The sequence below is a fragment of the Puccinia triticina genome, chromosome 10A, assembly GCF_026914185.1.
Source record: "Puccinia triticina chromosome 10A, complete sequence".
Classification (NCBI taxonomy): Eukaryota; Fungi; Basidiomycota; class Pucciniomycetes; order Pucciniales; family Pucciniaceae; genus Puccinia; species Puccinia triticina.
The window spans coordinates 795,954-868,042 of NC_070567.1; the positions used below are offsets into that span (position 1 = coordinate 795,954).

At 44.8% G+C, this 72,089-nt stretch overlaps 7 protein-coding genes across 7 annotated transcripts; 3 read left to right on the forward strand and 4 right to left on the reverse strand.

Moving 5' to 3' along the window:
• Positions 1-847: 847 nt before the first annotated feature.
• PtA15_10A93 (uncharacterized protein) lies at positions 848-1,707 on the forward strand (the record flags this gene model as incomplete). The annotated part of the gene is made up of 2 exons (XM_053160967.1): positions 848-1,101; positions 1,188-1,707. The coding sequence occupies 2 exons, from the start codon at positions 848-850 to the stop codon at positions 1,705-1,707; spliced, it is 774 nt and encodes a 257-aa protein (XP_053024229.1).
• A 1,420-nt stretch (positions 1,708-3,127) lies between these two features.
• Positions 3,128-4,789, reverse strand: PtA15_10A94 (uncharacterized protein; the record flags this gene model as incomplete). The annotated part of the gene is made up of 4 exons (XM_053160968.1): positions 3,128-3,256; positions 3,322-3,717; positions 3,824-3,967; positions 4,250-4,789. The coding sequence occupies 4 exons, from the start codon at positions 4,787-4,789 to the stop codon at positions 3,128-3,130; spliced, it is 1,209 nt and encodes a 402-aa protein (XP_053024230.1).
• Positions 4,790-22,277: 17,488 nt separating this feature from the next.
• PtA15_10A95 (uncharacterized protein) lies at positions 22,278-23,999 on the forward strand (the record flags this gene model as incomplete). Its single annotated transcript, XM_053160969.1, has 3 exons — positions 22,278-22,502; positions 22,772-22,853; positions 22,921-23,999. The coding sequence occupies 3 exons, from the start codon at positions 22,278-22,280 to the stop codon at positions 23,997-23,999; spliced, it is 1,386 nt and encodes a 461-aa protein (XP_053024231.1).
• A 13,003-nt stretch (positions 24,000-37,002) lies between these two features.
• On the reverse strand, positions 37,003-39,312 carry PtA15_10A96 (uncharacterized protein; the record flags this gene model as incomplete). The annotated part of the gene is made up of 11 exons (XM_053160970.1): positions 37,003-37,071; positions 37,166-37,326; positions 37,404-37,439; positions 37,524-37,666; positions 37,736-37,856; positions 37,956-38,003; positions 38,101-38,161; positions 38,257-38,303; positions 38,388-38,523; positions 38,613-39,091; positions 39,153-39,312. The coding sequence occupies 11 exons, from the start codon at positions 39,310-39,312 to the stop codon at positions 37,003-37,005; spliced, it is 1,461 nt and encodes a 486-aa protein (XP_053024232.1).
• A 1,647-nt stretch (positions 39,313-40,959) lies between these two features.
• PtA15_10A97 (uncharacterized protein) lies at positions 40,960-41,849 on the reverse strand (the record flags this gene model as incomplete). Its single annotated transcript, XM_053160971.1, has 4 exons — positions 40,960-41,040; positions 41,141-41,205; positions 41,295-41,421; positions 41,514-41,849. 4 exons carry the CDS (start codon positions 41,847-41,849, stop codon positions 40,960-40,962), a joined length of 609 nt encoding a protein of 202 aa, XP_053024233.1.
• Positions 41,850-42,387: 538 nt separating this feature from the next.
• Positions 42,388-44,672, forward strand: PtA15_10A98 (uncharacterized protein; the record flags this gene model as incomplete). Its single annotated transcript, XM_053160972.1, has 8 exons — positions 42,388-42,586; positions 42,684-42,862; positions 42,949-43,063; positions 43,134-43,198; positions 43,328-43,584; positions 43,693-43,985; positions 44,084-44,460; positions 44,547-44,672. 8 exons carry the CDS (start codon positions 42,388-42,390, stop codon positions 44,670-44,672), a joined length of 1,611 nt encoding a protein of 536 aa, XP_053024234.1.
• A 26,196-nt stretch (positions 44,673-70,868) lies between these two features.
• On the reverse strand, positions 70,869-71,250 carry PtA15_10A99 (uncharacterized protein; the record flags this gene model as incomplete). Its single annotated transcript, XM_053160973.1, has 2 exons — positions 70,869-70,993; positions 71,118-71,250. The coding sequence occupies 2 exons, from the start codon at positions 71,248-71,250 to the stop codon at positions 70,869-70,871; spliced, it is 258 nt and encodes an 85-aa protein (XP_053024235.1).
• Positions 71,251-72,089: the final 839 nt, after the last annotated feature.

Sequence of the window (72,089 nt, forward strand, 5' to 3'; positions counted from 1 at the left end):
TCCTTACTTTATCCCAGCTGAGCGCTAGCATCTTAGCTCCAATGCTACATACTACATAGGTAGCTTCCTCCCAAGTTTTCTCATTTTTTTCTATCTTTTTTTGAGAATAGTGACTTCTTGAAGACTTGTCCAAATTTTACAGTTTTATCTCCTCCCTAAATTAAATCTTAATTAAAAACACACCTCCTTTGCCCGTAAGCCGCCAAGCATCTCAACTTTTGATATTTTTTGGGGCACAAGGGCAATCAATGGATTCCCAATATTCTGAATAGACAGTTTGATTCAGAAAAATACAAGCTTCAAACCACCAAGGCAAAAAAAAACTGGACCAAAACTGTGGTCTGCAGGTGGTGATGACATTGTTCACCACCAAACTTTGCAGATTCTTTCAGGCCAAATGTCCTGATTAGTCCTAAGTCCTCTCCCTGCGGGAGAGATCTCGATGCTATGCATCTCGACCAGGCCAAATGGGTGCCCCTCCGGCCGCAGCGGGGACGAGGACTTTGATAAGTTCGCAACTTGGGGTCCGGGGAGGTACAGTGGAGTCCCTCCGACGCAGACTCTTCGCGTGTTCAGCCTTCCCCCCCGGGGGCCCGAACTCTCGAGGGACTTTGTCAAGTTCGCCCTTCGGGGCTCTCACAGGGAGGCTTGTTACATAAGCTCGTCGAGGGACGCGACCGGGTCCAGGAGCACCCCTGCGCCTTCAATGGTGGCGCGCGTTTTTCACCCGGGAAGCTCTTCGCTAGCGCGGGTTTCCGCCGACGCGTGATGCCCTGCAATTACCCAGGAAACGACCAAAAAGAACGACCACGGGGACGACAAAGACAATTGTGCAAGATACTCGAGGATGATCAGCCTAAATCTGATAGTTTGTGCGACGAAATCGAACGGGATCGGACAAGCTGGACGATTACCCTGGCGCCTCAAAGAAGACATGAACTTCTTCAAATTCGTCACCACCCTCGCCCCTCCAAACCACGCAAACGTCGTCATCATGGGCCGCAAAACTTGGCTTAGTATCCCTGCAAAATTCAGGCCTCTTGCGAATAGGATTAACATTGTTGTCAGTCGTCAGCATGTTGATCCCCCCGAACTCGGAATGTTAGTCTTTCTTCTACTTTCTCTTCACTACTCAACAAAAAAGTATATATGTATTGACTAGAGTAATTTTGCGGTCTTTTTTCAAGTGATCAAGGACAGGATAGCTATCTGGTTAATTCGATCGATTCGGCCTGTCAACTGATCCACAGGCTCAACTCTTCTTCTCTTGACACTCATGATGATCAACATACTCCACAACAGAAAGTTGAAGAAAGATCGAACGAAACGACCCACAAAGTAGGAAAGTCGAAGCCGATCAATAAAGTGTTTGTGATAGGAGGCTCAGAGATATATAAAACAGTCCTCCAATCATCAGAAGAGAGTAATAAAATCTTCAAAGCTTCGAATATCTTGATCACTAGAATCTTGTCCGATCATCCTCACATCGAACGCAACTTGGATTCATTTTTTCCCGAATTTAGGTCCCATCATCATTGGAATAAGTCTCAAAGTTTGAACGAACAACGCAAATTCTTTTTACTTCCCAACAGCACTAATACTACTACAAGTGATGCTCAAAATCAAGCCATCAAGTTTTGCTTCGATCAGCTTATTGTTGAAGGGTCTTTTATGTATAAATTCGAACTTTGGACCAATAATTCTTAAATCAAAATTTGCACCACGTTTTTTTTTTTTTGTCTTCACCATTCTTCAAATCAAATAATCAACCGGGATAAACAGGCATTTTTTTGGCTTATCATGCTAGAGACCTTACTACAGTTCAGAGGCGGCTTCACCGCCTTTAACATGTTCATGTCCCCAATGTGTAACTCTACATTAACTACAACTACAGAAATAAAAAAATTCTTACAAAATTTACCACTATCATTTGGGCATCTCTAGGTAAATGTACAACCAAAAAAAAATCCTTTATTCCAGTAAGATCCTGGAGCGATCTATCTACCGTTTTGATTGCTTATTGGTTGCCTGGGCCCACACCACAACCCTGGTCGCCAAGAATCTGCTACCAATCATGTCATTTGATGTCAAATTACAAGTTGTCTTCTTGGTGAATCTCAAAGCGATTTTGAAACTTGAATGTGCAGTCTGACCGCCATTGGGTGCCTTTCCGTTGAGATCTGAGGACCTCCCAGAAGTGATCTGAAGCCCCAAAAGCTATATTTCCCTGCAGAAATCTCGCCTTTTTGGGTCTACATCCACAACTGCAAGGGTCCCAGAATTGGATGAACTATTATAAAATATACACTTGCTGTGAGAGTCAATCTTGTTGAAAACCGCTCGGCCTTCCGCGATTTGGGCCAGCACGTTTTGGAGGCAGACAGATGTGTCAAGAAATGTGGCCTCCAAGACTTGACGCGGTAGCGGCGGGGGAATTTATGTACACAGAACACAAATGATCAGAATGTGGATCTCCCAAGCAAGCAGAAAGAGTGGGAAAGCAAATTGTCATTTCTTGCTCTGTCGATAACTATGCTCAATTTGCGGAGTGACGTCAGCGTTGTTAGGCTAGCGGTAAACTGGGGCCTTGCCATGGTTGTGTGGCCTCGTCAGGGGTTCGACTCCCCTACAACGCATTTCTTTTAGCCGCACGGGAAGACATCATGGGACATTCCGATGCTAACTATTTTAGTATGTTGTCTCTCCGCAAAAGGTTGAGTGTATCCAGAGCAAGTTAATTTTGCACCTGTATGGCAAGAGCAGAACAAACAGGCGCTCTCTAGTTTCTCTCGAGATCGAGAGCAGTCTTTTAACAGGTCCCACCCAGTGAGAGCTCAGTCTTTTAACAGGTCCCACCCAGTGAGAGCTCAAGAGAGTTACTTTCTGCTGTCTGTGCTTGCCATGTTGGAGGGGAAGCGTCGTTTGGATATAAGAGACTTTTGACAACCGTGGTAGTGTGTCAAGAGACGTATGTATACACGATTCATAAATGACAAAAAAAATGACAATTAATCAAAGCAACTTGTTGAGAATGGAATGTTTGCAAGATGAACGATAGAGAAAACTACCCGATGACCAACAACAAAAAAAAAAAAAAAAAACGAGTCTGAGAGGAAGAGAAGGAAGTTCAAGAGTAGCAGTTGAGACAGATGGGCACTTGCTGGGCGCCGCGTTTGGATTTCGGATCGAGCGCGGGATCAACGGCTGATAGGGGGACCAAAAAGAACTGGTTATTGGAGAACGGCTGGGTGCATTCCTATTTTGCAGTGATTGCCATCAGTCACCCAAATCCATCGCGAGAGAGAGAGAGGGAAGACGTACGAAGCAGACGAAGCAGTGGGAGTGGAAGAGCTTGTTGAGGGCGTTGACGAAGTCGGCGACGATTGGGGCTTTGCACGCGAAGCATTTGGGGCGATGGAGTCGGATGTCGCATTTCTCGCAGTAGGGGAAGCCGTTGAACATCACGAACGGTTTGGGATCGGCGGGGGGCGGAGAGATGTGGTGGTCCTGGGGGAGGGGGGCCGGGGCCGAGGCGCGGGAGATGCGCGAGCGCTCCTCGAGGCTCTTCGGGTCGATGAAGGGGTCCCCGCATTCCGAGCAGAACAGGTGCAGCTTGTGGTAGTGGCGGGGCCCGTCGGGGAGGCTTGCGTCGTCCAGAGTCACGTACGAGTCCTCGTTGATCGACGTGTTGCAATGGTAGCATTTCAGACTAAATAGCTGCATTCCCTCCGCAACAACACACGGAAAAAGAGCAATTGTCAATAAGTTGTGCGAGGGGGGGAGGGGTTGGAGAGAGAGAGAGAGAGAGAAGAGAAAGACCGACGTCGTCGTAGTCCACGCCGCAGTACGCCTTCCCCTCGTGTTCGTAGAAAGCGACGTGCTCGAGGACGAGGCCGCAATGCTGGCAGACGAAGCAATCGGGGTGCCAGCGAGCGTTGATAGCGTGGACGATGCGGCCGGCGATGAGCTGGCGACACCCGTTGCAAGCCAGCAGCTTGGAGCCAGGGTCCGAGGGGCCAGGCGGCGGGGGGTGTGGGTGCGGGGCGGCGAGGATGGTCTGGGGCGCTTGGGGCTGGTGCTGGCGGGTCTCTGAAGTGACCCGATCCGCCCGGCGCTGCGGGGTGATCGTCCGCGGCCCACTCACCCCGCCTGGCCGCGGCCCTCGTCGGCCTCCTTCTTCCTCGTCCCCTGCAATGAACGGCTTGCGGCTCGTGGCCCCCGGCTTCCGCGGCGGCGACTCGACACGGACTGTGATCCCGGGCACGCTCTCCTCCTCGGCCGTCACGACCATCCGGGGCACGCCCGTCTGCTCCTCCGCATCCTCGCAGTCGTCGTCGTTGAAGACCATCCGGGGAACGACGATTTCGGGCATGCTGGCTGGAGGCTCGGGGTCTTCTGTGCGGTCTTCCTCTGGATCGACGACCAGGGTGGGCAGCGCGTCCCGTGCGCCATGAGGACGCTCTTGGTCCGGGATTGGCTGGTCGGAGAAGCGGGGATGGCTGGGTGGGTGGAAGTGGCTGGCAGGTGTCTGCTGCTGCTGCTGCTGTCGATAGGGATGCTGCTCGAGGGATGTTGTTGTTGGGTCGTTCTGTCTGGGATGGGCTGGTGGGGGTGGCTGGGGGAGTGGCTTGGCCCGGCTGGGGGTGAGTGGGGTGGTGGGCAGTGGCGGGAGTGGGCGCTTGATGGACTGGCTCCTCGCCGGCGGCCGGCCCGGCGGTTCCTGCTCCTGCTCGGCCTGGGGCTGGGGCTGGTTATACTGGGCCAGTCTCCGGAACAGCGGGGTCGACATCGTGCGGGCGGCTTCCTGCTGGAAAAAAAATAAAAAAAAAAGACCAGGAACAAAAGCGGGGGAAACCAACTTCTACATTTGGCTACATAAATCATCACCACAAGCCTCAACATGCCTGCAGCTGTCAACAACACTCTCAAGACCTCCTCAGCTTGCGTCTCCGGAGGAATGGCTTGCAACTCACAGACTCAAGTTTTTGATGTAAAAAACACCTGTTTTCTTTTCGAAACGTGGATTAATGTGGTTTGAAAAACAAAAAAAACTCAAGCAAACAGACTTGTAGCCTGCCATCTCAGTTTTTCATTCCATTTTTTTGTCCCACTGGTAAGCGCCCGACTCCGAAGGAGAGACTTGGACAGGACCCTGGAACCCCCCGAAGTATGTGGCTAATGTAAATGTACGGATTTTTCCATTTTTTTGCAAAATGGTAGGCATGAAATCTGTATGAATGGGATTTGAAACCCAAGAGGGCAGCCATGAAACATGCCAGAAATGTATGAAATTTCCACCAAAACTTGGTTAAATCTGCTACTACCCGCAGAACCCGGCTTTTTATCGGGGTTTTGGGGGTCCCCGGGGGGGATTTTGCCTCAAACATCCACATGAAAATGTATGAATTGGCCCCAAAAAGGCCATTCCCCAGTGCCCCCCAATTAAGGTGTTCAAAGTTGAAATCATAAAATTTTCAATACATAAAATCATAAAATCATAAAACTTTCAAGTGATGATTTTATATGTACCATTCTAGAAATGCTGCTTTAATTTGAGTGGTTAGGTGGTACATATTTTTTTCAGCTCAGAATTTTATGATTTTATGGTGTTATGATTTTATGCAAGTCAACTTTGAACACCCTAAATGTATGAATTTAGCCAAAATTCCAGATTTTACATTACCCACATTTATAGGGGGTTTCCAGGGTCCTACTTGGACTTTTCCAACTTCACACAAGTCCCAAACTTAACTAAGCCCTCCCCCGTCTGAGGCTTTGCCGGAGCAACTTCAGGTTTGTTTGGAAGCTAGGAGGTTTTGAATTTTTTTTCAGCTCCTCCTCCATACTCTCCACAAATCTGCCCCAAACATCACTACAATTTGGTCTGTTCAGATTGTTTCTACCACCATTGACTGACTTTTGATAATTTTTCCAAAAAAAACCAAGAATGTTCATGTGTTCCAAATGCAGATCCACCAGTTTGTTACTGCTGGAATGATTTCTCCAGCTACAAGACAATTGAGGGGGTCGAATTTCTCACAAGGAAAGAACCTGCAATTCTGTCCATTCAGTTTTCTTTATCATTTTTGGCTTGTTGTCAGCCGGCTACGCAGCGCAAGCCAGCGTAACAATTATAAAAATGATTATAAATAATATTTTACATTTTTTTGTGACAGATATCTATGTAATCTGTCACATATTATTTAAAATAAATACTTAAAAGATAATGTACATGTAGATTAATAGTAATATTAATCTTTAAAACTATTGAAAATGAGAAAAGATACTCTGTGTGAATAAGAAACTACGCACGAGTGCGCGGTTACACCTGTCAAAGATACTCCCGTGACATGTGTCAATGTCCGGTAACTTTGGGGGAATAGGAGATCTATCCTCAATAAGATCTTCTTGACAACTACGACCCAATCTGACATCAAACCAATAGACGCCGTTAATCTAGCGCCCCAATAGAACACGAGGAAAGATAAATTGACGGATATTGACAGCCCCATTGCAAGACGAATGATCATTGAGCAATAGTTACCGCCCCAGTCCGTAGTCTTCAAAGATACTTCCCCATCAAACTTGGATACCTTTAAGATATATAAAGAGGTCAGTTATCCCACTTCTCTTTTCTCCTCAGCTTAGACACACCGAACAATCAACTGACCACTTTATCAACTCGAATCCAATATTGATCAATACAGTTTTCAGTTAGGGTGTTCAAAGTTGACTTGCATAAAATCATAACACCATAAAATCATAAAATTCTAAGCTGAAAAAAATATGTTGCACCCAAGCACTCAAATTAGAGCAACATTTCTAGAATGATACATATTAAATCATCACTTGAAAGTTTTATGATTTTATGATTTTATGCATTGAAAATTTTATGATTTCAACTTTGAACACCTTAAGTAGAGCTTTCGTCTAAAACGCTATCGTTATAGTCCTTATCTTCGAAGATCGGCGCGATAAGTGATTGGTTACTACTAGTAAGTAAATACCCTTCACATTATTGCCTCTTTTCTTCTTTCTGTAAGTCTGGGATCCAAACCAAACCTGTTATCAGGCCCCAGCCACCTATCTCAGAGGGATCAAACCACCCCCGATACGTCGGGCCCCTCTTTTTTTATTCTTATATTTATTTCTCTAAAATAAATAAACAAAAATATTCCCAAAAAAACCCTAAAAATTATATCTTCTCACCCGGTTTAGCTAGAAGAGCTTCACTCTTGGCATTACCAAGGCTGACAACTGGGGGTCTGGCCAGGAACGATCCTCGTACTTATTATCGTACTCGGTTCTTATAATACTCTTTTCTTTTTTTGAGAAAACTACCAAACCAATAAATTTTTTTTACTCTTATTCTGATTCATCTTTTATCTATCTAATTCTATCGAAATAATATAAAAATTACAAAAATATTGAACTATTCTTTTATATCTATTTCTTATAGTGAACCTAAAAGAAAACGCCGAACTGATCAATTACTATCTTCGATATCTCAGGTTACGCAAAGAAGAAGCAGAACGCAATTACGTACCTACGGCTTGGGAGTCTCTTACTCGCAAAGAACAGATCCAACTTGCGGTCTACCACGCTCACATACACGAGCAAGAGGATATCAAAGCTAGATTAGCAATCAACAAACTTGTTTGCAATCATAGAGCTTATCACCGCGAACAAAGGCGACTTAGAAGAAGTGAGCATTATGCTTTTAAAATTACTTATATAGCACAACAATCTAACTTCTTATTTTCTGTTAGTGGCTTCCGACAGCGAATCTATCTGCACTGCTGTAGGCAATATCTCTGCCACTCCTGGTCCCAATCTCGCTATTGAAAAAAGCATTGATCCGATTATCAGTCAGTTTAAAACCTTGTATTACTCGTTTACTAACTTATTACTAATACAATATGACTGTTCCGACTAGATCAAACAAACCCGAGCTCAGAGGACTCCTCCCAGATCCAACAAGACCGAGAGGAAGAACAGCTCCAAGAGCGAATCAAGAACATGAAATTCAAGCATCTGACTCGAAAGGATGCACCAGCTCCGATCCCGGTGAAGGATACGTCGAAGGACTCGGCGATGGATCTGGACATACCTCCATCCACCTCTTCGGCGGCTACCCCAGCACTCCCTACCACGACCGGCAACCCGGCGCTCCCAGCCGCGCGCGAAATATCCTCGCCCTCGGAGAAGGAGAAGGCGGTACTCCTGGTCAGAGAGCATATCGCTATCTGGAAGAAATGTCTAGAAGAGGAATTACTCGGAGGGACCCCGAACCTCCGATCTCTTCTAACCAAGGCGCAAGAGAGCCAAAAAGCTCTCCAGAAGATCATGCCGAACAACGAAATCAAAGCCTTTGTCAAAGGGTGGAACCCATGGACCGAGAAGAAGAAATTCTTCCCCGCTCCTCCCAAGGAAGAACAATTCGGCAAGCGTCGAAGTTCGACCTCGATCAACTTCGAGAACCCTCACAAATGGAAGAAGGTATTGGATATGCTCAAGATAGCAGAAGGATTATACAAGAACATAAATCAGATAATAGTATTGTATCCACCTTGTTAGATTCATTAGATGTAGTCAATATGAATCTTTCTACATTAGATGCTAATAGTGAATCTAACTTAAAAACAATTGTAAATAAGTTTGATTCTCTGTTATTTGATCTTAAAAAAGAATTCAATAATACTTCTTCTGAAGTATTAAATTGGATTGAGAAACCTTTGCCCATTGAGTTCCAACCCCAACATTTGGAGATATTTAAAAGATTACTCAGAGAAACTGAGGATCTTAAGAAAATATCTACTAATACTGATAGTATTGTAAATAAAATATTACTAAGTATTAAGGAAATTGGAAAAGATTCTTCATATGAATTGTTGAGTAAAATTGAGTCAATGATATCTTCTCATTCTGACTATGTAATATCTTCATTGAAACAAGATATTATCATAAACCAAAAGAAAAATGCAGATACTTTGGATGATATCAAAGATCTCTTGATACAACAAGGATCCCGTATGAATAATGTAGAGAATTTAGCTGAAGCCATGCACAAACAAGTTGATCAAGTCCAAATTGAATTGAAACAATTCAAGTTAAATACAGAAAAAGCTTTTGCAGAGAAATCTGAACCTGCATTTACTCCAAAACATGAACAATACACTCATAGATTTAACAATCCTTTTATGCGTGATTCTGCTCCTCATAAAGCTCAAGATAATAAATCAAGAAATCAAACTGAGGGAGAGGTACCTACAGGGCATAATAATGGCTCACCACCTAATAATGGTCCACGTTATGCTAATAGTTTCAGAACTATGGATAATGCTGCTATAAATAAATTACTTCCTCCTATAAAAGATTGGCCCAAGTTCACAGGTCAAGGTGACTATGATCATATTAATTTTATCAGATATATAGATCATATGTTGAAATCTTATAGAGCAGACAATGAAATATCAGTAGTGAGATTACCCAGATTATTTGAAGGTGTTGCTCTAGACTGGTTTGTTAATAAACAAGAAGAAGTTGGAGATCAAACTTGGGAAACTTGGAAAGAATTGATCAAAGCCAGGTTTGGCACTAGGAATTGGAGAAATGGAGTGAGACTAGCTCTAGATAATGATTTCTTTGACCCTGGACACAATGTTCCTCATGAATGGTGTTTAATTCAAAAAAGAAGAATAGATGCTATACATCCTTCTGCTACATTAGAAGAAAGGAATGATAGGATGCTTAATCAACTGAAATATACCATACAACATCCTATGAGATGTAGGTTGGGAGACAGATGTGTAGATCTAGCTGAATTCATCACTACTTTGGAAGAAGTAGTAGAACATATGGGTTTTAATAAGAAATCTAGACATACTCTAAGAGAGAAGATGATTTCTTCTCAAGAAGTGCCTAAAGAAGATAAGGCTACTCCCACTAAAGAGCAGGTTAGAAAACCACTACCTCAGCCAGAATGTTACAATTGCGGAGAGGTAGGACATAAAAGACCTGATTGTCCCAAACCCCGTAAGAAGATCATGAATGTAGAAGGAGCTGAAGTTAATGTTTCAGAATCAGAAGAATCGGATGATAGCTCTGGAATAAATCTAGTTATTAATGATGAGGGACCAGACTATAAAACTCTTGTAATTCAAGCTGATATAGGTAATGAACTTCATATCAATACTATTCATGGAGATTCTCATCTTACTCAAAAATGGCACCCTAGTATGGGAGTAGGACATGTTACAGATGCCAAGATTTTGACAAATAAGCCTGAGCAAGGTAAAAATTATACTTTGGGTAAATCCAGTTACACCACTGTTCTTTTTGCTGGAGCTGAAGTAAAAGCTTTGCTTGATATTGGAGCTTTCTGTTCATGTACTAGCCAATCCTTCTTAGATAAATGTTATTCTGAATGGAGAGAACACTTATTGCCTGTACCAAAAGCCAAATTCAGCAGTTGTAACTCAAACATGCATCCTATAGGAATAGTTTCTATGCCTCTAATATTCCCTCACACTAAAGGATCAGTAAGACTTATTGTTGAATTTGTAGTATTGCAGGATGCATTATGTGATTATCTTATTTTAGGAAATGATACATTTTGTATGTACGGATTTGATATTTTCCAAAGTAAGGATAGGCATTATACTATAGGTGGTGATTGGAAGAGAAAGTTCCAAATTTGTAATATTAATTCTATTATAAGTGATCCAGTTATTAAAATAGATCCTGAAATACAAAAACAAATGTTGTGCTTTAAAGCAGATTATTTAAATCAAGCAGCTGTTAATAATGAACTTAGTGACAGTCAGAAAATGGATATCTTGAAAATATGCTTTGATAATAAACAAGCATTTTGTACTTCAGATGAACCTATTGGAGATATCAAAGGTCATGACATGAGCATAGAATTAACTGTACAAGCACCTTATCCCCCTATGTTAATGAAGGCAGCTTATCCTTCAAGTCCTAAATCCAGAGAAGCTCTTGAGAATCATATCAATGAACTACTAGATCTCAGAGTTATCAGAAAAGTTGGTCATAATGAACAAGTAGAAATGACTACTCCAGTTATGATAGCTTGGCATAATGATAAATCTGGGATGGTAGGTGACTTTAGAGCCTTGAATACTTATAATAAAGCAGATCATTACCCTATACCAAGAATTGAACATGCTTTGCACAACTTATCTAAAGCAAAATACATTACTACAATGGATGTTTTGAAAGGATTTCATCAAATACCTATAGAAGAGGAAAGTCGTAAGTTTCTCAGAATAATTTGCCATCTGGGAGTATTTGAATATCTGCGTATGCCCTTTGGTATTAAGAATGCTCCCTCTCATTTTCAAAGAATGATGGATTCTATATTTGGCCAATATATCAGACAAGGATGGATGATGGTATATATAGATGATATTATAATTTATTCTGATGACTGGGATGATCACAAAGAAAAGGTAAGAATGATCTTAGAAAAATCCATTGAAGCAGGGTTAAAGATGTCCATCAAAAAATGTAACTTTGGATATGGTGAGCTCAAAGCCCTGGGACGTATAGTGTCTGGTCTTATGTTAGCAGTAGATCAACACAAAGTGGCTGCAGTATTACTAAATCCCATGCCAAGTAATAAAAAAGAGATGATGTCTTTTCTGGGATTTTGTAGTTATTATAGACAATTTGTTCCACAGTTCTCTAATATTACCAAATGTTTGTATGCAGTTTGTAATGAAGATACAATATTTGAAATGACCTATGAGAGAGTGCAGGCTTATGAACAGTTCAAGAAACTGTTGACTAGTGCACCAGTTTTAGCTCAACCTGATTATACTAAGCCATTTATATTGTACATTGATGCTTGTTTAGATGGGTTAGGAGCAGCTCTTCATCAAGAGTTTCTTATAGATGATCAAGTTGTTGAGAAACCTATCCTTTTCATATCTAGACAAATTAAAGATTCTGAAAGGAGGTATGGAGCTAGTCAAATGGAATGTTTAGCGCTAGTTTGGGCTCTCGAAAAACTGCATTACTACCTTGAAGGTTCTAACTTTGTAGTAATCTCAGATTGTATGGCTGTTAAGACTCTAATGAACATGAAAACTCCTAATCATCATATGTTGAGATGGCAAATTGCAATACAGCAATACCGTGGTCATATGACTGTAATTCATAAGGAAGGTAAGAAACATAAAAATGCTGACGGATTAAGTAGATGGGCTTTACCAAATACTCCGGATAATCCTGCGTATGATCCTGATGATGAGGATATTTTTCCCATATTAGGTATTCATGTGTGTGATTTGGATGAGGCTTTTTATGACTTGGTCCGTAACAGTTATGATTGAGACTCTAACCTGTTAACACTGGTGGAAATCTTAAAAAATGATAATTGCCCCCCTGAGTTGATTTCTAGCTTACGATCTGAATTACTGGTAGATTATAAATTAGGAAAATTTACTCTGTTAGATGGATTACTGTATTATAGAAATAAACACTCTAGTGTACTAGTACTTTGTGATAAAAATCAAATAGTTGATATACTAAAAGAGTGTCATGATAGTATAACTTCTGGGCATTTTTCAGAGGACAGAACACTAGAAAGAATTCGTAATACAGCTTGGTGGATCAATTGGAAGAAAGAAGCCCAAACTTATATAAAATCCTGTGACATCTGCCAAAAAGCTAATAAGCAGACAGGAAAAAGATTTGGCCTTCTACAAAAAATTGCTGAACCTAAATCCCAATGGGAAATTATTAATATGGATTTTGTGACTGGTCTCCCTCCTGCTGGAGCTTATTCATATAATTCTGTATTAGTAATAGTAGACCGTTTCTCTAAAAGAGCACGTTTTATACCTAATCATAAGGATGACACAGCTATGGAAATTGCTATGTTATTCTGGAACAGAATAATGTCTGATGTGGGAATCCCTAAAATTATTATTAGTGATAGAGATCCAAAATTTACATCTGAATTTTGGCACAACTTACATGATATGTTAGGAACAAAACTTGCTTTTTCTACAGCTTATCACCCTCAGACTGATGGATTAGCTGAGAGAATGATTCAGACATTAGAGGATATGCTCCGCAGGTTCTGTTCATTTGGCTTTGAATTTAAGAACCAAGATGGTTATACGCACGACTGGGTTAACCTTCTACCAGCCTTGGAAATTGCTTATAACAGTAGTAAACACTCCACAACTAAAGAAGCTCCTTATGTCTTAGAGCGTGGGTGGATACCTAGAATGCCTAAAAATACTGTTAATGACAAATTGCCATATATTCATCCAACTTCTTCAGATTTTAAGAAGATGCTAGATGCGGCTCATGATCATGCAAGAAATTGTGTGTCAGAAGCTGTAGGATATAACAAAAATAGGTGGGACAAGAGTCATAAAGAGCCAGAATTCAAGATTGGAGATAAGGTAATGTTATCTACAGTAAACTTCAGTAATCTGGGAGGTAATAAAAAACTCAAACCTGCTTTTGTTGGACCTTTTGTTGTCAAGCAACTTCATGGGAAGAATGCAGTTGAAGTAATTCTGAGTGAAGAGCTTTCAAGAAAACACCCAGTTTTTCCAGTGAGTTTGATTAAACCGTGGGTATCAAGGCCTGGAGAATCAATAGATGTTCAACCTACTATTCCTGTGGAAGAGCCGGTTGAGAATGCAAAATTACAAGTGCAGAAAATTCTAAAAGATAAAAAGGAACGTATCAATGGTAAGGATGTCCGTCTGTACCTTGTAAGATACAAAAATAATTCAGCAGATAAAGATGAATGGTTACCTGAAAATAATATTCCGGATGGAACTATTCATCTGCGTAATTATAGAATTTCAAAAAGATCTAAAACCTAATTTTTTCTATAGTCTCATCTTAAGGGGTAGGAAATGTCAGCCGGCTACGCAGCGCAAGCCAGCGTAACAATTATAAAAATGATTATAAATAATATTTTACATTTTTTTGTGACAGATATCTATGTAATCTGTCACATATTATTTAAAATAAATACTTAAAAGATAATGTACATATAGATTAATAGTAATATTAATCTTTAAAACTATTGAAAATGAGAAAAGATACTCTGTGTGAATAAGAAACTACGCACGAGTGCGCGGTTACACCTGTCAAAGATACTCCCGTGACATGTGTCAATGTCCGGTAACTTTGGGGGAATAGGAGATCTATCCTCAATAAGATCTTCTTGACAACTACGACCCAATCCAACATCAAACCGATAGACGCCGTTAATCTAGCGCCCCAATAGAACACGAGGAAAGATAAATTGACGGATATCAACAGCCCCATCGCAAGACGAATGATCATCGAGCAATAGTTACCGCCCCAGTCCGTAGTCTTCGAAGAGACTTCCCCATCAAACTTGGATACCTTTAAGATATATAAAGAGGTCAGTTATCCCACTTCTCTTTTCTCCTCAGCTTAGACACACCAAACAATCAACTGACCACTTTATTGACTCGAATCCGATATTGATCAATACAGTTTTCAGTAGAGCTTTCGTCTAAAACGCTATCGTTATAGTCCTTATCTTCGAAGATTGGCGCAATAAGTGATTGGTTACTACTAGTAAGTAAATACCCTTCACATTATCGCCTCTTTTCTTCTTTCTGTAAGTCTGGGATCCAAACCAAACCTGTTATCAGGCCCCAGCCACCTATCTCAGAGGGATCAAACCACCCCCGATACGTCGGGCCCCTCTTTTTTTATTCTTATATTTATTTCTCTGAAATAAATAAACAAAAATATTCCCAAAAAAACCCTAAAAATTATATCTTCTCACCCAGTTTAGCTAGAAGAGCTTCGCTCTTGGCATTACCGAGGCTGACACTTGTTGTGTAGCAGATACTTTCTGCTTGTGCTTGAAGTGAGAGATACCTTGTAAGCCTCTCCTACAAAGAGCAATCCGTGCAGGTTTAAGCTAGGCGCTTTTTTGATGTGACAAGTTATTCAGATTTTGCACAGAAAAAATTGACTCTGCAATAAATTTTTACAAAACAATAGCTATGGTGGCTCCAAAAAGACCATGATGAAGGTCTACACCTGGACTAAAAACTCACAAATCTTCAGTGCTGTACCCCCCCTCCTTCATCAAAAAAAAAACAGCATCCGAAGTTGACCTGAGTGTGAGGCACTCTGCTGCTGGGGCGTTCAGACTGGCACACGCAGCAGAATGCAAATTTCAGCGCAGAGCTAGCAAGCCAACTCTTAAGATGTTGGATCTCAAGCCCTGCCTCTGCTAGGATATTCAAGGTTTAAACTTTGCCTCCAATTTCATTACACCATTTTTTCTATATTTCTTTGGTTCTTTCTCTTTCTTATGTTTTCCTTTTATTCGTTTGCTCTGCTCATGTTTTCTTTTAGTCTTTTTCTCTGCTCATGTTTTCCTTTTTGTCTCTTGCTCCACTTGTTTCTTCTCTTCCCTGGTGTCCGCGGATTGTCTCTGAATTAGGAGTTCTGTTCTCTGTATTATGTTTGGTTGCAGAGTGTTGCACATTTGTTGTGTTGGTTGCTCTCATTGTTTTTGGTTTTTCTTGTTGTCATAGCAGCAGATGTGCATCAGACACAAAATCCAGATGCACACAGCCCATCCCTAGACTTTGGTTCAAGGTCCACCTGAGCTTGGACAATGTCCCCCATTCAATTCCATCCTGATCCAAGGAGGATACCATCAATTTCCTGAGCATTATTGATTGAGTTCCACGGAGTATTGAGCCTCTTACCTGTTCCCCTTTGGAAGTTTCAAGCCTTCTGATTCCATCATCTTCATGGTTTGAAACTGGAGGACTTCCTGTTGATCTGGAAAGTCAGATAGCCACCAGATATCAGATTGTGCAGGGAAATCTAGGTCCCCAAAGATCCCCAAAGTGATCCAGAGTTACAGATTCCAGATTTCCCTGCAAGATCTGAAATTCCAGATTTATTTGAAGCTAACGGCAGGGCCCAAACTTAACTCAGTCCAAAGGTGGGGGCGCGAAGCGCCTTATGAACTTATGCGGTATTGGTGATTTAGGGCAGCAAAAACGCTGAGTTTGCCAGATTTTCCCATAGCTCCTTCACCTCCAAGGATACCAACAATTTTTTTTGGATCAGATGAAATATCAACATCTTGTCTAATTTTTGATGCATCAATATCATCATAAGTCCTCCTGCCTCACTCACAATGATCCATCAAAGATGGTGGATGGCAAAAGCCAACCCAGAGACTGTTAAAACAGAATTTTTAACATTTGCCTTGAGGAAAAAAAATGCCAGGTATCCAGGAGTCACTGCTCTGACAGATCTGAGAATGTCAAAAAGCTGCAGGATGCGTGGGGGAACATGCATTTTTGACTGTTCACTCCGAATCCCGAGGGAGCCAGATTGCAAAACAGTATTCATTGTCAGTTCTAGCCAGCATGAGGTTTTTTGTGTTTACATTCCTTGTATCTCAATTTTGGGAAGGAGAAAAATACACCCAAAGGTGGCTGAAGATAGCCACGCTTCTGACAAGTCTCAGTGTAAATGTAAGGGGTGATTACAAAAAGACAGCAACATACAGGGACCTTAGCACAAAAGGCAAGGATTTTGGGAATAACTCTCAGGCCAAAATCACCTGTAAGGCATAAGTCCCTCCCAGAGGGAGGCCTTTGGCCTCCCTCGGGAGGGACTTAGTTAAGTTAGGGGAAGTACTCCACTTCTGTGTCCCTTCTCCACCCCTCCAAAACTGTTTGTCAGACCTCATTTCCCTGATTCTACTTCCTACACACCTGCCAAGGTGTTTGGTTTTCTTCTTCCTTCTACCTCATGTCCCTGAATTTTGTGTCCCACTTTATTATGCTCTCCTTGTCCATCTGTATAGCTTTTATATGTGGTCATGCATCTTTTCTTACTGATCATGATGACTTTGATCCCTGGTCAGATTAGACTGATTGCTTTCCTTTATACTGCTTATTTGTTGTGCGCACACCTGCTCTGACTGTGACAGATAGTAAACATATTGTGATATCTTCCCTGAGATTCCATTGGGTTCCATTCACTTTCTCCTCTTATTCATTTTCAATCACACCCACAAGTTGATGCATTGTACTTTGTCTATATATACATAGCCTAGCACATAGCAATCAACCCATTGGCTCACCTCTATTTTCTCTGTGCCATCATTGAGCCGTATCCAGTGAGCTTCCCATCTCACTGCCCTCTTTCTCGAGCCTCCCGGCTCATCTCTCCACATCTGTCTTAGCCTTTGAGTTCTGAGTTACATCCCAACACAAGGGTATACATTCCCTCTGCCATCTCAAACAAATCCACCCCACCCACACCATCATAGTTCTTTGATAATTTTTTTGCTCAAGATTTCAAAGACCTCCACAAGGGCAGCTACACAGCAATTTCACCTCACCACTCCTCCTACATTCTGACACCATAGGAGCTCCATACCGGGTACCCCAAAGCAGTCAAGTACATACACTTCATTTGGGTCAAAAAAGTGACACATCTGTCAAGTTTTTTGTTGAGTTGGGCATAGTGTGGATCTTTGCCATGTATGTATCACCAGGGAAAAATTGAGGTCACCTGAGGGCATGTGATGTGAAGAAGACTCTTGTTCAGTCTCCAATCATACTCCAAAACCCATTGAGTGGGACTCCCCAATGACCACAAAGGGGCCATTGTTTTGATAGTGGAGTCTTGCCACAGTAGCTCAGGTGTCTGAACATGTTTTACTCAATGTCACCTGCCACCAGCTGTCATCACATTTTCCCTGGTGTATGTGTGTAGAATGAATAGAGAAAGCATATTCTCCTTTTTTTTGTCAACACTGACATCAAATGGACTAGGATGCATGCAATGTGTAAGACAATGCTCCTAGGAAATGATAGGCCAAACCCCTGCCTTACCTGCTATGAGGCCTTCTTTCTAGCCGTTTCTTAATAATTAAGGTGAGATTATAATTGGGAAAAAAATGACAAGAGATGTACAGGCTTATTGCCTATCCTCAGAGTCTACTACCAAGAAGATCCATTTGGCAAAGATATTGCCCAATGAAAAAAAAGTACATTGAGCATACCTGTCACACCAAAAAAAATCTTTGTTTTTAAGTACCTCCCACGTCAATAATTTTCATTATCCCCCAAAGGATGAAAATGGGACCTTTGGATGGGGACAATCATAGGGTTGGGCTTCAGGCACGCCAAAAAAGGCGTGAACTCCGGACCACCCCAAGATTTTTGGAGTGAAGGATTGTTCACTCCAAAACCAGCCCCCATTGCAGGCTGGTATGGAGTGAACACTCTGCCACGCCAAAACCAGCCCCTCCTCGATGGGCGGTCTGCGCCGGCCATCGAGGGTAGTATGTACACTCGATGACCGGCACAGGCCGGCCATCGAGGGCAGTACACTCGATGACCGGCACAGGCCGGCCATTGAGGGCAGTCCACTCGATGACCGACCGGCACAGACCGGCCATCGAGGGCAGTACACTCGATGACCGGCACAGACCGGTCATCGAGCGGACACACCCCTCTCGATGACCGGCATAGACTGGTCATCGAGAGACACACTCCTCTCGATGTCCGGCATAGACCGGTCATCGAGAGGATGCATCCCCCTCGATGACCGGTTTGTACCGGTCATCAAGAGGACACACCCCTCTTGATGACCGGCATAGACCGGTCATCGAGAGGATATATCCCTCTCGATGACTGGTCTGTACCGGTCATTGAGAGGGATCTATCCTTTCGATGAGCGGGATAGACCGTTCATCGAGAGGGGCGTGTCCTCTTAATGACCGGCCTATCCCGGTCATCAAGAGGGATCTGTCCTCTCGATGACCTCGATGACCGGTCAGTCCCGGTCATCGAGAGGGGCGTGTCCTCTCGATGACCGGCCTATCCCGGTCATCAAGAGGGATCTGTCCTCTCGATGACCGGGATCCTCTCGATGACCGGTCTATGCCAGTCATCGAGAGGAGTGTGTCTCTCGATGACCGGTCTATGCCGGTCATCGAGTGTACTGCCCTCGATGGCCGGCCTGTGCCGGTCATCGAGTGTACATACTGCCCTCGATGGCCGGCGCAGACCGGCCATTGAGGGGGGGCTGGTTTTGGCGTGGTAGAGTGTTCACTCCATACCAGCCTTGGGCACTCCAAATGGGGGCTGGTTTTGAAGTGAACAATCCTCCACTCCAAAAATCTTGGAGTGGTCCGGAGTTCACGCCTTTTTTGGCGTGCATCCGGCATTTTTTTGGCGTGCCTAAAGCCTGACCCACAATCATAACCAATTTTGCAAAAATTAGCCAGCAGTAAAAACTCAGCTATACTGAGCATGCTCAGCATTTTTTTTCACAAACTGAGCAGAATGGATTTTTATTCAGTCTGGCATTTTTGGGATTTTTGCTGGGCATGCTCAGTTTATCTCATTCTTAGCTCAATTTTTACTACTGTGCCATTTTGTTGAAAATAATTGAAATTTTTCTCAACCAAGGTCCAAAATGGCTGGCACATTTGTCCTGACTCCTGGGGGAAAATTGCAGATGGTTGTATTGTCCTTTGTAGGCGGTCACTTTGCGCCCAGGAGGCACTTAGTTAATTTTGTGGTCCAATCCATTTTTCCTGAGGTGATTTTTCACATGTTTTTGAGCTCATAAACTTTGTAATTCACAAGATTGCGGGTCTCAAGCGGGCTGATTGGGGCTGATTGGTTACAGAAATCCACAACACAAAAAAATTACAGGAAATTTCTTGCCAGCAAGGGTGGATACAGAGGATTCTGACTTGATGGAAAATGAGCAAGAAGCTTCTGGTTTCAATGGTGCAAGAGGTATTGGCACACCAGTTTTTATGGAACACCCACATCCACACCCCTCAAAAAATGGCATGCAGCCAAAAATGGCAGCCTTTTTTTGGCATGTTTGGCTGCACAACAAAAATTTTGCAAGGCCTTGCTTGTTTTTTGTCTTGGAGCTCCTAAAAGCCAATAAGTTTGGTGTGTGGGGCCGCACACCAAAAAAAAGCAAGGGCTCACTGGAAATTGGAAATCAAAAAGTGGAAGGACTTTGAGAGAGAAATCTTACCCATCATATGCAAACAAGATACATAGAAGCCAAAAATATACAAACAAATGGAAAATGCAAGTATTAAACTTTTGGCTACCTTTGAGAGGGGCTCAGGCAAGTTTGGGTTATGTTACATATTTTGAAAGCCAAACATGGCATCCAATCCGTATTCACGTTATGTACCTCTACCTGCGGTAGGAAGTCACATTTTGGCCAGGCCATGGTCACATGATTATAAAACCTCTATTTCCCCGGGGTTCATATGTTGTAGCTGCACTTTATGTATTTCACAGGAAGTCGAAGGCTGGGATCCTGGCTCACCAGTGACCAGTCCACCACAATCTGCTCGTCGAACTTGGAGGAATGAAACTGAACGAAATCATAGAAGATGGATTGAGAAACACCAGATGACAGCTGTGAGCTAAGGAGGCCTTAATGGGAGGCCGACGGGACACGAAGGAAGAGGAGAGAAACGACTAAGCACCTGAGAAACACCAGATGACAGCTGTGAGCTAAGGAGGCCTTAATGGGAGGCCGACGGGACACGAAGGAAGAGGAGAGAAACGACTAAGCACCTATTGAGGTGCGAGGAGATGATCGACAAGATGAGTGAGTTCATTGCATGATGAGCAAAACAGCAAAGAGAGAGAAAACAGAAAGGGAAGAGAAACTAAACCTGAGAAACACCAGATGACAGCTGTGAGCTAAGGAGGCCTTAATGGGAGGCCGACGGGACACGAAGGAAGAGGAGAGAAACGACTAAGCACCTATTGAGGTGCGAGGAGATGATCAACAAGATGAGTGAAGAAAAAGAAGAAGAAGAGAAGCGGAAATACAACGGGAGCTAATCTAGATACAGCGACTGAAACCTAAACCTAAGCTACTCATGAACAGCGTTGTGACCGATTCTCGCCCTCCTCACCCGCCTTGCCGCAGCATCCACCTAACCCCTTTCTGGCCTTGAACGCTACATGGATTAGAGTTCAAGCTGCGTATAATGCAGAAAGCTTACGGATGAATGGAACACATTCATGGAATGGAAACAAGTGGCCGCGTGTGATTGAGAAGAAAAACGAAGGAGATTAGGAGATCAATCAGGAAGAATAAACCCAGTTCAATCGGCGTTTGACCCAGTTCAATCGGCGTTTGCATCAACGAGTTGCATGAGCTGGTACAAACAATACAATCGACTCAAGCGGTGCATTTAACAGCAGCGGAGTTGATGAGGCCGGCCATGGCCAAACAAGGATTGGTGTTGAATTCAGTTGCAATCGATCAAATTTTGGGAGGATTGTTCGTGAGGGTGCTTGCCGAGGATGTGGTATACTAGAATTGATAACAATTCGCGGAAGCTTGTTGTAAACAGGCAAACATCAGTCTGAAAAAACATCTCCGGTAACCTGCAACCTTGAACGACTCGAGTTGCCAGGGCTTTTAGGATGTACAAGGGGGATCAGAGGTTTTTGTATCTTGGATTGCAATTTGTGGTCCCTACCCTCAGTCTTAAATCTCCGTTGGGTTTCTCCAGGTTTCTCCCCGACCTGAAAGGAAGAGACGTCAAGTTCTGGCCCCGGCAAGGAATAATCTTCATATTTATTTACATAGTGCACAGCTTTGTCTCTGGAGCGGCCAAAGCCCTTGTCCTATGATCATGGAACCGATTATAGCCTCTTTCCATGAGCTCGAATATTTGTCTAGAAGGAAGCTTTTCGAAAAGCTACTAGCATGCTTGTTTAGTTTCTCTTTTCCGCTCCCCCTTCTTCCCCACTTCTTACCCCTCTGAAACAATTGGCCAGTTTTCAATGGCAAAGGGCCAAGTCTCGAAGCAGATGCCTCATCGCGTCGCCGGCTTCGTGACTTCCTTACTTTCTTATGCAAGATAGCTTTCCTCCGTTCCTTTTGGGGCCTGGTGTGATTGAGAGTTCCGCCGCTGAATGATGACTGATCTATTGATTGCTACTTCTGTTCTTATTTGCACTCCGCCATCTCTTATCATACTCCATCATCCACGCTCACCATCATGCATGTACCACATACGGCCTATCTGTTCCGGCTTTATTAACTCGCCGTAAAACAACAGATTCAATACGAAAGTGATGCATGATCGGCGTGATCGAACGAGTGCCTCCCAGCTCCCTACATATCTTGCGCCTCCCATTCCTTGCGCCGAGTCCAGCAACCTTCAAGCATGCCCACCTCACTCTTCACACATGCTCTCCTGCCCGATTCCCGGCGCTCTGATACCCTTTTTACACCATCGTGAAGATTCTCAACATCGCCTCTCGACTAACACTACTAATTCAGCCACCTTACTGCCATCACTGCCATCATCCCGGCGCGCGTCTTCTAATCAGGACTGTAGGAGCGAGCAGGATTGTGCTAATCAGCACCAAAGTCAGTGCCAGGAACAAATCTCTCTGCAAGTGGCTTCACTAGTGAGTCGTCATTTTAGTCGGCAAAAATGGTTTTGAATTGTTATCAACCACCATCCTCTGTTTGGCCTAAGAGAGGGTTTCATACTCAACGCAGTCGCAAATCTTTCCGTTTTCCCTCTGCATTCTAGCCCCCCTCGTTCACTATGATGACGGAAACTTGGTTTGGTATGGTTCAAACACCACGCGATGCCTACTTAGTTTTTGAAGCTTGTCGGGTCGGGAAGTTGCACCGAATTACTCGACGATTAACTGACTTGGAGCGCAATCAGATCATTCGCCCTGGAGCTGTCTTTGTATGGGAAGAAAAAGAAGCCGGCATAAAACGCTGGACAGACCATGTTCGATGGAGTCGTCAGTCTAATATATGTCTTTCGGAAAAGAGAAAAATTAGTCACTGATTATTCAAATATATTTTCAGCTTCAAGAGTATCGGGCGCGTTTTTGGTTTACTCGGAACTTTTTTCTACTGGAACTGGCGACTCAGATGGTCATGCTTCGGACCCACTGCTTAAGCAATCGTTCGCCTCCACTACTGTAGATGGAGACCGAATGCATTTGATCGCATATTATTCCAAGTCGGCGTTGGACTCGGGTCGGTTACGCACACCGGCTAGGGACGAGAACTTACGGACAATGGTGGTACCCAAAGGTGTCTACCCAGATCATCGAGCAACCGGAGGTGTTGAAGATCAGGTATCTCGAGATTGCCAAAGACCTTGTCTGCTCCCGCACAGTTCTGTCGGCTTCTCAGAAAGTTCTCGCCCCATTCTGGATTCCGCGACACCACTCCTTGATACCCGTCCTCCTCATCCTGCTACTCTGACAAAGCTGGACCAGGTATCTGATGATCGACCTAACATGTCTGGAGTATCACATCTACACACTCCGCGCTGGCTTCCAGATTCCAGAGATGGTAACTATTTCAAGTACGAAAACCAGCCAACCTGCTACGATTCATTTTACTCTCAGTCTCTGGCACCAAGCGGCACCGAGAGTCACGCCCTGCTGGCTGATCCGAGTCGATGGAATGCTTTGTCTACCTGGCAAACGAGCACAGGAAGCTCCACTACGACCCCCGAAACTATTTCATACCCCAGTGTGACAACTACTCCTGTCTCATCTTTACTCGCAAGTCCGAATTCTTCAAGTATATCTGTTTTGGGCATCTGGCGCGATGAGCAGGAGCGCGACGCAGCCGAAAAAAGGGCACCTGCACCCGCAACACACTCTTTAGCCACCCATCCAAGTATGCTGGGAAGCAGTAATCATCATGGCTACCATCCGTATGCAAGAATCCTAGACCACGAACGTACGGCGAAAGATCGATGTACGAAAGATCAAGATTCACGCAGGTTTTCATACGACCCAACGCCGAAAACTCCTCTCCATCGAATGTACTCACTAACAACACTGCATGATAAAATGAATGATGGTCCGCCTTTGTCATCATTAAATACCCCAATTCTGAGCACCATCGAGGGGGCTGAAGAGGAGTGATGAGTGCAGATTCGTGGGGTTACAAAGATATATTTTCAATAAATTAAAATCCTGCGACGCCAGTCCGTCCGTATTTGCCACCATGTGATATTTCGGCCTTTGGACCACGAAGTCCACGTTTGTTATTTTTTCCCTCCATAATTGAAGTTGGTTCCTCATATTCCCCAACACCGTCCCAGAATCACCGTTACTTCAACTTTATTTCAGTTGTCTCGTAAATCTGTTAGCTTAGACAATTTTAAGGCTTTGTCTTGCGAGTTGCCTTTATCATGTTTGTTGTTCTTGATGTATGCTTATGTACCCATTAGAAAATCCGATACCATTGTTACAATTGAATCACCGGTTAATTGAATTGCTATATTTGTCTCTTTCTTGATAGGAACTCGGGGGGACCACAAACATTTTTAGAAAATTAGACCTCACTCAACGGACTGCCCTCCCAGGTTCTGCTTTGTGCGCGCAAAGTGATCTACTCACCTCCCCCAAAGTCGTAGTCATGAGTCTGGCGCGACCTCGCCATTTCTTGTGATTTGCAGACGATGCAAATGGATGCCCGGATCTCATCTTAAAATCAATCAAGAAGTGCAAGCATTTGGCAACTGTTGAACATTCCGGTGTGGGAGAGGTAACAATCATACAGAGCAGCAATCACCTTTGATTTTTCACTAGACAACTTGTTGTAAAAATTGTAGCCAGAGTGAGCAATAACTTTTTAATAAAAAGAACAGCTCAATTAGGGCCTGTAAACCGCGCGTTCATAAAAACATTAATAAACTCAGTCCTGGAAGTCCTACTAGGAATGAGTGGGACTTCCCAGTTTCAGACATTTTTTCAGCCCCACTGGCACGGTGACCCCACCTGAACCTTTAGTTTCGGCAAAACAGGCAAGTCTCCAACGCAGCAATAGGAAGAACAGCCAACAGGAACAATTTTACTGCTGGCAGATCCACCAGGAAAAAAAAGTAGTCACTTGATGGCAAGTGACATGATGCAGTTTTTTTTTCAGCTCCAATGCTGCTCCTCTCCACCAGCACATCTAGGGATCACATGACAGGTGTCAGGAGCAAAGCACTCAATGTGACAAAACCAGATGATGCTCTCCTTTGGCCCTGGCCCCACTGATGCTCAGCTGTGTGAGATTTCTCACCAAGGTGAAAGGCTTAGCGCTCATAAATTGAGAGAGCGGCCCGGGGCGGAACTTGGTAAGCAAATAAAACCATCTTCTGCAGTCCAAACCATCCGCAAGGCGTTGTAAAACTGACACATCAAATTTGATGTATGCAGGTCCAACACCAGCAAGCAACAAAATCAGGCTTGTGGATAATCCCGGCTCCCAGCAATTAAGAGCTGGAATATCAGTCAACACCAAAGGTGAGTGACTGAAAATTCAAACTCTGAACGCAAAATGGAAAAGCTAATGCCTCCTCCATAAAAACCCCCAAACCCTCCAGACATCGTCAAAGAGGATAAGACCAACCGCACTGTCTACTATCGAAGAGAAGTAGAGAAACACGGCGAGTGGCCGTGTTCCAAACTGGCAGAAAAGAATCAAAAGTCTAACAAGAAATGCTCTACTTAGACAAAGTAGTGTTGTTACTCAGTTGTTTTGCCTAGCACAACTAAGTGGACCCCAAGGGCCAGATACCTGAATTGGGTAAGGACTCCCGAGTCTTGAAGCATAGCAGAGGAGAATAGATGAGCTGATAGGGCGCATATTGCCTAGACTGACGCAGGTGAAACCTGGTTAAACACCAGAACCGCCGTCCATCAAAATATTCCCTTCTTATCAACTTCACACTAAGAGAGCGGCCTATTGCCTGCTCTTAGTTAAATCCTCAACACAATTTCATTCTCTCACTAAGAATAAGTTGTAATAAGCTTTACAAATTCCAATTAAGAAATAAAATCTCTCAGTTGTCTGAAATCTTTCAAGCTGATGCTCAGCTTTTGCCCTGGCCCAGCTGATTCTTAATGGACAACAAGCTGTGGGACACTGATGAAGCAGCAAAGGCGCTGTGAGCTAAGCGAACTACAAGAGACCTGAGCAAGGTGGAGGCACACCTGATGAAGCAGCAAAGGCGCTGTGAGCTACGCAAACTACGAGAGACCTGAGCAAGGTGGAGGCACACCTGATGAAAACAACTCAAGTGAGAATGAGAAACATACAACGCTATGAGAGAATCAGAAGGAGGCATACCTGCGGAAAAGGGCCGAGTGAAGATGTAGATGAGTTGATTATTGATGAGCAAACTGAGATAAGAAACAACTGGAGTGAAACAGAATTGAACTATGTACATCACAGTTAGGTTAAGATCTATCATCAACTAGGTTTATCCGCAGCTCCGTGTCCGTCGGCCCGCGCAAGTGTGTCTCAATACCCCCCCTCTCTCATTGCCGTTGAACTTTGAGATTGGCGATGATACTGTTGTGCTTTTGTTTTCCTAGAGCTTTGGTGCACCTGTTGGCCTTCATCTTGTGTGTGGAGACGTTGTTAATGTGAATCAAACCGGTGTTGTGAATTTCACGTAGCCAGTGGTAGAGTATGTCTATGTGTTTTGACCGTTGTTGGAAGATTGGATTTGTTGCTAGAGCGATTGCGCTTTGGTTGTTGACAAATATCTCAAATTTGTTTTTGATGGTAATAGACAGACTGGAGAAGAGGTATTTAAGCCACACCAATTCTTGAACACCTTTGAAGAGTGCTTGGTACTCGGCTTTGGTGGTTGAGGTTGAGACTGTCTGCTGCTTCTTTGAACGCCAGGATAGCAGATTGCCGCCGAGTAGAGTGATGTAACCGGAGTATGAATGACGGTCATTGGTGCAGTTGGCAAAGTCGGCGTCGGTGTAGATTGAGATGTCATCAAGATTTGCTGAACCTTGAAGTAGAATGCCGTGCGACTTGGTACCAGCCAGATAGCAAAGAAGATGCTGGACTGCCTTCCAGTGCAAGATCCCCGGTTTTTCGAGGTGTTGAGACAATTGAGAGACGGTGAACGAGATGTCTGGTCAAGTGGATACAGAAAGATAGTTGAGGAGTCCAAGCGCCTCCCGATAATTGACTTTAAGTTGTAGAAAGGATTGATGATTGGCATTGGAGGATTTGGCTAGACGAGTGTTTTGAACCATGGGAGTGGATGTGGAACAACTAACTTAACTAAGTCCCTCCCGAGGGAGGCCAAAGGCCTCCCTCTGGGAGGGACTTATGCCTTATCGGTGAAATTTGCCTGAGAGAAATGTTGATAATCCTTCCTTTTTTATGCTAAGGCCCCTGCGCGGTGCCATCTTTGTTTAATCACCCTCTACATTTACAATTAGAATCATTAGAAGCCTGGCTATCCCCTGCCACCTTCATCTTTATTTTTCTCCCTCCCAAACTCAAGATACGAGGCATGTAGTAAAAAAAACCTCATGCTTGCTAAAACAGCCAAGGCATCATTGTTTTTTGATTTGGCTCCCTCGGGATTTGGATTGAACTGGGGCAAATGCATGTTCCCACAAGCATCCTGCACCTTTCCAAAGGTCTCAGATCTTTCAAACCAGTGCCAAAAGCGAGCAAAAACTTGATGAGGATGTTGGCGAGTTGGTCTGCGGGAGGGATCCAGGCAAGGACGGCGAGTCCGGCGCGAATAGTGGGATGGTCGGCTATTCTCAACAGGATAGTCGCGCCGGCATGGACGTGTGTGCCAACGGGGTTGCTGTCGCAGTTGAGCCGGATGGTGAGGCTGGCGCCGAGCAGGGATTTGAGCAGGTCGCGGATTCAGAGGGCCTGTTTGATCGTCTCGTCCACCGCCATCATCTCCGCATCGAAAGCCAACAGTGGATGGCCACAATTGGGTATGTATATAAATGGGAATGTGAAACAGCATTTGACATTGTTTGATGTTAGTCCTGGATAGTTGACATTTTTTTTTTCTTGAGGCAACTTATGGATTTGCATAGAGATGCTGTTTTTATAAGGAGCTCAGGTTGGCTTTTGCAGTCCACCATCTTCAACAAGGTATTCTGAGCAAAGCAGGAGGAGCTATGTTGATTTTAGTGCATCAAAAATTAGGAAAGATCCACAGCTTTCAGATTATCAAAAAATATTGATGGGTTCAGGGCAGGTTGCAGAGCTATAGCAACATGTGTGGGGCATGGTGGTTTTGGGCATTGCTCTCAGTCCTAAATCACCGATACCGCATAAGTCCCTCCGGTGGAGGCGCTTTGCGCCTCCACCTTTGGACTTAGTTAAGTTTGGTGGAACAACAGTTGTTGAAGCTGTAGTTTTCCAGGATAGATTGTGTGTACGCCTCCTGGCTCAGGAGGATGCTGTTTTTCAAGGGACGAGTAATTTTAATACAAAGTATGTGCTTGGCTTCTCCCAAGTCCTCCATGCAAAATTTTGCAGAAATGAGCTGCTTGAATCGGTCGACGTCATGGCTGATGATTATCATGTCGTTGACGCAGCCATGTACAAAACATTCCCAGCCTTCAACCTGGGACGTGAAAAGACAGGGATCTGCTGGGCTTGGGCAAAAGTGAATCAATTCAAAGAAAGCTTTCAACTCGGCATACCATACCCTGGGCGCCTGTTTCAGGCCGTAAATCGCTTTCTGAAGCTTGAGACAGTAAACCTTCGGAACTTCCAGGCCTGGGGGAGGAAGAAGATACACTGATTCTTTAAGATTGCCATTAAGGAAGGCATTTTTTGCGTCCATTTGGTGGATGGCGTACCCTTGAGATAGTCCCACAATTAGAGCGGCCCAAAGACTGGTTGAGCAACCCGTTGGAGCGTAAGTAAATCCAAAATTATCTGTTTGTTTAGACCCTTGAGCGCACAGACAAGCTTTGAATTTGACAACAACGCCCTTGCAGTCCTTCTTCTTGCAAAATACCCAGACAGTGCCAAGGAGTGACTTGTCTCCGGGCATGATTTCAATGGACCAGACTTTAAGTTGTTCCATTGCCGCTAGCTCAGATTCAACAGCCTGCATCCACAATGATGATTCTGCTGACAGCATCGCCTCTCTGTATGTTTGAGGAATTTCAGAAGCCGCTAGTGCCATTGCAAGGTTAGCTCTCCTTTTCGTGTGGAGGATGTGAGAGGTATCAATAGCTGAACTGATGTCCTTGGGAGCTTTGTCAGAAGTAAGCAGAATGTTGTAGCCGGGACAAGGTCAAGCCGGAGGATCACAAGACGAGGAAGCCGGTGGAGGAGGGTTTTGCTGTTCTTGATCCTCTGGGTTGTCAAAGAATGAGCTGGCGTCGATGAGGTGAGTGTCTAGATCGAGCTCATCCTTGGCTGACCTTCAGTCCAGAACGTCTTGCATGGAGTCCGGCGAAGAGGGTTCAGGGTTTGGAGAGGGTTCAAAGACTTTGTCGAACTCGAGCGGAGTGAACGGATCCGATTGAAAGGATGGGTCAGCTGGGGAGAAGGTAGAGACTCCTGGAAAGTCTGCGACATTGAAGGTAACGTCATGGCAACGCTCTATTTTCCCCCCTGGAAGGAGGACACACCAGTTGTGCGTCCCCAGCTGATACCCTCCTAGAAGTCCTTTCTTGGCTGTGTCGCCAAAATTGCCATCACGCAGTTGCTTTGGTATGTTCACGTAGGCCTGGCAGCCGAAGGGCTTTAGGCAAGATACATTGAAAGGGGAGCCCAACCATTGATTATGGGGTGTGTCCCATTTTAGCTTACGCATAGGAGTGATGTTCTCCAACAGAACAGCAGTCAAAACCGCCACTGCCCAGTATTCCGATGGGAGTTTTGCTTGCTTGAGCATGCAGCGAGCCTTTTTGGAAGTTGACCAATTCCCTCTCTCTGCAACCGAGTTCTGTTGAGGAGTATAAGGCGCAGTGACTTGGATGGTGATCCCTTTGGATTTGAGGAAATCAAGGAATTTGGTTGAATTGAATTCGCCGCCACCGTCAAAGATGACGGTTTTGAGTGGTGGTTGGTTACTTCATTGTAATATTGCAGAAAGAAAGAGAAGGTTTTGGACTTTTTAGACAGTAAATACATGTGGCGATATCTGGTGTAATAGTCGGTGATTTTGAAATAGTATTCTTTTCCTCCAAATGATCTAGGGTTGATTCAACCGCTGAGGTCCATGAAGACGTACTCTAGCGGTCTAGAGGCAACTGGAAGTGAACCGGGAAATGGAAGCCTGTGTGATTTCAAGAGGGAACACGCTTCGCAGTGGATCTTGGATGCGCAGATACCCGGGAACATCTTCTTCAGAGCCTTGATGTTTGGGTGGCCTGTGGATCTGTGAAGGGTGTTGATGTCAGGTGAGACTGCTTGTTTTGCAACGGAGGTTGAAGACTGACCTTGAGAACCCAACGCTAGCTCGATGTTGCAAACACCCCCGATGACAGCGGCTGACAGGATAACGGATTTGTTTCTGACCAAGTCGAATGTTGATGGACTGGTTCTGGCGACATTGCATCTGCGCTCAAAGAGACGCCCAAAACTGATTAGTGTTCCAGCTAGATTGGGAACATGAAGAGCTTTCAGTTTTAAACAAGTTCCGTCATTTGCAATGATGTGACGAAGCCTTCTCCCAAAGATTTGAGGGTGTTGCCATTGGCCAGTGAGATGAGAGTCGATCGAAGTCAATAGCCCGTGAATCAAGACTTGTTGCTGAACATGTGGTGACTTGCTCCACTGTTGAGAAAGCACACATCATTGATTTTGGATGCTGCGAGAGCTTGACGGATACAGAGGAGTCCACTGCTCGTAGTGCTGATTGAGGACGAGTTGTGATTGTCATTGTTGAGTGGCATTGAGTTAGCAGCTTTGGCCGTAGGCTTCTTCTTTGATTTGTTCCTGAGTTGTCAACATTTAGAAGCAGGGTGTCTGGTCGCAGGATTGTGGACCCCATCCAAGCAGACAGGATATCCGCTTGATTCTGTTGCGGCAAGAGCCGATTCTTGTTTGATGACCAGAGTCGGAGACGCTAAGGATGTAGATGCTTGATCCCTGCATTTACCTTTGAGAGGAATTTTGAGGATTTCGATGGTGAGTGGACGTTTAGTGAGAAGAATGTCACAAAGATTGAGGGAATTCGGAAGTCTGGACAGTAGAAATTCTGACATCCAAGTCTTGTGAAGTGTGAACTCTTCAGGTGCCTTGACAATCTTGACAACAACCACTTCGATGTTGCGAATGCGGTTGTTAAGGTCAGTGAGAAAACCCTTGACATTGTCCCTTTTGAAAGTGATCAAGAAAAACTCTTGGACGACTTTGGCTTGATTGTTGCCTGTCTTAGCCTCGAAGTGCTCCTCTATAAGTAGCCAGATAGCTCAAGGATTATTTTTGTTCTCAGGTTTGACGAACTGTGTGCGGTACTTTTGCCCTAGGTAGAGAGACAAATAACCAGCGGTTTTACCCATGTCGCGGTTGTGGGCTAGAGCTGCGGTAGGATCTTCGGGAGCAATCACGGTGGATTCGATGTACATCTTCAGTCCTTGTATTTGAAGATATCCTTTCATCTGTCCCTTCCAGGTGGGAAAGGGGACAACATCGAGGGACTGAAGAACGCTCTTGTGATCGGACATGCTGATAGATTGTTTGGTTGTAGTTTGTAGTGTGTCCGGTTACGCCACTGGGCTCATAACCTCATGGACGACGAGCTGTGGGACACTGATGAAGCAGCAAAGGTGCTGTGAGCTACGCGAACTACGAGAGACCTGAGCAAGGTGGAGGCACACCTGATGAAGCAGCGAAGGCGCTGTGAGCTACGCGAACTACGAGAGACCTGAGCAAGGTGGAGGCACACCTGATGAAAACAACTCGAGTGAGAATGAGAAGCATACAACGCTATGAGAGAATCAGAAGGAGGCATACCTGCGGAAAAGGGTCAAGTGAAGATGTGGATGAGTTGATTATTGATGAGCAAACTGAGATGAATAAGAAACAACTGGAGTGAAACAGAATTGAACTATGTACATCACAGTTAGGTTAAGATCTATCATCAACTAGGTTTATCCGCAGCTCCGTGTCCGTGGGCCCGCGCAAGTGTGTCTGAATAATTCTCAGCTTTGACCCTAACCTAGCTGATTTTCAGCCCTGTTCCTGTCCAAGCTGATGCCCATCTTTGTCCCTGGCCTGGCTCACCTGAGCATCAGCTGGCCAGCTGACCCAGGACTGGGTCAAAGCTGAGCATTAAAAGAATTGGAACAACTAAACACCAGGGGAGATATGTTCCCACTCTCCAGAGAGTGCCAGAGCTGAATTTTATGTGAGTTTTGGTTGGATGTCAGTCAGATGTACATTAGGAAATGATTCTGAATTTGTGTCAGAAACAAATCACAAGCTTTTGGTAATTTTGTTGAAAGTGATTCAGGAGTCAATGCAATGTTTTCTAAAACCTTCTCATGATTTAAGCGGAACTCTATTTCAAAATTTCAATGAAATCAGATTTTGTTAAATGCAAACTCATCAATAAATCATGTTGAATTTATGTTGAAATGTAGCAAAACAGGCTAATAATTTCCAAATTCACTTTTTCTGTACAAAATATATTTCCCCAATTTGCTAATATTTTCTCTCAGGCTCAAACAATATACCAGCAAAAAAACATAGAAACAAGCTTTATTTCTTTTGCAGAGCTTTTTGATATGAAATGCAGAAAATTCTGCATCCCAATATTATTAAGTAGAATATATCAACAGGCTTGAGCCAATTGATTGATAGGTAGCCAGCAAGAGGTGTTGGGTACTGGAGCTGGCCACTTTCCACCCGCATACCTGCGCGGGTGCAGCTACCCGCCACCTCTTTTGGATTAAGTTCTGAATCCCAATAACCGCACCTGCACCCAAACCTGTTGGGGGGTACCTGGCGGCCTGGGAAGGTACCCGCGCAGATACCCGCGGGTACCTGCATCTTTTCATTCACCTTGAAAACCGGAATGAATCCCTTCTGGTTGATGTGGCTTTATAATCTCTTTGACCAGAAGGGTTTCTTCTGGTCATAGAGTAAATAAAATCCTCTTCGCGCAGAAGGTATTCCTTCTGGTTGGGAACAATGAATGTCATCAACAACCAGGAAGGCTTCCTTCTTGTGGCCAAGGGTTTTCAACCCCTGCGAAAAAGAGGGTATCCTTCTGGTTTCCAAGGTTGTACAGCCCGGAGGACCCAAAGGAATCCTTTCTGGTCGCAGAGGTGATACAACCTCGGCGAAAAGAAGGAATCCACTCTGGTCGTAGAGGTGATACCGCCTTGGCGACCAGAAGAAACTCTTCAGGTTTCAGAGTCTACACAGCCTCTGAAACCACAAGGATTCTCTACTGGTCGCCGAGGTTGGCTGGAGTTGAACAAGGTTGACAACCCAAAGGAATCCGGGGGCAGGTGTGGGTGGGTGTGGGTTCAAACTTCAAATACCCGGTATCCATTAGATTTCACCCGGAATCCCGGAATCCGGACCCGCACCTGCTTGTCACCCAAATGTCATGGTAATATCAGCATAGAGTTGGAAAACGGGTACCCGCTGGAGCTAGGCAAAACAAAGTTAAGAACCGATTGCGGGTACCTGCTATCTGCTGGTGGGTAACCCTGCTGGCCGGCAGGTACATGCCAGCGGATGGGCAATGATTGAACCGGTAGATTCAATCAATAAGTCGTTCTTTATTTTCCGGCGTGAATTCATCCTGGTCCCAGAGATGGTACAGTATCAATGGCCAAGAGAATTAATTCCTCCCGGTGGTCAAGACTTTATTGTCTCAGTGACTGAGAGGCATCCTCTAAGTCACCAAAAATGTACAGTCTCAACAGCTGAGATGAATTCTCTCAGCCATCAAAACCTCAACTTTTCAAAGGCTGGAGGGATTTCTTTGGTTCATCAAGACGGCAAAGCCCCAATGGCTGAGAGGAATACTCTCAGTCATTGAGACTATTCAGCAAAATCTGGGAGGATTCATTCCAGAGATCAACATGCACATTCTTGAAAAGCAGAGGTATTCCTCTTGGCCTTCAAGAATGCACAGTCTTGATGGCTGAGAGGATGCATCTCAGTCATGCAGACAATACAGTCTTGACCTCTGGGAGGAATCCTCTTTGCCATCAAGACTGTACCTTCTTGAGGGCCGGGAGTATTCCTTCTGGAAATTAAGGCTGCAAATTCTTGAGTACCGGAGGAACTGCACTCCGTCATTGATACTGCACAATCTTGAGGACAGAAGATATTCCTAAGTCATCCAGAAAATTAAGTCTTGACACTTGGGAGGAATACTCCCACCCATTTAAATATACTTACTGCACCATTTCAAGCTTCATATTTATTCCTCTCAGCTGTTGAGACTGTACCATCTGAATGAATGAGAGCCAGAGCTCAGATGAATGCTGTGGTGGTGTACATAGCACACAAGGAAATCTCAATCCTCCAGCGTACAGTTGCCTTGAGCCTACGTGTCTGTAGACTATGTTAGACAGATGGAAGGGACGGACAAAAACATTTAATCCCCATCCTGGATGCCTGATATGGTCAACCAGGGGTTCTGCACTGCACACTCCTCAAATGAAGGCACACACAGGCCTTCACACCTCAAACCAATGGATGCAAACCATGAATTACTCAAATAAGGAATACATGGAGTGCACACAACAAAATGAGGTGTGCATGCTGGTGTGTGGGGCGCACAACTTATTTCATGGGGGTGTATCTATAAGCCCATGTCAATTTAATTTCAATTATTAAATTTGGAATTGGGATTCAACAACAGTTGTGTTTAATTTTGATCTAAAGATGTCAGAGTCATTTTGGAATAGTGTATCATATAATAATCCATTTTAAACAGATTAATGTTCACTGAAACCCAATAAATGATATAAATTGCCAAAAATTTAAAGTTAACTTGTACTTTGATTGCAGCCATTGCATCTTTACAGTTCCAACTGAGTTCCAGTTGATTTCCAGTTGATCAGTTCCAAGCAATATCTGCATGAGTGTTAGGTGAGTTCCAGATCAGTTCCACATGATTTCAAGAATTGATCATTGTTTCCTAACACTATGTTCACCAAATGCCTCCAGCACAGTTACAGAAAACAATTCATGTGTGGCACTCCCTGGAGAGTGGGAACAGATCTCCCCTGGTGAAAAGTGTATTTTGTTCTCTTAATAAATTGTATTTACATTTATACAATGATTTTGAGATAATGAAACAGAAGAGCTTTACCTAAAAGCAAATCAAGTGGGTGCTGAGCTAGGGTTTTCTGGTTGTCTGTCTACTTGAGAGGAGCTTTGGCAAGAGTCAGTTGAGTGTTCTGAGTTTTTTTCTGTGAACCGGACCTCTCTCAGTTTTTGTGCTCTCTCTATGTTTCTTTCTTTTCTTGCTTTGTACTCACCAAATCAGGGGCCGGTTAGCTAAATAGCTTGGCCTTTTCCTGTCTGTACAGATGATGTTGGTCTGGGTCTTCTCAGAGACTAATTCCCATCAGCTGTGTAGCTCTAGCTTTCTTTGTCTGCTGTTTTAGTCTGTGCTTATGGTGTGCTGGGCCTTCAAGATTCTAGCGAGCAGGTTGGGTCTGGTTTTGGATCCAAGTGATTCCACAAGTGTTCTGTAATTGGAACACAGTCATGTCAGTCTTAGGAATAAGCCTGTTGCTGTCTGTCTTGGGAACTCACTTGGATCTTGTGCTGGGGTTTTTCTTTGGCGGGGTGTTGACTGTTAAGTTGCTTGGGCTTCTGTGGCTGTGTACAATGTGGCAATACTTTTCAGCTTAGGTTTGGGTCTGGGCAAAGAAAGGAGGGCCTGGGGCTTGGGTTTTTTTTCTGTCTAGCTGCACAAGCTTTCTCTTGGGTTGCTGCCAGTGGTCTGCTTCTGTATTCCTACAAGCATCAGCTGGCCCAGGACTAGGAAAAGGCTGAGCAAGGACTGTTACAAAGCTGAGCATCAGCTGCGCCAGGACTAGTACAAAGCTAAGCATCAGCTGGGCAAGGACTGGTCAAAAGGTTTTATTCCAATACTGAGAGTGATCTGCATGAAAAAGCTGAGTATGAGCTGGGCAAAAAAGCTGAAAAGCTGAGTATGAGCTGGGCAAAAAAGCTGAAAAGCTGAGTATGAGCTGGGTCAAAGCTGATCATCAACTGGACAGAAATGAGGATCAGTTGGGCTCATCAAAAACTGAACAGGACCTCCTTGGTAAATTTGGTAAGTTGAGGAGATGGTTGGGAGATTGGGGTAGATAGTGGATAGATATTGGATAGATGGTGGGTAGCTGGCTGGTGCTGGCATGATGTCACTTGTCATCAACTGACTATTTTATTTTCCTGGTGACCCTTTTCAGATGTTGAAAAATGCAGAGGACTTCCTGTTGGTTCTGTAGGGGCTGCAGAACCAGATTTAGTACGAGTAAAGCCAGATTCACAGGGGACCTGTAGCCTGCCACCAGTGGGAATTTATTCAATCTGGTTCTGCAGGGGCTGCAGAGCTGATGGGAAGTGCTCCAATAGCTGGCAGTCAAAATTTGGGTGGGATATTCCTTGTCAAGGTGGTTCTCCCAGCTATCAAAGCTGAATTGGCAAGCAATGTATTAGGTGCAATGGGGCCCAAAGTTGATCAGCCAACCATATCCTGACATCTGGGTTCCCTGGATGTGAACCTGGTCCTTGAAATTGTGGTCATTCTTCAAAACAATTGGGGTCATTTCACCAATCTATTTTTCAACTGAAAAGAAAATACATAATGCTATGGTTTGCTGATTTTTTGAGTTGCATATATAGTTTACTATGAGAACTGCACAGGGTAAATGTCTATCTGATGGAATGTATAAACTTCACGCTCAAGGCTGGCAGATGCTAAGCCAAGTTGAATAACATAACCACATTAAGTAGAATAAAAATGGGAAATTTACTTAAGAAATAGAAATCATGTCCAGCCAACCATTGAACAATTTTGCGACTAGCTTGGAGTGTTTAGGAAGAACTTTGGGCAGAATTGATACTTCACACTCGAAGATACAAATCATACTGAAAGCAGATGGGAATTTAGCACATTAAGGCGCAAATCGAAGAGTGGGATCTTCATCAATACTGTTCCAATTCAAATCGCCTTTGTTCCTCGCTTGTTAACGCTTTGTAGCGTTCGATTTCGGTCTAGAAATCAAAGAAGAAAACCATCAATCCCAGTTGGGTACATTTGTCAACGAAATAAAGCAAAAAAAAAAAAAAAACTGGTAAACCAACTTACCATTTTCGTCGTTGTGTATGCGCGTACAAATACTTGGCCAAGTGCTTTGCTCAATGTGGTGTCTTTTTCCAGAGCCAACAAAGCTTCATCTAGACTTCGCGGTAAAGGTGAGATGATCTTGTGAGCTTGCCTTTCTTGAGCTGTCATCTTGTTTACATCAACTGTTTGGTAGTTCGTTAATTTCAATCAATTCGTCATCCGATCATCAAGTTACCGAAACCCCCCAGAAGATCCTTACCACGACAATCAGGATGCAGAAGATCGATAGGCGTCTCTGCGAGGAAATAAACAATTTGTTTGAAATCTTTCTGTGAAGAAATTTGGTCCACAAACAAGATTAAAAGGCTTCTCGACTTACGAATTCCCAGCAGGCCGGCGGTCAGAACAGCACTGAGTGCCAAATAAACATTTGCAGTGGCATCACATGTTGTCAATTCAAAATGTTTTGCAACTGCTATTCCAGAAGTGGCAGTCGATGTGCAAAGTCGGATCGGGGCCGACCTAATGATATAATTGATAGATTAGAACATCTGATGACACATCCAAGACGTTAAAAAAGGTAGTTCATGCCTGTTTCCCGTTCCCCAAAAGGCCCAAGTACCTTCACTCCAGAAACTGTTTGCTTCTTGGTCGTAAGAGAATGACGAAGGTTGCAAGAAAGCTGTGATTGCAGGCAAGTGTAACAATATTCCTATAAAATGAGGCGAACCAAATGTCCGCATTGAGAATTGATGGTCAGAATTTTGATTGGGAAAAGAGTAAGAAAGATGTGAAACTGTGTGTGACATACCCGCCAGCCAATGACTTTCGATGAAGTTGATGGTGGGGCTTGTTCTACCTTAATGTTTGAATTTTGTTCACGCTTTAAGCTTCAGATCCTTTTCGATCCAGATAAAAAAGACAGTGAAATGGACATTTCAAGGACGAAAGCTAACCAGCGGGTGATGTGGGAGAGGACGACGAGGTCCCCGATTGCAATACATCGTCTGGTAGTTGCTGAAATCACGAGTTAATCACCAGGAGAGTACAACGTCAAATTGTTAGCTCGCACATGTGCACTGGTCAACTAATCAGGAAGCAGAAAAAGGTACCTTGTTTTTCTTATGAAGAGATACATGCATGGGCGATCTAGTACCGCCTGAATTTCAAGGGTGATGGTTAGCAATTCTAAAAACCAAGCTTTAGCATCACAATAGTCGCGGATGGACGGTCATGCACTGACGTGCAGCTTGGAAGGGCTTGGGCGAGAATGTCGCTTTTAAACCCATCTCGTGAGCAACACTATAGATCAGCTCCTTGGCGTATATCAGTTCATCGCACGATTGAAAGGGCGCGTGCGGACTGAGGACAAGTTCGAACTGAGACGACGGTTATGTAATGATAAAAAAAAGAAGGAACAATTGTGTTGGATATCAGCCTTGAGTGAGTAATTTGAAATGCTACCCACCTGCCCTGCTGCGCTTGCAGCGTGCCACTGCTCCACAGTAATGTTGGCCTCTTCCAGATGTCCAACCACTTTCTCAATACATGCTAATCCTGCACCACCATTCCGCAAACTAGATGCGCTGCTCCAAAAGTGTGGTCCACTCTCAACCGGCTCAAGAGGTTGGAAAGACTTGAGCAAGACGACTTCGATTTCGAACCCAATCAGATAAGAGACGCCACTCTCGGCTATTCCTGAATGCAGAGTTGAACTCAGGATGAATCGTGGACATAGTGGGTAGGGGGAAAAGTGATTGGTATGGGTTTCGGATGTTTGATGGCTGTCCGGGTCCCTTCGCCTTAGAAGACTACACATGACCATTGCATGATTAGGAAAGTAAGTTAATGCTCGGTACGAAATCTTGTCGGGTTGCAGGTAAAGATCTCCTGAGGGACCGAACCCAGGCGCCAGTTCATCGTGATGACCCAATCCCATCACGCAAGCTATAGAAACAGAACAGCGAGTCAATTTTGAGAGGAATGGTGCGCAAAAAAAAGTACCAACCTGGTAATGACAAGATGGATTCAGGGGGGGATAGAATCATCTTCTCGTACCTCGTCCTATGCACTACTCTACATCGAACTCGTCCAGTCAAATCAATCCAGCACAACCGAACGAATTTGGGTTGGGCTACATCGGAGCCCGCCTCAGATGCATGAGCCATGGTCTACACTCGATGGTAGTAAGGAGACCGCTAAATCGGCACATTGTGTATAAATCAGAATGCGAACGAGATCATCATACATACGCAATCAGAATGAAGTTTTGACTCACAGTCGTCCTGAGCAGCGCCGAGGAGTCAATAAACTTTGTTTCCCGGTTGTATGAGCGAATGCCGGGCGTTCCCCGAGTCACGGACTTATGATCGCGCCTGGCCAACCCCATCTTCCTAATATCAACGGAGCTGCATCGGTGAACAAGAGCAAAAAGACTCACCGACTTCAGCTACCGAGGCGAAGCTCCCTACGATGGTCGGACTCGGACGTTCGGCCGATCGAATGTGTTGAGCTTTTGTGCGTTATTGTCCTGGCCGGCGACTGCGAACCGGATAAATGTGTACAAACACATGCAATTACACATGCTTGTGTAAGTAGGCACGTGACCTTAACACAAGTTACAACTCAGCAAAATATTTTAAATGAACCAATTTACTGCAGCTCTGTTCTGGTTGCCACACCATCTGAAGCATCCATTGTCACGTCATGGCTGTCAGTCCCAATTGATGATCAGGCACAGGCTTTCCCTGGCTTTCCACATATGCCGACAGCTTTTGCTGCTATCAGTTCCCTTGAAAGACCAATGGAGTTCAGCAGTGTTGGATTCATTAAAATCATTACTCTTGGAAATGACACGCACGCAGTTTGGCATTTCACCCGAAGGCATTGTTACCAAGGACAAATTCAAAGGCAAGATTCCTTCCTTTCCATCCGGGAAACTTGTCTACCACCTCATAATTTTTGGGTAAGAGTGAGGCTGGGTTTACCTTTTGTTGAGACAAATTGGCTCTTTTCTTTCTTTACTTGTGGCATTTGTTAGCTATATTACACAGGGCGCATCACCTCCCCCCCTTGGCATCACATCCCAAAGTCTCTCAGTTTCCGCGCTGTGCTAGCCTAATCCAGGTCACGCAATATTTTTTACCAGTTTAACTTTGATAACTTTCAAACTCAAACAACGTGTAATGAAACTTAGGGCCTGTACCATGGGCCTCAATTTTGAAAAATTTCAACTTTTTTTGCCCAGTACACAAAAATTGAAAACTAGCAGAGAGTTCAAATGTTAAAATTCTTCACATTTAGGCTCAAGCCTACATTTTGGCCAGGCTCATTTTTTGTCCTAAGAAATTTTGAGGCAAATAAATTTGGAAGATTTCAATTTTCATGCCCTATGGTACAGGCCCTTAAATTTCAACATGAGTCCACAGTTCTGGATTTTTCTGTTTAATCACTTGATGAGATCAGAACGCTCAGTCAACCTAGCACAAGCATGTGCTAGGCCATTGGTATCAGGATTATTGTAAACCGCTGTCATACCGATATGTTTGGGGATACTAAGAATGGCAAATCAATGGCGCGAATTGATGTAAGCTCTTACCACTGCGCGGACTTCAAAAATGGGATCACAGCTCTTCAAGTTGGATCAACGAAACATTCCCACATTGTTCTACAGGACTATTGATGTGAGATCGAAAATGGCTTATTTCCAGAAGGGCTTGAGTCATGTGTGGAGAGGTCGGTGACTCTATGTGAAGTGCGAAGACGGAATGTGCTCGCTGAAAAATATACTATAAACTATTCGTGAAAGACTTGAGTTATTCAAAAACAGGTAGATACACTTTGATGGCATTTTGGATTTCCTTGTAGACCTCCTCGATGGATTTATCCGAATTTACCTGATAAAACAATGCCAATTATTTTAGTGACATAATGCAATCACCTGCGGTTTGTTTCAAGTAAAGGGATGTCTGGGTCGCATCTGAGAAACTAGCATACCTTGACTACTTTGTTTTTATGTTGATAATATTCAACAACAGGCATCGAGGTTTCGATGAATGTACCTACGTAGATGCGTGATTCAGACGATATTGATAACCTGATTAATGATAATGCTTTGGCGTAACCAATTTTCGTAAAAGAGGTACTCAACGAAATCGTTTTTTAATACTCTCCTCGTTATCGTCCTCTCTGCCACTCGTCTTTCCTCTTTCTAAAAGCCGTTGCAGAAGTGTTTCTTCGGGGCATGTGAGGAATAAGACAAACGTAGATTGGCAGACCTAGATATACGAAAAAAGAAACATCGAACATATGAATATGAATAAATAGACTGGATTATGGCGAGCAGAAGTGCAGTTAGGTTAAATGTTACATCTTCGTCAAACTTGACGGCTTGATCCATCTGCCGAGGAAATCCATCGACCAAAAAGCGAGTTTTGCCTTGAGCGACGGCAGCACCGATGGCATTTTCGAGAAGTTTGATGGTCACGTGCATGGGCACGATCTTGCCTTCACGAATATGATCTTTGATCATTGATCCATAGGTAGACCCTTCACGATTTTGTTCGGCTCTTAGGAGATCGCCAGCCGAGAGATGTACGAAAGAATATTCAGCGACCAATCGAGCGCATTGAGTTCCCTTCCCGGCCCCGGGCCCACCGAGCACGAAGATGACGGTGATCTTCTTGTTGTCAAAGACGGGTGCCATGATATTTAGGATGATCTTTTCTGAGAATCGGGCCTATCAGATGGTCCGACTGTGGGGGCACCGCCAAAGCTCGGAAGTGCTTTCGAGCGAAGACGCGGGTCACTGTCGTTCAGAGAGCGCTTGTGTGTAATATAGGCAAACGTAGAGCAGCCCGCAGTGAAGATCGCGAAAAACAGCCAAGGTGATGGCCCCGAGCGTTTGGCGGTGATCGGCCGAGCGGATTCAGTTGATAAGGGCCGGGGACGCACAGGCTGGAGACTTAAAGCGCGACGTCGGAGGAAGAATGCTGAGGGGGATGAAGAGGATAGAGACTTCGAGAAAGGGCAAGCCAGCATAACTTGGTGCGAGTTGCCTGGGCAACGTTGTGCGGCGCTTGGCGAGGAGGACCATGGGGTTGCACATACATAAACCCATACCTGGCAGCTTTGGACGGGCAGAAAGTTGGTTCCGGCGGGAGCTTGGTTACGACCATGTCAGAAAGCCCCTTAAAGCGAATAAAAATCGAACATGTGGACATACCGATACTTGAGAAGAAACCATGCCACCTCTCTGCTACAAACGATCGATCGCCCTGTTTCACCTGAAGACTCTATACTTGGGGTTTCCGAAGCCTTCCTTGAATGCGAGGTTTCTATCGATTGCAATCAATCAAGCCAAGCCACCGACAGGGAAACTGTTTCGCTCAGCTGATGAGGCCATAGCTGACATCAAAAGTGACTCGTTGATTGCTTCTTCTGGTAAGTGCAACCAGTCTTGTAATCTGTTCAATATTGCACTTTTCAAGAGAAAGAAAAAGTAATTGGCCAGTACATGTGTGTGTGTTTTTCTCCGCAGGATTCGGTCTATGTGGTACCCCGGATACTCTGATCCAAGCCGTGGCTCGGCGGCCTGAAATCAAGAACCTGACCCTCATTTCTAATAACGCTGGGGTCGATAAATCAGGATTGGGCCTCATACTTCATTCACGCCAAGTCTCCAAACTGATTGGTAGTTATATAGGAGCTAACAAGCTTGTCAGTCTCAGCGCATTCATTTTTTTGACGACAAGCACAAACTGAATCTGTGTTTCTTTCCCCTGCGGAAAAAAACAAATACCCAGCTTGAAAATCTTTACTTGACGGGCCAAATCTCGTTAGAATTAACCCCTCAAGGTACCTTGGCAGAAAAATGCAGAGCAGGGGCTGCCGGCATACCCGCCTTTTATACCCCGACAGGTAACATGATTCTTATTATACTATCATCATCAATCAACCTCCAAATACTGACGTCTTCCCCTGAATTTAGGCTATGGAACGCCAGTCCAGACCGGATTGATCCCAATCAGATACAATGCCCAAGATCCGTCAAAGGTTGATATTTTTCTTTCAGCATACGATTATAGCCGCGCCCTTAAATCGAAATACTTATCTCTTGAGATCTTAACGATGGAGCTGATGAATGACTGCGGTTATACCAACCTGCGTTAATCTAAAATACAGGTAGATATTCCCGGGGAGAAACGAGAGGTGCGCGAATTTGAAGGAAAGCAGTATTTACTGGAACGGGCGATCAAAGCGGATTATGCGTTTGTACACGTTTGGAAAGCCGACAGATTTGGGAATTGTGTTTTCCGTTATTCGGCACAAAACTTTGGTGGCGTGATGGCCCGAAACGCTAAGGTGACCATAGTTGAAGCAGAGGAGATTGTCGAACCTGGTGAAATCGATCCTGATCAGGTCCATTTACCTGGCATCTTGTGGGTAGCGCAAAACCGTCCAATTGATCCCCTTCAATGCTCTAGTGATTCCCTTTTAGGTTACTGATTATCCATTTGTTGAAAATAATTGTTTATTTCATTTCATAGTGTCAATCGAATTGTACCGGCTACTGTTAAGAAACAGATTGAAAAGATCGTCATCAGATCCGGAACTCAAGACCACTCCCCTCCTGGTTCTTCAAACAAGAGCGAATCTAGCATGAAGAGTGATGATCCCAAATTCGCTGCGAAACTTAAACGTGAATTGATTGCCGGTCGAGCAGCTCAAGAATTGAAGGACGGGATGTATGTCAATCTAGGGATTGGAATGCCAATGCTAGTTCCTGAATTTTTGAAGCCGGGAACAAATGTTCACCTGCAGAGTGAGAATGGAATCATTGGTGAGTAATTGCTCCTTGTATCCAGTCTTTCAATGTACGGAAAAAAAAACTTTCCTTGGAATCCACTTTGGCTAACGCTGGTATCAATCGGGAAAAAGGGATGGGGCCATACCCAACGGCTGAGGAAGTCGATGGTGATATAGTCAACGCTGGAAAAGAAACAGTGACCCTCCTACCGGGAGCCTCAACATTTGACTCAAGTGAATCATTCGCGATGATCAGGGGAGGACACGTGGATGTGTCGATTTTAGGGGCGATGCAGGTTTCAAGATCTGGTGACCTGGCCAACTTCATGATTCCGGGCAAGAGTGTCAAGGGCATGGGCGGGGCGATGGATCTGGTTTCGAATCCAGAATCGACAAAGGTCATGATCGTCATGGATCACTGCGACAAACATGGCGTTAGTAAACTCGTGAATGATTGCCAATTACCTCTCACTGGGACTCGTTGCGTCAGTCAAGTGATCACAGACTTGGTGCGTAGTAATTCCCTCCACTCTCAATTATCTTCTACCAACTTGATAGCCGAACATTGGAAGCTGAACTTGATTTCGATCTCTAGGCTGTATTCGACATCGATCGAAATGCTGGCAAAATGACTTTGGTAGACTTACAACCTGGTGTAACACTACAAGAAGTCAAAGACAAAACTGAAGCCGACTTTGAAATTGGCGGTAACCTGAACTGATGCCGTCATTGTGTTCTTATTTCTTGTTTTGAATAGTTTACAATCGTCTTTTGAATAATGTCTCTACTGCTTGTTTGTTGTTTTCCTATTATAAAATTCAATCCACATAAAGCTAGCGCTGCACGCTAACAAGTCCAACCACAAGAGCAACAAAATAGAGAAGGAAGGGATCCTCGTATCATTGGTTCACCTTCTGTAAACAAGTCATCCACTTCCTCTGCCGGCAAAAAGGAGCAAAATCAGAGGTTGCACCTGCACTCAATTCTGTAATTCAAACTGGATTAGTGGTCTTCAAAATTGAAATCATAAATTCATAAACATAAAATCATAAGTCACTTTGGCTGGGACATGATTAGATTAGCTTACACACTCCCATATGCATTTATGATTTCAATTTTGAAGACCACTATTGAGTTCTGATTGCAGCTTGTTCTTGTGGAGAACACCAAGTGAAGCGCCAAGTCTCATTTCTGTTTATAGGTGACTCAAGGGCAAGCAAGCCCTCCCAACTTCATTGGGAACATTAGGGAGCAAAGCACCAGTAAGATATATTGGAAAATGGAGCTTGTCTATATCCAAACTTAGCAGAGTGCAGTGCAGTGTGCACCTCTGATGCTAGGAAACAGCTAGCTTGACTGGGCGAGATGGACCCGCGTTGGCAGGCGTATCGCGAGGGCGACGGTTTGAGAAAAGCACCGTTGAGTTTGCCTCGGTGTGGAGTCGAGATGAAAAGAGTGGTCGCACGAGAATTTTGATCTTCGAATTGCCGACGATCTCTTGAGGGAAACTTATGAAAGAAAGGAATTTCTTGGCCTGGGGGGTTTTTGAATTCAGAAGGGAAAAACTGCAAGAAAAAGTCAAACAACTGCAAGCTGACATGCAAAAGCACTGGGGGAGGTTGTAGTGCTACTCAAGCCTTTGTCTAGGCTTGTGTCAACCAAGCTTCAATGCACAGTCACTGCGGAAAAAAGGACCATTGAGTGCTTGGGTGGAGCTAGAACAAGGGCTACACAGAAAGTATCTCGCATGTCAACTGCTGTCAGTTGCGCGAGTTTTTCTTGTAGTGAAATATTGTTTTTCAAATAACTTTTGAACAAAATTTTTGCATTGCAGTTGGTGCAGACTGGAGGACTTCCCACAGGCTAAAATGCTTGATCTGGAGGGAAAGGCTAAACCCTAATGGCTGGTGAAAATTGATTGTATTGAGATCAAGTTTTCACCAACAAACAAGGTTTAGCGGATCCCTCTAAATCAAGCCATTTAAGCAATGGGAAGTCCTCCACTGTTAGTATCCATGCATTAATCTAGCTCTCAGTTCTTTCTCCAGTCTCAATTGAAATAGCTTTGTACTGTTTTTTTACTTTTGGTAACATATTATGAACTTTACAAAGGCCTTTGTGAACAAAATTTCAAAATTTTGACAAGCTGTCCACACTTGGGGGCTGCTGATCAATTGGTGCAACATGTCAATTTTTTAAAAATATGTTCCTACACAGCTTAAAATGTGTCCTAAATTCTTGCAAATTTCAATTGTGGGGGCCTACTATCAATACTATTTGCACCTCAAGTTTGTTGATCCAGAAATACAAACTTGTCATGTCTTTTCCTCTTTAGTTATTTCATTCATTAATCGAACAAGACAAGCAGGAGAGCACTTTGAGACAATGGACTACTGGGCGTAACTTAACTAATTCCCTCTCTTTGTGGAGGGGGGATGCTTTCAAAGGAGGGACTTAAACACTATGTTGACCCTGCAGCCTGAGAGAATTTCTAAAATGCCATTCTTTGACTTTTTGTAGCAGCATCAATTCTCATTGGGTGATTAGGTGTTGGGGGAACAAAAGATGAACAACATCATGGAGAATTTTTCTACATATTTTTCAAACAAAATTGAGGCCTTGAGTGGCACTCAAATTCCTTTTTTATTACCACCATTGGGTCTGCTTCATCCTTCATTACACATCTTGCACTGTTAAAGATGGCCTTGTGGTACCTGTTTGGCAGTACCCGGCACCAGATGGCGGGTACCTCCTGGCTTGTGATGGTGCCTGGTGCGGTACCTGGTGCCTGCTTTTGGGCAAAATTTGACCCGGTACCCAGATACCGCTCCGGGTACCGCTCAGGAACCCCCCTATAGGGGGGCTGGCTCTCACATGATTGGATATTGGTTGACCAAATCTGATCATATCCCTCCCCCCAACCCACCTCAAGGGTCCAGATGGCTAGTGCTAACCATCACACACAGAAGCTTGGTGTCTCCCCTGTGACAACATAGTATTACGGTGTGGTGTGCCAAATGTGTTTCAAGTATCAAATTGCATAAGTCACAGTTTACAATTGAGAAGGAGACATATTTCTAGATGTATTATTTCATAATTGAATTCTACAGGTCATTTAAACCCTAGTCACTCACTGGAACCACTAGGCTAGCTGTACTCAGTCAAACGTTATTAGGATTATACTGTTTTCAAAAGCAGAAATACATACTGTAGAGATATTTTGATTGTACATAGTATAGAGGGGGTGTAGAATTTTCAAAAGTATATTTTACAAGGCTTGAGCCTTGCAAAAAAGGTACTTTGGAAAATTAACCAAAAAACCTACCATGTTGAATTTTACAAGGTATGTCTTACAATGCTAGCCTTGTAAACCAAAGCCTTGCAAAGAAGTCCATGCAAAACCACGTCAGGGGTGTGAATAGTTGAGTTTCACAAGGCAATTTTTACACTGTATATGCCTTGCAAAAATAAACCCTTGTAAACAGGGCATAGCACGGTGGTATTTGACGCGTTTTTTGGGCCCCTTGAATACTGATTCGTCGAATATTTGAGTATTTGGAGATATTCAACGGAAAAACTTCCAAAATACATTAAAAACACCAAAAAATTACATTTTTTGTGTTTTTGACTTATTTTGGCCCATTTCGGGGCCATATAATTTTGAGGGGGTCATTCTTCAAACATATAATGGTGCCAAAGGCACTTATAACATTGCCAGAGGCATATCTTCTAATGGCGGATGCACTATTCAGAGTGCCGGACGCACTTTTCATAGTGGCGGACACACTTTTCATAGTGGCGGACGCACTTTTGATAGTGGCGGACTCACTATTCAGAGTGCCGGACACACTTTTGACAGTGCCGGATGCATTTTTGATAGTGCCGGATGCACTTTTGATAGTGCCGGATGCACTTTTGATAGTGCTGGACACACTCTTCATAGTGGCGGACGCACTTTTCATAGTGGCGGACACACTTTTGATAGTGACGGACTCACTATTCAGACTGCCGGACGCACTTTTGATAGTGCTGGACGCACTTTTGATAGTGACGGGCGCACTTTTGATAGTGCCAGACGCACTTTTCACAGTGACAGACACAATTTTGATAGTGGCGGACTCACTATTCAGAGTGCTGGACACACTTTTGATAGTGGCGGACTCACTTTTCATAGTGGCAGACACACTTTTCAAAGTGGCGGACACACTTTGCATAGGGGCAGACGCACCTTTTGTAGTGGCGGACGCACTTTTCAAAGTGCCAGAGGCAGATTTTTTTTGTTTTGCACCAAAGGGGCTGGTATAGGGCCTGTGCAAACTCATCTGGGGCCTTTGGGCCACAGAGAAGCTTGCATTGGCCCTCTACGCGCCCCATTGAGCCATTATTCAATTTTTTTCGAATATTCAAGCTTAAATTTGTCCAGGCATTATTCGACTCGAATCGAATTCAAATACAAATACTCGAATTGATTCGATTCAATGTGCTATGCCCTGCTTGTAAAGATACCCCTCAGAGCCAAAACCTTCAAAATTTGCAAGACTTCATCTTTTCCAAGGCATACAAGTGTAAAAATAGCTTTGTAAAATTCATCAAAAAAACAATCAGAGTGGAATTTTACAAGGCATAAAACTAGAAATGTAGATTATCAGGCAAGGTTGTTTCCGGCCTTTGCGACCCTTTGGCTAAAACGTCTAGGCCTGCACCATTGCCACTCTTTTGCTGCGACGTGCAGACCCACAAGTAGGCATGGCAGCAGGCACCAAAGCTACATCCAAGGGTTTTTCTGGTTTTAGCATTGGCTTGACCGATGCTTCTGGTGGTTTAGGCTGTTTCAGGAGAATCCTTCACCGAGGGAAAGTCCTCCACCGTCTTCGCCCCAATTGTTGGGGGGATTTCCTTTGCCGGCTTCGTTCGCATTGTGGGGAGGGAGCTCTTGGCTGGCTTTGCCGATGGCGTCTCGGCAGGCAAAACAGCAGAAACCTCAAATTTGTTGTTTTTCGCAACTGCATAATTGGATCACCCCAGATTCAGTGAATGAGTCAAAACAGCCAAGCAAAAATCAATTAAGCTTACTATTTTCCATCATCTCGCCAGAGGATGTGATGAAGGCTTTGCCTGAACCAAGCAAGTCAGAAAGACTTGCAAACATGATTTGATTTGGACGCGCCATCGGGAAATCCTTCTTGATTTGAACAACCTTCCCGTCGACGTGTTCTTTCTCTTTGGTCCTCCAGCTTCGGGAATACATAAGCCAGCTGGTGTTGGGATGAGCCCCACCAATTGTGCTTGAATCCGAGCTGATCATACGTGCAAGTCCATTGTTTTCCATGTCATTATGGTACCAAATCCCCACCACCCCACAAACATTCTTGAGTACCTTGGACCAGTAATGGACTCCATTCCAATACCGGCGAGCAAATAGAGTATAGGTTTCGCCTCCCAGAGTAATTGCAAACGGCCAATTGGTCGTAGACATAATTTTTTTTTGTTCGTCTGGATCAAGAATTTCTGCCACATCTAACATGAAGTAGAGGTGGAGGGGACCTTGATTTTCAGGGAAATGAAGTATTGACAGCTTGTGAAGAGGCTCATCTGCGGCCGTGAATTCTTTGGTTGAAGCCATCGCAACATTATGTGCGGTTTGCTTCGCCCTACAGTCCTTACAGTACAGCCCCGAGATACCAATCAAGCCATCTGAAGTCCATCGTGTCAACAGGTCGGCAACATCTGAGTATGCAAGCCCGTTGGCATCAAACATCCCCCTTTCAATGTTTATCACGAAAACAGCGCGGACATCTTGCCTTGTTGCCGTAGGGTGATCTGGACAAGTGAGGGTTCGCCTCTCTTCAACATCAAACAAGCCTTTTCGGGCTCTATTAGGGTTTGTCTTGAGATCCAGGATGATTTCAATGAAGAAGTTGGCTGATGCAAATTTCCCAGCCTTGAAGCTTGAAGGGTGTAGGTTGTGAGCATGCTGGAATAGCGTGTTCTTTGCTGCAGCAATCATTCTGTGCACCAAACCTTCCTGCGTTAACTGGTAAGTTGTCCGAGAATTAAAGTGCTGCACAATTGAGGTGAACATTGATGTTCCATGACCGCTGGAGCCACGAAGCCAAAGGGGACTGAACAATGCAAACAGAGTCTTGAGTGCCGCAGCCATCCAGCAGCGGTTCTTTGCAGGGGATCGAGGAAGGAACGGACGAGTTCCCCCCTGTCCATGGAGGCGACTAAGCGAGAGGCGCCTGGATGATCGGGACGAAGCTCCGCGTCATGCGCAGACTTCGTCAGCCTCACGGCGGGGTTCATATATGACCCCCCATGGCAGAGGAGGAGCTGCAAGCATACCGCCGCAGACTTCTCCCCAGATGATCACCAAAGCCTCTCGCTTCAGAGTCGCGAACAGTTCCATCCTTTTTCAAACGAGAGTTAATTCCTAGATTAGAAACCCATCTCAACCTTTTTATCGCATATCAAACCTTCCCGACCTTTTATAGCATATCACAAAGTTCGTTAAAGACTTTTTCTCGTCCCCTTATCGATCGCATTCTTTGTCCAGTTATCTCTACTCCGCCTATTTTTTTATTACTAGAGAAATCGCGGCTGCGCCGCTGGCAGCGCGCACCGCAACTGTGTCCCACACATCAAGGGGCGCCAACACACCTTTCAATAAATATACAACTCATATATCAGACTATATTTCCGCGCACAGAATACAGGGCAACTCTAACACAAATAATAGTACAAGTACAAAATAATAGATCAAGTAAATCTCAACAAAGTGACAGTTTGCAATTCCAGAAACGACAAAGACAACCATTTCTATGTTGAAATAGTTACACGTATATTCCAAAACCATTTTACTGGTCACACCACCGCTTCTTGAATAACCAACAGGTTTACCACATTTACAGTTCCCGAGCAGTTTACATCAGAGCTAACAATCCCAACACGAACGCCTGCCCGAGTTGTAGCTCGGGAAAATGCAACATAGAGTTGCCCATGAGAAGATACTGGCTGCGGAAGAAATACCCCAACTCGACCAAAAGTTTGTCCTTGCGCTTTGTTGATCCTCTTGCAAACGCGGGGAAAACAGGGAATTGATAGCGGAAAAACCTAGTGGCACAGGATTGATCCGGTTCGTGTATCAAGACCATTTTTGGGATCATGACTTCATTTCCTGATTTGGGGCCAGTCATGACCTCGCATTTCAAGACATGGGGCTGAATGCCCTTGACCAGGAGACGAGTTCCGTTGCACAGACCGCTTCCTAGATTAAGGTTCCGGATGCAGACGACCGGCATCCCTTCTTTCAGTCGAAGCAACGGCACAGAAAAACCTGCGAGTTTGATGTTAGCCAAGGATTCCAGACCAACGGTCTCATCACAATCACTCAAGACCTCATCCACCGCCCAAATATCGACCTGTCAACCGGGCAAAGCACCAACACAACTCGAATTGAGGATCCCGACATTATTATTCAGCGGAGTCAAAATTGCATGTCCCGCAAAAAATCTAGCCAAACCGTTGTCGTGATAAGTGCTCCTGAGCAAGCTCAAATCTCCATAGACAAAGCCAATGATATTTTGTATGACAGCTCGCTGGACTGATTAGTGAATATATCAATCCCTGCTAACGCAATCGTCCCCGTATTCATCAACATGCCGTCACCGGAACCAACTTTCAAGAGCCAGGTCGAAAACTCGGCTACATCATTGGTGGTAGAAGTATCCGCAGGGCTATGAATTGTAGATTGCAGCCGCATGTTTCCGGTCAAACTGTAACGGCACATCAAAGGCCATAAGTAAGATCCTATGAGACTGGCTGTGCCTTGTGCAAAGATATCGCCACCCCGAACTACTGGTAACGTCTGCCGGAAGTCGCCACCAAATATGACCCAAATACCCCCAAGCATTTCATCGGAATCACGAAGATGACGCAGGGACCGGTTGACCAATTCGATTGTATCCCGGTGACTCATTGTTATCTCGTCCCATATGAGTACCTGTAGTTCCGCTAACGTCCTCCCTAACTTTTTCCGTACGTCGTAGTTTGCGTGTGATTGCGAGTTGACCTGAAGCGGAATCCGCAACTTTGAATGAGCCGTACCACCTCCTTCGAGGACCATAGCAGCCACTCCAGATGAGGCAACAGCCATTACCGCCACCCCCAGTTGGGACAGGTTTTGAATCATGGCGTTCATCAAATAACTTTTTCCAGAGCCGGCGGGCCCGTCAATGAATACAGGCGGTGGATTGTTGATGTTCATACTATGTAAAAAGTGGTCAAAAATTATGCGCTGGTTGTGGTTGAGTGTGTCAATGTCTATCTTTAAGTGAATGCGCAGATTTTCTTCTCCATTGATGATCAGTTGGCTGGATGAGAGTGCTTACCAAGGATGGCTGCATTGACTCGATGCGCCAACAAATCCCTCCGGCTTTGATCGAGATACTTTTGGACGGGCAAGTCCCACGGGTTGACATAGGCCAACAGACCCGCGACGTTTTCCAACTCCTTTGCAAAGATAGCACGCTCGACCGGTTTGGGTAGCTGATGTGCAAAGTTGTGTACACACCCGGGCGAATCGGCAAAAGCGCCTGCGCCCACCTGACGCTTCAGTCGTACATGCGCCAGGTGGGCGGTACAGTACGCCAGGATGACCAGGTTGGCATACTGACGCCACCATGTCACGCTTGGGGTCGTGAGGGCCGTGGGGGCGCCAGTATAGGCCGCAGGTGGACAGCTGCCCTTGACACCATCAGTCCGGCGCCCGTGGGCGATGCCACCCAAGCATCTTGGTTGGGGCGGCGTCCTATGGCGGCGTCAGGTAAGGACGCTGCCGTTTCGCACCGGTCATGATCGCGCCGGTGATAGATGCCATGAGCGCTGCGCCACACAGTGGCCACACAGATGCCAAGCAGTCGGCCTCGACTGCTCGGCGCCACGTGTACGCGAGGACTCACGAGCTCGACGGGATGCGCCGGCCAGTGAGCAGGCCGGTGGTTTGATCACCCATTTCTCCCCGGTGGCGCCGCAGTATGTAGTGATGCTGTGGAGCCGCAACACACACCAATTGTTGGAGACCGGGGTAGCCAAGGTGGTAAACTTAACCTATCTAGAGTTTATTCATCTACATTATGCATATACCAAAACATTGTACATACACCCCGGGAGTACCTCCACGTGCACCTAACTGAAATTCTCCGAGGATTCCTCGGGAACGCGTGCGCGAGGTCGGACCTGCAGGTGACGGTCCAGGGTATCACGAGGTCACCACCCATATCTCAGGGGTGGCCTCGACGGGATCAACCCAAGAAATCCACGGATGCCATGAGCTTTCCGTGGACACCTCGAAGCCTCCCCGTGATACAAAACAATTGCAGCGCCCACGGGTGCCCCACTATCCGACAAGTGGTCGGTCCCACGTGGGTTCATGGTGCGCTCCACTAATCCGATGGGCTCATGGGAGGTAAATTGCGGGCTCCGGATTGTGCACACCGGCTTACAATCCGTCATATATCAAGGGGTACCACTGGGGTATCCGTACTACATTGCATATCAGTGGCCATCATGAGACAAAAAAAGGAAGGAAAAAAAAAACATTTGTGAGGTGGGAGAGAGAGAGATAAAACTAGAGGGAAAACAACTATGAAATCAGAAAATCTCCGCCGGAACGTGAGCTTCCTCATCGGCGGTCGGCGGGGCAAGGCTTCGGCTAGTGATCTGCTCTTGCACCTCCTCATCAGAAGGGAGAGCAACTCCGACACCCTGAATGTTGATCGCGGTGTTTGTACCATCAAACAATTCGGCATTGTAGGCAATGACCATACGGGCAAAGCTGAAAATGGCCCACAGTCAGTTAACCATTAAGATTTTTGCTCAAGCGAAAATCACTTACGCAATCTTGAAATTGATCGGCTTTGTCCGCATTAGTTCCAAATGTCGATCTATTACCTCCCAAGGTGAGTGAGGTGGGGCGGTGGTTCTGTCAACCTGTCGCTGGATGAATAAGTGTAGGCGAATGTACGCCATCCGTACCCTCATGCTCGAGGTGAGGGACTGGATTATGCTGGCCCGGTCCTCCAGTTCATGACGTGGTGACATTGCCCGTAAGATCTGATCACCCAGGGATCAGCTACATAAACAAGGGTTAGATCGATCGGACAAGGTTAGCACTCACCTTGACAATGAGGTCATTCAGCTTGGGGATCGGCTGGGGATTACTACTGCAACCCGGCCTTGCTCCGGTCGTAATCTAAACATAAACATGTCAGAGGTACATGGGAATAAAGCAAAAATAATAGAGAAAAGACTGACCAATTTGGCAAGGGCGCTCTTTTCGTACTTGAGCAACTCTCGGATGAGGTCCCTAACTCGTGTAACTGCCTCGTTTTCTGGGGTGAGATAACCTGGTGGCATGAACGTCTCCTTCCACTCATTTTGCATCATATCGATGCTGGCCTGCAGTACCGGCCAAATTCAGCCAACTTTCCCTTGCTAGAGCATCAAAGTTCTACTCGCTACTTACCTTTACTAACACCAGAGGTGTCCTAGCTATGAGCGAGCGATTCGCCACGGTTTGGGTGCGACCGTAGGCCTGGAGATCGGACAAGAGGAGGTGTTCTCGAATCTTGAGGCGAATGAAATCCTGTGATGTGGAAGTTTCTCTTGAGGTCAGGCACGCAAGGAATGCCAAATAAGAAACTTACCCGGACGTCGGGGTGGAAAACAAAGCGCCTGGTTACTTGTGGAGCCGGTCCAACTTCTGTGGGTTGAATTGAGCCAGTTTGCTCAAGTCGGTAGCGTATCCATTCCAGATACATGAGGGTGGCAAGCCAATGATTTTTGCCCACAAGCTAAATAAATATCAGATTAATCTCTTTAGCAGAATCAATGAGTCGAGTATCAAGGAATTCGACTTACTGTCGCCGTTCGTTGGATATTCTCAATCTGAATATCCGGGAGTCGCAGGAATTCCCCAAGCTGTTGAATGATTCGGATATCCTCGTCCTCGGGGGCGGACGTTGGACCCGGGCCCAATTCAGTGAGTGGGGTGTCATGATCGTCTTGCTCTTCCGCAGAGAATAAAGCATCATTATCTGAATTCGAGCCCGAACTTGCACCTGCGACTTGAGCAGCGGCTGCAGCCAAGTTGGGATGAATACTACCATCGTCTGCAACTTGATCGGGTCCTTGGGTCACGGCTGGTGCTTGATTGGGGCTGTTGGCTGGGTAAGGGGCTGCTGACTCTCGAGCGGTGGTGTTTGATCTTTCGGAACGGCGAACGGGCCCTGTAATGGTTCGAGTTCAAAATCATCAGAGTATACTGGATTTCAAGAGCAAACGGAAAACTAGCGCTTACCTGTGGCTGGCTGGCGTGCGGCAAACCTGGGCGCAAATCGTCTCACGGGACTGGCAGACATGATTTTGGTATATCGATTGGAAGATATAGGAAGATAAGGTGTTTCGAGGCTTTTCCAATATTGATCGGAATATTAGGGAAGATAAGTTGTTTCAAATGGAGGATGGAGCTTGAGACGTGTGAGGGGGAGGATTGACTTACCAGGCCAGAGCCCACCAGAATCGTCGTCTTATACCGTGCATGTCAGGTTGGAGAGGGCATGGAGAAGTCATCCTTGTTTGATCGGAGCAGGTGGAGCCGGGGATGAAACTTGGGAGGAGGAGCGGCCCAGCGAAAATCTCTGATGGTGTCTCACACTTGACACATCATGGTTCATGCTGCACCGTGGAATTGACCGCTCTTCTGATCTTATCGGATCCACATCTCCATCGACCACTCTTCTGATCCCATCGGATCCACATCTCCTCCATTCCATCAGCCTCACACCCACCGCATTGAACCAAGACCCTGGTCGTGGTCACTGCTTCGCCCAAATCTTTAAGTCTCCACTGCTTGGAGTCACTAATTTGAGTAATAAAAGTAACAAAACCCCATTATAAAACACAGAATAAACAGAATAAAACCCAAATAATTAAACAAAACTCAAAATCACAATTCATTCCAATGGTTATCCAATCCTAAATTGAGAATTAGAGTGCAATTTACATGTGTTGATGACTTTATGCCACATTAAATTCAATTAAAAATAAGATATCCAATTAAGAAAATTTCTTCCATTCCTCTTTGTCTGTTTCTCTCAAATGGCTGAATTACCTGGTGAGATTTATTTTCCTATTTTGTTGGTGGCGTTTCTCATTTCTCTCATTGGATTGGCAGACTTCACAAGATTTGTAGATGCACATGGCACTACCAGGTACCAATGCAATTACTGCCGCGGTCACCTAATCACTGAAGTGGATCGTCACTTGAACTCAGCTACACACCAGAGAGCTGTCAGAAAGTTTATAGAATATAACAGCCAGTTTAATAACCGGCTGCCAGTGCAGCCAGTGGAACAGAATGCTTCAGTAGATATGGATCTGGACCACACCTGGCCAGAGCAACATACCTTTGACACTGAAATGCAAACCCCAGTGGTAGAAAATCATGTTAATGTTATCAATGATGATGATGATGTTGGTTTTGCCTCAGAATCATCAGGTGTTCATCCACCCCCCACTGACCATTCAGAAGAATTTATCTCATTGGAGGTATTTGGAGATCATTTGGGTGCAATTACTTCAGAAATAGAACATCCGCCTCAATCAAAAGACCAAAAGAAAGAGGATTGGTCACCTTTCCATAAACAAGAGGTACAACTTTATCATTTGTTGTCACATTATATTCTCTGACTATTATGTGTTGATGCCCGGAGTATTGCTCAATTAGATTGCTCCTTTTGACTTATCAGGAATTCATTGCATGTCTTATCCTGGGATTTTTGCACCACATTATTTCCCGTGTGGCATACATCCATATCAGGACCGTACTTAAAACAAAGCAATTGGTTCTGCCCTATTGGGATGCTGCACGTCGTACCAAAGATAGACTAAGGAAGGATCTGAACTTTATTACTAAACAATCAATCAGTGTGTGGGATAATAAGGTTTTCCACATCAGTGTAAAAGGGATCTTGGCCAATGTTTGCGATTCATTATCAAATTGACATATGCATATTGAGCTGATCTCATGTTTTGCTTTGATTAGGAAATGCTGAATCCATATGTCACCAGACATCTGGAATATTATCCACATGACCCATGTGGTGATCCAATTGACAGCCTCTATCAGAGCTTCAAATGGAGAGAAGATTTACCCCGTGATGTGCGGGTGCAGATGGTCTACAAGAATTTCAAAAAACAAGTCAAGCATTTCTACATATATGAACCCACAAGGCTGATATCTGGTCAAGTGGTTATCCCAACATTTTTTTACAAGGCTCAAGGGAAACTGTATGCCAAATGCTGTGTTCCTGAATACGAGACAAATAAATCAGGAAAAGGTTTCAAACTCATTATTCCAAAAGATATCAAATTTTCTGACTCCAAGCAGCAGGTTGTGGATATCATGGAATTTGATGAGATGTATTCAGAAATTAAAATGGAAAATCAGAGTTATTTGAAAGCAGAATGTGGGGGAAATATGTATGGTGAGTGAATTATTCTCTGTCACTCACATGGATTTCCTATTTGACCAATTACATATTTATAGAGGAAAATGATAACCATAAATTAACTTCAATTGAGCTCCCAAACCCTTGGCGTGCAAAAGCCAAAGGTTGTATCATCCGACATTTGCCTATTAACCTTTATGCGGATGACACATCTGGTAATTGTTCCAAACAATGGAACAAGCATATATCTTACTATTTTACTTTATCTGGCCTTCATCCGCACTGGTCGAATCAGGAATACAATTGCCATTTTGTGTCAATGTCCAATGTGGCTAGTTGCTTAGAGTTAGCAGATCCAATACTAGAGGAAATTAAGTAAGTTGGGATGAATATATAAATGAAATATCCTTATAGTGTCTTATAAATCACTGATGTGTGGGGATTTTATCACTTGAAATAGTGAAATAAGCAACAATGGACATTTTGCTTATGACAGTGAAATCAATCAGAAGGTCCTCATTATGAGTATAGTATTAGTAGCCCTGGGAGACTCGCCCATGCATGCTGAGATGACCAGCACTCCCATGCCTGCTAATGCCAACAGCCCATGCCGCATGTGTCAACTCTCAGTGGCAAAGAAGGAGGATAAATCTTTGGTGGGTTATGTGAAGGATTTTTTACGTTTGACCACAGGGGGAAATGTGGTAAGTAAATCGACTAATTTTGTTATTCTTAAAAGATCTGACAATTTAATACCCTTCAAGCCTCCCCCTCCAAGAAAGTGGGAAGATACCATATCCAACATGAAGAAGTTTTGGGATGAATCTAAGAATGAAGCCAAGACCAGGTATGATGACAAAACCAAGGAGAATGGGCTTAAGGACAACATCAATGTGGAATTTGTTGAGCGGTACCATCAGCGTAACAAGCCAGGGCAGAAAGAATCAATAGATGCCTTAGAAAAGGCTGGTTCAGAGCGGTTGTTCAACCGTTTCTACACCTTGAAAGGTGAGACCAAGTCATGAAATTAATTGTATTTCTGAAGCTGAGCCCTTCCAATTTTTTAATAGGTTTTGATGGGAGTAAAGATACCCCAGTTGAAATATTACACGTCTTGCAGCTTGGGGTGATCCGATACCTTCTGCGCGACTTCATGGAAGGCCTCACTGAGGGAGATAAAAGAACAGTAGAGGCAAATTGGCAGGCATTCAACAAAGATTCACTCAATATTCCTTCTTTGAGAGGAGTTTTCATGGTTAACCACTACAAAAGCTTTATAGGAAAACACATGAAGATAGTAATTCAAGCTGCCCCCTTTGTCTTCTTTCCATTGATGAACAGACAACAAAGGGATCTATGGATGTCACTGTGTTACCTGTGTACTTTTGTTTACCAAACAAGAGTTGAAAACCTGGATAGATACATTGAAGATCTCAAACATCACATTGATCTATTCCTTTATCATGTGCTGAGTATGACTGCACAATGGGTCAATAAGCCAAAGTTTCATATGCTCATCCATCTTCCAGAATCAGTCAGGCGGTTTGGTCCACCCTGCTTGTTTTCTTCTGAAAAGTTTGAGGCTTACAATGGAATTATGAGAAATGCATCAATTCACTCAAATCGACAAGCTCCAGGGAGGGACATTGCCGCAACGTTCTCTGATTACCAAGCCATGAGACTCATTTTTTCAGGAGTGATACTATTTAATCATACAATGAAATATTATTTCCGACCCTCAAAACATATCACAGATTTATTCAAAACTAACAAAGAGGTACAGAATCTCATGGGAATTGACCTTTCTGAACCCATAAGATATCCTGTCTTGTATGATGGCCATGATTCAGTCAAAGGAGATATTGCTCCTCCTCTTTTCCTTGCTCAACAATTTCCTGCTCAACATTGGACGTTGGTTTCAAGCATTAAAACTGATGAACATGATATAGTCCGGAAAGGAATATTTGTAATGGTGAGTTCATAACATATATTGTGTAGGTGCCCAACATGGATTTATCAAACCAATTCCACATGTAGATATCTAGGCCCAAAACACACCCCATGATTGGATCAGTGGAGTCAATTTGGAAACCATCACATTCGTCATGTTCATTCATGTTAGAATTCAAATCATACAAGTCTGTTGGAGTGAACTCATTTTATCAAATGCGGGAATACCATGACACGCATAAACTTTTCTATGCCAGGGCTGAAGTGAGTCAGCCAATATAAGTCATTGAGATATAGGGCACACATAAAATTAGCACAGATTCACAGCTGACCAAGCATATCTAAAACACATAGGATGTGATATGTTGTCTAAACTTCCAACATAATTGCTATGATGCCAAGTGTCAAGTATCCCTGGAGGAATCAACCAGAGGAGTTAGACAGGAGGGTCAAACCTCCAAATATGTTGTCAAGCATTATCACAGCAAAAAGTATGGGTATATACTCAATGCCTGTGCATTACGATCCATGATCCCACACAGGGCAGAATCCAGGCTGACATTCCCCAGTGTCACAACAAAAGATTGGGAAGAAGCCACCAGAAAAGGAATGGAAACATGGCTCAAAAAGACTCAGGCAGATCCAAAACCCAAGATAACTGCCAAAAAGAAGTTGACCCCTATCCAAACTCGGCAGCTCCGTCACCTGCAGAACAACACCACATATTCAGTACCAGCCACTCAACCAAATCAATTTACACCAAATCCTACTAATACACAGATAAAAATGAATGCAGAATTTACAGGTTCTCAAGCTAGCCCCTCCAAAACAGGGCCCAGTTGGAATCAATCAAATTATCTGGGTAGTTCTGTGCATATCCCACTGGAGACCTATTCTCACAACTCACCACTGTATCAAGACACTGGCAGAACTACTTCCCAAAGAGGAATGAGTGAAAACATGCCATATGATCCCAGTTTCAATGGATCAAGGTCTCCCAACTCTCATGCACAGCATATACGGCATGGATCATATTCAGACAGTTATACACAGAATATCCCCTCTGGATCATATTCTAACAATTCACGGTTGTACCAAGATCTCAGAACAACTACATCTCAAAGAAGAATGAGCATCAGCATGTCTAATACTCAGAGTCAACCCATTCTACACAGCCCGTTCATATCAAATACTCCAACACTTCAGTACAGCCCATCAGGCCCCGCTAAGAGAAGAAAAAGCATCTCTGAGACAGTATCTGTTGCAAATCCCACATCAAACACTTCTCAATCATTGTACAATTCTTTACCTGGTCCAATGTCTAGCTACATTGACCCAAGAATATCTGTGGTATCAACACCCAACAATTTATTGGGCCAAGTTATCAAACAAGAAGAAGAAGATAAAATTCCCAAGAAAAATTCCAGAAATCTGATAGACACCAAGATCTTTGGTCCTCCACCTTACCCACCTGCAAGGAAACATGAGTACATGTGGGAATTACCAACCCATATCCAAACATGGGTGGAGGAAGTTTTTGATGTGGACGGAGATGGTCACTGCGGATTCAGGGCAGTTGCATTCTGTCTGGAAAGAGGAGAAGGAGATTACATGAATATACGTTCAGAGATAGCTCATGAATTGGGAAGTAGGGAAGCTTTCTACAAAAAAGCAACACCTTTCTATACTGTTGAAGAGCATATGAAGGTGCTAAATGTCCCATCCCCTGGGCCATGTGGTAAGGAATATTGGATGGGTATGCCTGGAATGGGAAGACCCATAGCAAATGCCTTTCAGAGACCAGTATTCTTCTATTCCGAAATTGAATGCAACTCATTCTTCCCAGACTTTGTTGGCCCAAATGAAAATTGCCCAATTACGTTTGCATTCATTGCATCAAAGAGTCATTTTGTTGCTCTGAAATTCACTGATATGAATCTTTTCCCAGCTCCAAAACCAGTTGGAATGCTCAACGAGTCATTTTCAGAAGAAAATTTAGCCTGGCGGGTCAAGTATCAACCCTTATTTGATCTGTATGAACTAAGCAAAAAAGATAAAAAATTCAACAATCAGTTTGATTGTTTGAAAAAAGAGTATGAATGTTTGAAAGTACAAAGTGGATGTTTGAAAAAAAAATGATTGTGAAACATGCATGAAATCATCACACTGAATGTGACATAATTTTTGGTCTGAATAAACAAATTTTCATACATCTATTAAATTTTATCACTGACTGAATGCAATATTAGATATCCTCAAAAAGAGTGCACTGTCAACCAGAAGGGATCCCTTCCAGAGAGGTAGGAGAAACTTGCTATGGTACGCCACACTAACAGTACAGTGGTAGCATAAACTTGCTATGGTACGCCACACTAATGGTACAGTTAGCATAGCTGGCCCACCAGTCTTTGCAGTCAATGAATAACCACCCTCATCCATCATAAATCACAGTCACAAAAGGTTTAATGTGACTGGGAATCTTATTCATTACAAATTCACTTTTCATTGAAAAAGTTAAGTGAGGGAGAGAAGTAAAATCACGTTTGGAAAAAACTGGAACCTAAGTATTTGTTGGTGTGGAAATAAATAAAAAACAACTAGAAATTTTGTTCAGAAAGCTCATTGGCCTTCACTACACCTCTCAATATCAACTGGGCTGGGCCCCACTTGAGGCCAAGGGAGTGAGTCCTGAGTACAGCTTTCACCCATTTGGCTGGTGTGAAAGTTTGGCACCACTTTTCTATAGCATCCTGGCGGCCAAATGGGCCGCCCAGGTGCCAAATTGAAGGTCTGCATCTGGCCTTCAAGACTACATAGGCCACATGTTAATGCCTTGAATGGCCTTGAAGCTACAAGGATGTAAAGTCATGGAATCATGATTCCAGGATTGATCTTACACCATACTATTGGATAAGTACATGAAAGTTTCCATTATTTCTAATATGTACATGAAGTATGTTTATTGTTTGAATTGAACAATGAACTACATTTGGTATTCAGGCCACACATAAAATGTGTACAGGAGTGCAAAAAAACACGCTCTGCTCGCTGGGACAAGCTCGGCATGGTTTTTGAAAGCATGACCAGAAGCTCTACAATCACGCCAAAGCTTGATGCTTGGGGGCAAGCAAGCTTAACCAAGCTTAACCAAGCCTCTCTGGAGGAGAGCCCCTCAGGGTCTCTGTCTCACAGAGAGGCTTGCCCCCAAGCCACCGATATTGGCGTGAGAGCTGATAAGCCTGGGGCCCAACCAACCCCCATTTTTCCTTTTATCCACAATCTCACACCCATTTTTTGCCCAATAGGGACATGAGTGGTGTGGCCTTGTAGGCTAGCTTCTTGCACAGGCAGCCATCCACTAATAAGCTTTTTATCCCCCCAGCTGGCCACTGGACATCCATGCAAAATCACTGCTGAACTCGCTCCAACAAATCAAGGTTTTTTTCCAACTTCTGTACATCAAGCATACCAATATAAATATTATGCATTGATGATGAATTGAGAATTGAACTTGTTCAAAAATATGCATTTTCATTTGCAGAAAATACTGCTTCCATGCACTTACTAATGATGCAGAAGTGTACAATCATTGCCAGAATCATGGAAGCATGATTTTAAAAGCTTTGTAACTTCAAGACCGTTCAAGATAAAAATATGTGGCCTATGTAGGTTTGAAGGCCAGATGCAGGGCTTTAATTTGGCCCCTGGGCGGCCTATTTGGCTCACGGGATGCTATGGTGGTGTGGTGTTGAAGTTTGACACCAGCCAAACTTCAAGACCGTTCAAGATAACAATATGTGGCCTATGTAGGTTTGAAGGCCAGATGCAGGGCTTCAATCTGGCACCATGGCGGCCTGATTGGCCCGCAGGACGCAATTTTAGTGTGGTGTCAAAGTTTGACCCCAGCCAAATGGGTTGAGGCGGTCCTCAGCACTCACTCCCCAGTCCCTCCTTCGGAGGCTGGCAAGGGAGGACTGACTAAGTTCGGGGGGCAAGCCTCTCTGTGAGACAGAGACCCTGCGGTGCCCTCCTCCAGAGAGGCTTTGTTAAGCTCGTCCTTCGGAGGGGTAGCTCCGGCTGCCCGCCCCCCCGCAGAAGAGGGACTTCACAAGTTCGAAAAACACTGTGAGTGTGGATTCCACGAGGACAAAAAAGTGCTGCCGTGGACTCCGCCGAGATTGAATCTACTCGCGTGGAGTCCTCTGATTTTTTCTCATCGGAGTGACGAGGAATCGAGGCCCCTGTCCATCTCCGACAGCGTGCCCACGATCACGTGGGAAATGGTGGATCCCATGTCCGTTTCACAGGTCATGCGCGACCCGTCGGATCCACGGGGATCCCTTGTCCGTTTCACGGATCAAGCGCGACCCGTCGGATCCACCCGAGGTCGCGGCAGGAAGTACCCCCGCCGTGTACATGCATACTGTGGCTGCGCTTGTACTTAGTCTACCTCAGCTCGCCCGGTACCGGATCCTCTCTTTCCTCACCAAGATTGGATTCGATACCGTGCGAGGCTGACCTTACCGCGACGCATTTCTTTTCGTCAGGTATGAGCAATGTATACCGAGATTGGATTCGATACCGTGCAAGGCTGACCTTACCGCGACACATTTCTTTTCGTCAGATTTGCATTCACTCCCCTGAGTGTCTTATAGGTTAAAAGCCGGTTCCGCCCACCGCCGGTGGTTCGATTTCAATTTTTGGGAGATCATCAGATTGATGGTCGGACGAGGAGGAAAACTTAAAGAGATAAAAGAGAAAGCAATCAGAGAAACCGAAGAGATACAGAAGAAGCGCCGTGAAGAAGAAGAAAGACAGAGACAAGAGACGATCAAAAGAATTGAACAAGAGCGTAAAGAATTATATACGGCACACTTTCCTCCCCACCAATCATCCTCTACACAAGTCCAGATGGCGAACGCACCCTCAGCCAAAGATTTCTTCCACCTGAAATCTGAGATCGATCGACTTGAGCGCATCATATCCGCCAACCCCGCCCCCCGACATGTTCAACAGCCGGCCCTTGTTGACAATGGAAACGTCCTCATCAACAGTTTCCATAAAAAACCCCTAGAGCTCCACCACATGCATAATCCGAAAAAGACCAAGCTTGAGAAAGGAAAAGCTAACTTCAAAGCTTGGAATCGAGAAATCAACCGCACCTTGAAGTACGTTTTTGAATGCGCTGGAACGTTCACATCCCTCGAAGTCAACTTTGCGCGGTCTGCAAAAGATCAAGCTGCGATCGCCTGCCTGCTAAGATCAACGATTGAGACGTCTCTCCTGGACATTGTAGACGTCCCTGGAAGATCTTCACCCTTCTTAAAGATCAATGTGATCACTCAGACCAACAACACAAGCTGGCGATCATCCAGCAACTCACCGAGCTCGTTTCTGATAACTCTCCAGGAACAGATAGTACTCTCGCCAAATGGAGTAAAGTCTGGGCAGAGATCACCCAACTCATACTCACCCTTGAGGAGGTTGGCGGTTTACTATTGCAAAACAGTTTCACGGCGCCGGTCGGTGTTGATTTGAAGACGTTTGAGTTCAAGGTTAGCCAGAAGCTTGAGAATGCCAACAAGACAACAGTTAGCGACGTCATGACAGTCATACAAGCAGCGTTGGGAAAATCTCAAGGAAAGTCGGCAGCTGTTTTTGAAGACTTGTATGTGCCAATGGATCTTGAAACCATCCAAGCCATGAGATCCGCACCAGCTTGCTATGCTCCTCCACACCGTCGACAAGCTCCAGTCAACGCAGCACCAAACCACCCAATGACTACTCAGACCCCAGCTCCGACCCAGAAACCATCCCTCTTGATTGAGAAAGCTAGCGCTTATCGTGAGGTCCCTTTGAACAGTTACCTCACGTCAACGTGGGGCCCGCGGTGCCACTACTGCAAGCAAAATGGGCACTGGCACAACAACTGCCAGATTTTCTGGGACGATGTTGATGCGGGGATCATTGAGCCGATACATTGCGATCCACCTCATCAATCGTCGAACCACATACCTCCTGACCGTCCTGCCAACCAGCACAACCGACTCCGACAACTTGATGTGCCAGAAGTCAGTGACGGGAAGATATTGCTAGACTTGGGAGCCTCTACTCACGTGAGTGGTTCACTCGACTTGTACACATCAACAGAAGAACTTGATCATCCGCGAAAAATCCTTCTGGCTGTCGCTGACTGTTCTGTTGACGTCAGACTCAAGGGAACGATAGCCATCCCGACGAAACAAGGCGCAGTGACGATTGAAAACGTATTCTATTGTCCTGGGGTTGATGGGGTCATACTCTTGGTTGGTCGTTTGACGAGTGTTGGATGGGAGCTGAGGTTTCAAGGGACAGAAGCAACATTAACTAGTCCTAGCAAGGTCGTCTTTAATACGTTGTATAGGAATTTTTGCTGGTTCCTTAGCAATTTAAATCAATCGCTTAACCTGAACAAGATCACCCAGCGACCATCTTTCGACCCTTTCCTCTGGCACCGAAGATTAGGACATGTGTCGGAGGAGGTAGTGAGAAAATACCTAAAACAACATTACCCAGATGAAGTAGAAGGCAAATCCTGGGAGTCTTTCTTCTGCACGCAGTGCGCGAAATCTAAGAGCATAGACAAGAAATCACCAGGCGGCAACTCCTTGATCCCCAGAGACGAACCGCTTGACTTGCTAGTTTCCAATGTGGCCGGACCTTTCTCGTATGATATGTCCGGCAAGCAATATGTCCTAACAATGAGAGACCACGCCTCGACGTATATTTGGTGCGATATCATGACAGAGCGGAGCGAGGTGCTGGAAAAGATCATGTCTTGGCTTCACCACCTGAAAAACACTTTTGGCAGGTATCCAAAGAACATACGCTGCGACAACGCGCCGGAGTATACCGCTTCCCTAAAGAAACTACTAGTCCCAATAGGAGTCTTGCTAGCACCCGTACCGCCGTACAGCCCTGAACAGAACGGTGAAGCAGAGCGAGTCAACCGAACCTTAGGAGATATGGCGCGCACAATGCTCCACGAGTCGAAGATGCCATGGCCGTACTGGAGCTATGCTTACTGCATGGCAGCACACATACACAACAGGATCCCCAATAAAAAAATTGACTCGTCCCCTCTCACGGCGCTTTACGGCATTGAAATTGATCCAAACGTACTCTACCCTTTTGGAGCAGATGCAATCGTCCATGTGCCTAAAGAAAAACGGGATAAACTGTCTGAGAGAGCAATAGCCGGAAAGCTAATAGTTTACCCGATGGCAGGAGCAGGCTGGCTGATTCACTCGAACCAAAATGGAAGAATATTACACTTGACCGCCGTTATCTTTCCCGAGTTTCAGAACTTACCGGTAAAGAAGAAGCAGCCAAAGAAGACCGACCTGGACTTTGTTCTGAATCAGATAGTACTAAAGCTAGGGGAAGAAGCGACCAACGAAAATGCTAAAGCTGAGGAAAAAGCAGTTGCAAACCTGCCCGTCAATGGCGACCGGCGACTGCCACTCAACATCAGGTCCGCACTACAGTCGGCTGATTCGGCAGTATGGCGGACAGCAGCAAACTACGAAATTGACAAGTTTACTGAACTCGACGTGTGGACCCCAGTAGACCCGTTCCCTGGCGTAAAAGCTCCAGGTTGTTGTTGGGTCTTTGCAATCAAGGACGGAATATTGCCAGGTGAACCTGAAATCTTCCGTGCGAGATACGTCGCAAAGGGCTTCAATCAAGTAATGGGACGCGATTGCAACAAGACGTATGCACCTACTGCATCTCTAGTGACACTCCGCATGTTGATCTCTCTGGCAATAAAATATCACTATCCTATAGCGACTTTTGATGTTAGCTCTGCTTATCTATATAGTCCTATAGAGGAGGACGTCTACGTGCAACCCCCCGTGGAGATTCGACCAGAACTGAAAGGAAAGATAATGAAACTGAACAAAGCTATGTACGGGACAAAACAGGCTGCACGTTGTTGGTGGAAATTTTTCAAATCAAAAATGGAAGACATAGGTTTTGTTGCGTCGGAGCTAGAGCAATCACTATACGTGTACAGAAGAGGCAGCGGGTTCATCATAATATGGTTACACGTGGACGACGGTTTTGCGGTGGCTTCGAGTGAAGACCTGATGGGCGAACTGAGGACGGCAATGGAGAAGGACATGAAGATCAAATGGACGGACAAAGTGGCGAAGCTAGTTGGAATTAACATCAAGATGAAGGCAGACGCAGTGGAGCTTGATCAAGAAAAATTAGCAAACCAAATTGTGAATGATTACGCAAGACCAGTATTCACACAGCGGAGCACCCTCCCGGATGAGACTCTTGAGATACATTCTGGTGAACCGGTGGATCAAACAGCGTATTGGTCTATTTTGGGTTCCCTAATGTACTTAGCGGCCAGTACTCGACCAGATATATCATACGGGGTAAATCTACTTGCAAGATACAGTGAGAACCCTTCACAAAGACACTGGAAAGCCCTGGACTTCCTCATAGGTTACCTAAAACGGTCGGCGTCACTCAAGCTCACCTTGAAGGGTCAAGGAAACTCTCTGGATCTATGGTCTGACGCGAATTGGGGCGGAGAGCATGAGAGATCAACTTCTGGCTTTGTGATCAAGCACCTGGGCGACTCTATAGCATGGGGAGCTAAACGTCAAACAGTAGTAGCCCTCTCGACATGCGCTGCGGAATATGTAGCCCTCTGGGACGGTTCCAAACACCTGGCAGGGATCTCAATACTCCTTGAAGACTTACGACATCAGCTGAAAATGAACATTTTTTGCGACAATGAAGCGGCAATTCTGATAGCGGGCGACAATGCTTCAAAGAAAAGGACAAAATATCTAATGCGTGCTTTCTACTTCATTAATGATTTCATCCAAGAAAACAAAGTCAAGATTGCGTGGACAGACACTCATCACCAACAGGTGGACATATTCACCAAGAAACTAGGACCTAACAAGATGGACGCGGCAATAGCAAACCTAGGTCTGAGGGCGTGAAGTTTACCAACTTGGGGGGGGGTGTTGGAGACCGGGGTAGCCAAGGTGGTAAACTTAACCTATCTAGAGTTTATTCATCTACATTATGCATGTACCAAAACATTGTACATACATGCATACTGCGGCTGCGCTTGTACTTAGTCTACCTCAGCTCGCCCGGTACCGGATCCTCTCTTTCCTCACCGAGATTGGATTTGATACCGTGCGAGGCTGACCTTACTGCAACGCATTTCTTTTCGTCAGGTATGAGCAATGTATACCAAGATTGGATTTGATACCGTGCAAGGCTGACCTTACCGCGACACATTTCTTTTTGTCAGATTTGCATTCACTCCCCTGAGTGTCTTATACCAATCACCCACTTAGGGCTACCCCCATCACCCACTAGGGGAACTTGGCTATATAACCCGCTTCGTTTTGGCTCTTCTGTGCCACCCCTCAAGCCCACTTGATGTGCCCCCATCCCACCACTGCTGCAGCCTCTTCACCAACAACCATCACTCTCTGCTCATCTCCCCCTTGTCTTCCCCTCCGCTTCCTCCCTGATCCTCACTATACAAGCCCTCACCAAAGGTCATCCCGGATCCCCCCCCACCACATCTAATATGCCATCACTGGCTGAGCCCGCTGATTCACAAGTCTACTACTAACGGGGACCGTCTCAAAAGATATCACGGATCAGCTTCTAAATTACAGTTCAGCATCAATGTGCACAAGGCTACTGGAATTCTTGTAGGCAACAACGAGGCACAACGACGAGCCCGCGGACGAATCCCTTTCGCCTAAACCAAGCTCAGAAGCTTGGAAGCTTGGAGGGGATGATGTGAAGCCCCGGCTTCCACTTAAAGCAACGGCCGCTCCTCCGGGTCATAAGGTATCGCCCTCTGCAGTCTCTTCTACACTTCTGGCCGCTCTCGGTCTTCTTTTCTTTGCTACTCTTAGTCAAATATCCTAGTCTGTTGTTCGCCGCTCTCGGCCCGATATCCCTTATGCAAGCCGTTTGCGGCCTTCTGTATTATCTCTCTTTCTCTTGTTATCTCGAAGCATGTACATTAGTTTACCAAATCCAGCCCGGACTTCTCCAAGTCCGGCCTTCCTTTGTATCTTCTCGAATCCCTCACGAGCTCATCCAATGAGTCTCCTCTATTCTTATCTTCTCTCTATCTCTTCCTATTGTCGAGCCGTCTCATCCCTTGGTCTATAAATAGACCACCTTCTCCCTGCAATGGATCAGCAACTAAGTTTGCTCACACCTTTCCCGCTCTTGAAACCGGCGAGCATCACAACGTGAGCCTCCTGCTATTTGCCTGCGGCTGCTCTGCTGGTCGTGGCCCCAGACCGCGGCGGTGACACCCTTGCTGTCGTCTCATTGCATTCTTGCCAGGCGCCGGGGGCGACGCAGGAGCGGCCCCCGGTGGACAGCCAGGCCTCACATGGCCACATGTACCGCGCCCTTCAAAACACCCTCCTCACACCCTTCCTCGGCATCCCCAACGTTCCTACACGGCGCGGTGTGGTAACCCTGTTCCCACTCATATCACCATTCTCATATCATACATATCCTTCACATATCAATCATTATTATTCCAGATTCAGATTCTACACCTCATTTTACCCCTAGTCACTCACTCATACCACCCTGAAATTCCCTTTGGATCAGAAGTTATTAGCATATACAGTTTCATTGGTATTTTCCTGCTTCTCACATTTCATCTACATTACATATTCCAGTCATCATTACCATAGCTACATATATTACACATTACATAGTGCTCATCATTACTTCACTTCATCATTACATTACATAGTGCTCATCATTACTTCACTTCATCATTACATTACATAGTGCTCATCATTACTTCACTTCATCATTACATTTCATCATTGCTCATCTTCAGACCTTGACACATTGTGCTCATCGTGATTTCCCCTTGTTGTATTTCCTCACATATATACTCCCCTCTAGATGTTGTATCCCCAGGGAGAGACATGCACATGCACTTTCTACCCCATACACCCTGTATGACCTTTTCACCACACCATTAGATACACCTTCATCAGTACACATTTCACCACACCATTAGATAACATTGCCATTCACACATCTTATACACTTTCACACATACCAGAAATATATCCCCCTGCATATATCATTCACATTTGCACACCACCTTTCATCTTTTTCCCCACTACTCCTCCTCTCCTCCTCATACCCTACAGGTACAAGTAGTCAGCTCATAGTATTAGTCAGTCTAAGATCATAGTAGAAAAGCCACACCTTTCTTCTTTTTTCTTAGTGTTACACTCATCCCCAGCAGTATTAGTCAGGAAGGCAGCTCTTATATCAGCATCCTTGGCATAGCTTACATTAGTACTAGTGTAGTTATACATTTCCCTTCCCAGCTCTATTCTCCCATTTGAGTAGTTCTACAGCGGATGAGGACAGCATCAGGCGGACAGGGCCGACATCATGCGAACGACCTCAGCGGGCGTGCGCCCGTTGTGATTTTGCCACACGCCTCTGCGTCGCAAGTCATAGGTGTCGTCCAATGGTCGTATGGGGGGCGCCTGACCTGTATGACATATGAACGGTGGGTGGCGACGCCCAGCCTACATGTGGCAAAATCACGACATGCAGGCGTAAATCTCTTGCAGAGGCAGCCGGGCGCCACGGAGGACGATCAGTGGGCGACCCACTTGTCCCGGTGTGTAAAGCCCAACAATGCGGCAAGGATAATGCCAGCGAGGTCGTCCGAGTTGAAACACTAGATGAGGTGGTCGAAGTGTCATCGCTCAACGCGCCCACGGAGTTTGAAAGATCGGTGGCCATCCCGTTCAATGGTCCGCCGGAACGTTGTCACTTAACAGCGGAGCTGCAGTCCGGAATTGGCAGCATTCACCACATCCATAATTGGAAACACACTTCACAAATGGAAATGGAAACATCACAACATCAGTGCACAACCGTTACTTTGTTCGGTTATGACATGCAATCAGTTCATGTTCCATATCTAGGTGAGGTCATGAAATCTGAAGTTTTCAATTGTTATATCCGATCACACACAAAGGACACAAACTGATTGAGTAATCAGCTTAAACAATGATTAAACCGTTATCACTGATTACTCAATCAGTCAGCGCGGGGTGATAACTGCAGACGGCAACTATCAAAAAGGGTTGTTGTGGTGCAAGACCAAAGTGGCAACCAATATTGCAATTTGCCAATGGATGTGTCATCACATTTTCCTCAAACAGTCAAACATGGCATGCAGTTGTCAGACGTGTAGTGCTACTTCTTTCGGCTCGCACATCCTTTAACGTAAGTAATGCACGCCAAAAAGGCAAATTTCTGTTCCGATAAGATGATGGAACTTTGTGCCGGTGCAAGGTGTCGGACATGGTGTAATGTCATAGATGACAAACATGTGCCGACCTCAAAATAGCAATGGAACACTCAAAGGTGACAAACCTTTTCAATTTCGAATGTGCAACAACACTTCAACAGGTACTTATCCGTTTCCGTCCAAAGTGCCAGTTTTGAATTGCGCAAACGCACCGGCAAGTGGAAAAGTAAGGGCCGGATATTACCAATGGCGATGCAAGGATGTGTCGGGAGTGGAGATTGGTTGTGGGGTTTGCTTCAATGTGTTGGCTGTTGTGTCTATTGCC